General features: G+C 38.0%; 2 non-coding genes across 2 annotated transcripts; one reads left to right on the forward strand and one right to left on the reverse strand.

The window, feature by feature from the left end:
- Positions 1-18,021: 18,021 nt before the first annotated feature.
- LOC120281056 lies at positions 18,022-18,128 on the forward strand. The gene has a single exon (XR_005542485.1). It is a non-coding gene; the product is annotated as a small nucleolar RNA R71 (small nucleolar RNA).
- A 2,779-nt stretch (positions 18,129-20,907) lies between these two features.
- LOC120281951 lies at positions 20,908-21,014 on the reverse strand. Its single transcript, XR_005542847.1, has one exon. It is a non-coding gene; the product is annotated as a small nucleolar RNA R71 (small nucleolar RNA).
- Between the last annotated feature and the right edge of the window lie 39,309 nt (positions 21,015-60,323).

Here is a 60,323-nt window from a genome sequence, read left to right on the forward strand (position 1 = left end):
TATTGAAAGTGCTTTGCCTTAGGTTCACCAAAGCATGCAAGGGAAGCATTCTACATGTAAGGGGAATTTCAACACTAAATACGAAAAATCAATGCTTTAGCTAAAAATTCAAATAAAAAAGGACAACAAAACCGAAATCGTTCAAGTTTGTGTAAACTCACTCAAGTCAACCCAATGTATACTCCTCAAAGTTCTAAGCATAAGGGACTTATTTATATACAAAACAAAGAAAAGTGACTGTAGTAGTTTCACACATCCTCTAAGGTAGTCCTTTCTGAAGCGGCCGCTAAGGTGGCTTCACACTTTCGAGATGGTAGCTCTTTCAACCGGGGTAGTAGCTTTCACTTATCCCATGAGGTAGCTCTTTCTCTCATTAGGGCATAACTAGTATCCGACTTATGAGAGTAGCTTCATACTTCAAAGGTGGTAGCTCTTTCCACCCCAAATGCACAACTAAACAATATATTTTTTTTATCTTTTTCTTTTTTATTCAACATTTTTCACAAAATTAACACAAGAAACAATACTAACTAGTCCCTTAAACATCAAACTCAAGTTTCCACAAGGTTTCATGAGCAAGTAGTGCAACAAGCGTCAATCAGGCAAATATTACTAGAAATTGAAGTAAAAACTAGAGCATGAGAACATTCAATGTTAAAAATTCTCCAAAACTTAAGAATACAACCATTGCAACTAAGGTGAATCGCCATTGGTTGCGTGAGCATTTTCAGTCAAAACATGTGTAAAGAACATGTGCAATGTGAACTCCCCCCTCTCCCACACACACACTTAAGATGTACATTGACGTTAATGTAGCATGCAAGCACAATAAAGAGTATAACATTCAATAACAAATGTGAAGGTGGGCAATTTAAACAATACTCCCTTGAACTCCTAATGGTATGTTTTGATGGAGCTATAATCCTTGAGAGTTTAGTTCGAATAGGTTGTGGAGCACACACAGCCATGTAAAAAACACATTGACCGTGTTTATGACTAGTCCTCAAATTCCATACTAACAAGACTATCTGCACATATACACAAGGGTGATTAAGTGAAGCTGAAGAAAAACAAAATAAACTTGAGTATATAAAGATAAAGCAATGAAATACTACTCGAGACAACGAAAAATAAAAGACAAACTAAGAAGGAAGATCCTTTCTGAATAGTACAAGTCCAAAATAAAATACGAAAAATGAAATACTAAATGGAATAACAAAGAAAAGTGAAGGCTTATCAAGAGTTAGAATCATCTGCTGTCTGCTCTGCTGATATTCCTTCTGTCGGTGATGATGCTGGAACTAGTAGATCAACTGGTGCTGGGGATGCCTAAGGGGTCCTGGGTCTCGTAATATATGGTGAGGCAGCGTCTCGCTCTAATAGCCGCTGTATGATGTCGAGACGTGCCATCACCTCAGTATGGTTCATGGTTCACGACCTGTATCGCGTGAACCTCTGCCAGGTTAGACTGGTGTACCCCACCGCACTCTCGATCCTCTCAATGTGATCATGGGCTCGAGTTGGTAATAAATCCGCACTAGAGGTGGCTCCTGTGCTGCGGGGGGTATCTTTGTATGCACCTGCTCTGCCTGTGGCTCTAATGCTGCCAGTGACCCTTCTGCTGCCACTCCCTCGGCCTCGATTGGCTCTAATGGGGGCATGTTTAGCACATACACCCTGTATGGGTATCTCCTGATCATACCCATCATGTGCATGGTCTCTAAACCGAGAGGTGCTACTACAATAGTCTTCTTAGCCCCTCTGATTGCGTCAAGTAAATCCATCCCCATGATGAGTCTGGTAAAGTAGGTGATAAGTGCTTGTGTACTAAGTATACGAGGTGCTGGTACAATAGTTTTCTCAGCCCCTCTGTAGCAGTTACTATTTATAAGCCGCAGAAAACCAAATTCTAGGAAATCCACATGGGCTTGTGGAAATTCCACACACCCGTATGGATTCCAGATTCCAGCCCATATAAAGCCGAGACTTGTCCCGATTTCATAATCTTTCTTTCCATCTTTTTTCCATCTTTTGAGAGGCTTGCGGCTAGGGTTTAGAGGGATTTTGGCAAGGCTTTTGGAGTGGTTCTACGGCTTTGACACCGTGTTTCTCTTGGAAGATAGTTATTGGGGGAGCTTTCGTTGGCACCGATTTGGCGAAGTGTACCCTAGGCTTGACAAGGGGACCTTTGAAGAGGACGAGGTACTCCACAAGACCTTCGGCACGAACTCAAGGGGGTTTTCATTCATGGATTGCATCTCTTTACTTTTGACTTCATTGTTGATTGTATTTTGCTCCATGGAGAGCTAAACCCTTATTGGGTACTTGGATTTGTGAACCCTAGGATGTGTTTGTTTCATTAACCTTTTATTATGTTTTCCTTAATTGATGTCTTTAATTTAGTTCCAATCTTGAATGCTTGTTGAATGATTTCTCCCTTAGAGTGACAATAAGATTGAGAGTCTATATTGGTAATCCTAATGAGTGAGTGACACATCATGAGGGTTAGACAAAGCAAGATTTGAGAGGGTAGAGAGGGTGAGTTGAGAGGTAGTGGAGCGTCCCCTTTCCCCTCCGATGTGATTTATCCTACCTTCACATTCCAAGAGTTCTTTGCGGTTATAGTAGAGTGAAGGACTAGAGGATGAACTCCTCTGGGGCTTAGTTGCGCGAGTAACATAGTGAAGCGTTGAAGTGACTTTAGCACCTGGGCTTAATTGTGACTAGGGTTCTTTTGCCTGGACCAAAGTGTTAGATCTACATACTGGACTAAAGTGTTAGATTTACACAGTGTGAGGTGTTGAGACTAGTTTATTTCTCCTGCCGGTTCATAGTGTAGAGTTAGTCACGGTTGACTTTAGGTTTGGGACTATGTATTTAAGGATTTTCAATGACTCATTAAGCATCACATAGGATACATAATAGTTGGTTTTGCGTAATTATCCTATGAGGAACAATATCTGAGTACCCGACTTTCTATCGATTGCCTTCCCTCTCATTTTATTGCGCCTCTTTTCTTATTTTCTTTAGTTTGTTTACATTGATTTTTATCCACATCACTATTATTTCATCTTCACTTAGTTAAAGTAGCAATCATCATGTTTTTGATCCTTATTCCCTGTGGATACGATACCCACTCACCTGGGATTTATTACTTCGACAAACCCGTGCACTTGCGGATCACACGCAAGGGGTATGTCAAGTTTTTGGTGCCGTTGCCCAAGAATAGGCGTTTTTAGAACCATTTTGCACTTTGCTATTTTAGCTATTCATCATTCATTCTATTTCACACTTTCTTATTCTTCCATTGTTCTAATTTGTTTCTCTTTCTGTATTTGAAGCTCCAGGTTATGACCCGAAGGGAACCCTTTGACATTGGTTAAAGGAGATACCTAACTTGAACTAACACTCAGAATAAGGGATAAAGAACCTGTGCAAGAACCGTCAAATATAGCTGAACTAGAGAGTGATGAATCTGAAAACATGGCTGAGCAAGAGGGTCAACGAAGAACACTTTTAGATTTTGTTAGACATACTATTCATGGGACACAATCAAGTATTGTGAGACCACCGGTAGCAGATCAGAATTTTGAGTTGAAGCTGGCCTTTATTCAAATGGGTCAATAATATGCACAGTTTAATGGGTTAGCCGATGAAGACCTGAGTAATCATATTGAGAACTGATAAGTGCTTGTGCGATAAGAATGCAAAATGTTCTTTCCTTATGATGAGCAGTACTTTTATCAGGTTTTAACGCTAATATGTGTGTATTTATGTTACTTTCATGCAGAGAGGCTTGTGAGGCCAAATATTAGAGAAAGAAGCTAATGTGAAACGTAAATGCACAAATTGGAGGAAATCTTGAGAAGGTTGAAACGCTAATGTGTGCCAACCTCCTCGTATTCAAGTTAGCACAACGATTTGGAGCGGCACAAGGGCAGTCACATTCAAGCATTCCGGCTTGTGCATGTATAGCAAGATCTCCACCAACATATCTGTTATTGAAGAAGAAAAACGACCTATGACATAAACGTGTGCCCGTTTACGTTAACTCGATGAAAGCATGGATTCGGGAGTGTTTGTAGTCGGCACTTCAGCAGGGCATTATAGGAAAACACTGTAGCAGGTACTGTTCATAGCCGGCCGAAGAAGGACGAAAACAGCGATTTCACATGGGCGTGCGTTAATTCCATGCGCCCGTGTGAAAAATCTACAGGGGCCCACATGGGCGTGTAGATTCCCGATTCCAGCCGTTTAAAAGATGATTTCAGCCACGATTTCAGCATTCTTTCTACATCTTTTCCGCAACTTGAGAGAGGGCTTCGGCTAGGGTTTTGAGAAATATTGGCTAGGGATTTGAAGAGGTTCTATGGCTCTGACATCATGCTCCATTTGGAAGAAGGTTAATGGAAGAGCTTTCGTCGGCACTAACCGGCGAGGTGTATCCTTGGCCGGACAAAGGGACCCTTAGATGAGTAGAGGACTCTCCACAAGACCATCGCCACGACTATTGAGTGGGTTTTCTATGAATTTTTTTCTTTTACACTTGATTTCATTGATTGTAATTAGCTCCATGGAGAACTAAACCCCCTAGTGGGTACTTGGGTATTTGTGAACCCGAGGATGTATTCATTTCATTAAACCTCTTTATTATGCTTTCAATTAATTGATGTTTTATTTAAGTTCCAATCTTGAATGCTTGATTGTATGAATACTCCCTTAGAGTGACACTAGGGTTGAGAGTTCTTGTTGGTAACCCTTGTGAGTGAGTGACACACCATGAGAGTTAGACAAATATAGATTAGAGAGGGTTGAGAGGGTGAGTCGAGAGATAGCGGAGCGTCCCCTTTCCCCTCCGGTGTGATTTATTCTACCTCTATATCCTCAAGTTCTTTGCGGTCATAGTAGAGTGAATGGGCTAAAGGATGACCTTCCGCTTGGGCTTAGTTGCTGGTGCAACGGAGTGTAGCGTTGAAGTGATTTTAGCACCTCAGGCTTAATTGTGGCTAGGGACCTTCCACCTGGACCAAAGGGTTAGGTCTACATCTAGGAAGAGGATTTATCACTTGGAATCCTTAGAACTCATTGCAATTCTATACGAGTATGAGATTGAGAGGTTATTCAATTTTTCCTCTAGGACATGTATAGAGTTAAGCATGGTTGACATTAGATTTTGGACCATGTATTTGAGGATTTCCACGGCTCAGTATTGCATCTGTTAGAAGTATAATAGAGGGTTCTTGCACTTGAAACTATTGTCCTAGATTCAGCAATATCCGGGTACCCCATTTATATCGATTCCCTTACCTTCTCCTTTACTTGTGTTGTCTTTCTTGTTCTTTTATTTTTATTATTTCACATCTTGTCACACATATCATTATACATCTTTCACTTAGTTAAGAAACAATTTAAGTGTTTTTATTCTCTACTCCCTGTAGATATGATACCCCACTCGTCTTGAATTTTATTATTTTTGACAAACCCGTGCACTTGCGGGACATACGCAAGGGGCGTTGTCAAATTTTAGCGCCATTGCCAGGGAGTAGGCATTTAGAGATACTTTGCGCTTTGTTTTCTTAGCTATTCATTCATTAATTCTAATTCACATCTTCTTTCCTATCATCGTTCTGATTTATTCTTTTTCTTTGATTACGAAAAAAAATATGATTGACATGCCCGAGTTATTCGACACTATCACGGGAATGGTTGAAAATGTGAAACAGAAAGTTCAACTATTTGCAATATAGGACACCCCGTGTAATTCCCCGGATGAACAATACACTATTCAGCAGCCCATGGAAGAGTCAATTGAAGAGTACGTTACCAGAATTCAATGGAGGAACTGTGAATTAGATAGTGTGATAGATCAGTTTGAGAGATCTGCATTGGCATCGATGAGTGATTACTTAGAAGAAAGTTTGGAGGGAGTCCTCGCTCAGTTTGATTCGTCATATCATGAACAAAGGCAAGAACTTTTCTCTATGGGAGTGTCTATGTCAGGAAGGGATACTTGTGGAATGGAAGCATTGATAGCCGTTGAAGATCATACAGAAACACATTCACTAGTGGAAGAAGGGGAGAACGAATTAGAACATGAGGCAAAAAATTTTGAGGAGATTGACAGGTTGAAGGAGAGCAATTGATGAACCACCAGAACTTGAGCTTAAAACCCTACCATCACATTTGGAGTATGCCTTCTTGATGGAAAAATCTAAACTCCCGGTGATTGTGGCTTCAAACTTGTCTGTGGATCAAAAGGGCAAGCTTGTTAGCATGTTGAAAAGGCATAAATCAGCTATTCCATGTAAAATTTCAGACATTAATGGCATAAATCCATCATTCTGCACTCATAAAATTCTAATGGAAGATGACTACAAATCTGTGATCCAACCTCAGTGAAGATTAAATCCGAAAATGAAGGAAGTTGTCAAGGCAGAGGTGGTGAAGCTCCTAGATACAGGAATTATCTACCCCATATCTGACAGTGTATGGCTGAGCCCAACACAAGTGGTTACGAAAAAAGGTGGGATGACAGTAGTGAGAAATGAAAAGAATAAATTGATTCCAACCAGGACAGTCACGGGATGGAGAGTTTGCATTGATTATAGAAGACTAAACGATGCCACTCGAAAAGATCATTTCCCATTGCCGTTTAACGATCAAATGTTGGAATGACTGGCAGGGCATTAATTTTATTGTTTCCTTGATGGCATGTCGGGATATTTTCAAATCCCCATAGCTCCAGAAGATCAGGAGAAGATCACATTTACTTGCCCTTACGGTACCTTTGCTTACAGAAGAATGTCTTTCGGGTTGTGTAATGCACCTACGACATTCCAGCGCTGCATGACAACCATTTTTGATGATCTTCTGGAAGGTATTATGGAGATGTTCATGGATGACTTTTCAGTATTCTGAGACTCCTTTGATATTTGCTTAAAGAATTTGGAGAGAGTGTTAGTGAGATGTTAAGAAATGAACCTCGTTCTGAATTGGGAGAAGTGTCACTTTATGGTCCAAGAAGTCATCGTCCTTGGACATAAGATTTCCCAAGCAGGTATGGAGTTGGATAAGACAAAGATTGAGGTTAATGAAAAGCTTCCTCTACCTACAAATGTAAAAGGGATCCGTAGTTTCTTGGGGCATGTAGGTTTTTATAGAAGGTTTATCAAGGACTTTTCCTAAGATCACACAACCATTGACCAAGCTCCTAGAAAAAGATGCTCCCTTTGATTTTGCGGATGACTGTCTGAGTGCATTCTATTTGTTGAAGGAGATATTAGTGCAAGCACCAATTTTGACAATACCGGATTGGAATGAACCCTTTGAGCTAATGTGTGATGCAAGTGACTACGCCGTGGGAATAGTTTGGGGCAGCAAAAAGATAAGCAGTTTCGACCGATCTATTATACTAGTAAGACTCTTACAAGTGCTCAAGAGAATTATACAACCACCAAAATGGAGTTGTTAGTAGTGGTGTTTGCTTTCGACAAGTTCAGACCATACCTCATTTTATCTAGGGCCATAGTGTTTACAGATCATTCAGCACTTCGTTATCTCATGAACAAGGCAGACGCAAAGCCGAGATTGATTTGCAGGATCTTATTGTTACAAGAATTTAATATGGAAATAAAAGATAAGAGGGGAACCGAAAATGTGGTTGCAGATCACCTTTTAAGATTAGAAGGTTGTGAGAGGCAAGAACCCGCAAGCAAGGAAATCAATGACTTCTTCCCTGAATAACATCTGTATGCAGTACAGGAATCAGAGTCAGAGGATACTCCATGGTTTGCAGATTTTGCAAACTATTTGTCGGGAAAGGTGCTGAAGCAGGGCCTCAATTTTTAACAGCAGAAAAAGTTTTGCAATGACTTGAAGAACTATTTTTGGGATGATCCCTACTTGTTCCGTATTTGTGCAGACTATGTGGTTTCGAAGATGTGTTTTATTGGGTGACTTTATTCTAGGATGTTTATCAGTTCATTTTATGATGTGACAAATGTCAGAGGGCTACAAACCTATTATGAAAGAGATGAGATGCCTCAGAATCTTATGCAGTTTTGTGAGGTGTTTGATGTATGGGGAATTGACTTTATGTGACCATTTCCGAAGTCCAATGGTAATCAATACATTCTGGTGGCAGTTTACTATGTTTCTAAATGAGTGGAAGCCCAAGCTCTTTCCAACTAATGATGCAAGAACTGTGGTGAACTTTTTGAAGAGGTTGTTTACTCGATTTGGGGCTTCCAACAATTATCATTAGTGATCGGGGAACCCATTTTTTGCAACACACATCTTGCCAAAGTGTTGAAGCATTATGGAGTGCATCATCGTCATGCTACCCCCTACCACCTACAAACGAGGTGACAAGTAGAAGTCGCAAACAAAGAGCTTAAGAAGATCTTAACCAAATCCATAGAACATTGAAAGCAGGATTAGTCGGAACGGTTAGATGACACACTTTGGGCTCATCGAACAACGTACAAAACTCCAATAGGGATCACTCCCTATAACTTGGTGTATGGAAAATCCTGTCATTTGCCGGTGGAATTAGAGCATAAAGCATATTCGGCAATCAAGGCAATGAATCTTGACTTGAGCAAATCGGGGGAGCAAAGAATGTTACATCTCAACGAGCTAGATGAATGGAGGTTGAAAGCATATGAGAATACAAGGATATATAAGAAAAGAATTCGGAAGTGGCATGATAAGCACATTAAGAATCCAAAAAAGTTCACAGTGGGCGATCAGGTGTTACTATTTAATTCTTGTCTACGGTTATTTTTGGGGAAGCTCAAGTCTAGATGGTTTGGCCCTTTATACAGTAACCAAAGTTTTCACCTCATGGAGCTATTGAGATCACCCATCCGGAGAAGGGTACATTCAAGGTGAATGGACATAGGTTGAAACTATATTATGGAGGGGAGGTTAGTAATGACGACAAGGAAGTATTTTTCCTTCATAAACCCCCGTGAGGTAAGATAAGGTATGTCAAGCTTAGTGACGTAAAACAACCGCTTCTTGGGAGGCAACCCAAGTGTTTACTGTTTTCTTAGTTAGTTGTTTAGTGTTTGCACGTATAAAGTGTTGAGTGTTTGTGTCTTGATTGTTAGATTCTTTTGCTAGTGATTTTATTGTGGGTTTTAATTTCATCGTGTGTTTTTATGAGGATTTAGCAAAGTTTTGGTCGTTTGAGCTATTTCTCATGGTTTTCGCTGGTATAGTTTGCATAATAGGACAGGCTCTGAGTGTGTAAACATTTTCAGAAATTTTCTGCAGAGCTTGCAGAGTTTTTAGGGCATCCAGAGAAAACACATGGGCGTGTGGAATTTCCACACTCCAGTGGATCTATATTGTGAGCTCATCCAAAGAAGGCACAAAGGCCTGGACTCGCCCTTGTGAGTGACCTTGTGACTTTCACACGCCCATGGGTAATTTCTGCACGGGCGTGCATTTTCCTACAGAGACTTGGCAACTTATCCTGAAAGCACACAGGGGCATGGACTCGCCAATGTGGGTGAACGTGTGAAAAATGCACGGGTGTGGGTAATTTCCGCACACCCGTGCAAAACTCTACAAAAGAGCTCTCTCCATCCCAAGAAAGCACAGGGGCGTGCGCTTGCCCCTGTTAGTTGGACCTGTGAATGTCTACGCCTGTGCAGAATTTCCGCACGGGTGTGCGGAACACTTAGCGATTTTTCTCGATTGGACAGAGAAGGCACAAGACGTGCGGCTGCCCCTGTGGGTCGGGCGCATGGGCGTGTGTATTTTCTGCACACCCTTGTGGATGCGTTCAGAGAGGTTGAGTGTTTTCCTGAGAGTGCACAGGGGCGTGCGTCTGCTCTTGTGATTCGCTTATGTAGAGGCGCACGGGCGTGGGTGAGTTCCACACGCCCGTGTGGATCTCCAGGAATCAGAAGGCTGCGTTCTCTCTTGATAAATCGTTTAAACCCTATTAATCAGTAGACCTTTAAACACTCAGAAAACATTCTCCGACATTCTCCCGACCTCCCACTATTGATTTTTGAGTCGAATAATTGAGTATTTTGCTGATTTCAATGGTCTTAACTTTATCTCATCGGTAAACCCTTGTTTTCTCTCGTCATCGATTTTCTTTGATTCTATTCAATTTTCTTTGTTTAAACTGGCTAATGTGCCTTAGTTTCTTGCTAGAATGATTATGATTTGTTTTTGACAAGCTCTGGAAGTGAGATAGAGGTGCAGTTGTGGAATTTGCCACCAGGGCCGTGCGGTTTTCACGCCCCGTGAATACACACGGGCGAGTGGAATTTTCGCACGCCAGTGTGGATTCCTGCAGTATTGAGTTATGAATAAATCTGATTGATTTCCTTCCAATACATGTAGTATGGCCCCGTAGATCGAAGAAGGCAACTGGTAAACATCCTAGAGAGCCTACTCCTGAATCGGAAAGCATGGAATTCACACTTCCCGAGCATCGAGCTCGAATTTAGCCACTAGCAAAGCTTAAGTTTTGTCAAACATGAATCCCGGATGTAAACTCAATTAGGGAGGCACAACAAGCACATGACATGGCTGATGAGGTTGAGAAGCTACTATTGGTGGGTAGTTGGCGCAAGTTGTTGATTATTCATGACCCTGCTATCCGCCTACTGACATTAGAGGTGCTCGCCTCATTCGAGTTTGACCATTCTTATGCTAACTTGGATAGCGTTGGTGCCATTCAGTTCAGAGGTTTTGGGCAGCATCATAGTATGAGCGTTACACAATTCTCGGTTAGGCTTGGTTTATATGATGAGGAGTACACTAAGACGAAGGAGTATGAGGATCTGCCAATTGACATGATGGGAGGCTTATCCCCCAGGAGACGTATAAAATACTATGTGGTAAGGGGTGGTATGAACCAGGAGTGTCAAAGGCCTCATGCCTTTCTTGACCGAGTTACAGATATCTCAACGCCATCCTAAGTAGTTCGGTGAACGGTCGAGGCGATAGCACGGGAGTCCTAAGCAAGCAGGAACTTCTATATTTATACTCCATGGTACGGAACGAGCCGGTTCATTTGGGACACATTTTAGCAGAGTATCTGAAGCATCAAGGACAGTATCCCAGGCTGGGTGTCATTTTCTCGGGCCCATACATTACTAGACTCATCTTGGGGATGGATCTACGAGACATAATAAGAGGGACCGAGAAGACGATAATACCAGCACCCCTCGAGTTAGAGATGATGAGATTGATGGGTATGGTCCGTAGGGTTCGGATAGGAGTTTATGCTTTGGTTCTACCAGCTCCAGAGATAGTTGAGGATGAGGGTGATGATGCCAAGGCTCCTCAGCCTTTCTCCCGAGCCTCAGCAAGCACTAATGGAGACCAAGGCACCTCCGGTGGCAGAGGACCCACTCCCTAGTTCACATGTTTTCACCATCTCTTGCCCATGATTGCTTTGAGAGGCTTAAGAGTGCTGTGGGGGTGATACGGACAGAGGTCGGTGAGGTCTGAGCAGAGATTGCTGAGATTCAGGCTACACAGTCAGCACAGTATACCGAGATGGTGGCCCGTTTCGACGTGTTACATCAGTTATTGATTGGCAGATCTCCGGCCCCTCCAGCATCACCATCACCACCTCCACCGACACCCTTTGATCTAGCACCAACATTAGTAGCAGAGCAAAAAGTAGATGACACCGACACTTGACTTTGTTTTCATCTTATTACTTCTAGATTTTTATTCCGGACTTGTATACTCAGAAAGGACTCTCCTCCTGAGTTTATTTTCATTTTTTGTTCTCGAGTTGTATTCACTACCTTATCTTTTATATACTCGAGTTGTTTTTGTTATATTGAGCTTTACTAAACCCCATCGTGTATATGTGTAGATGGTCTTGTCATTATGGGAATTGCGACTTTGTCATGGGCACGGCCAATAGTGCTTCGGCACTTGGCCTTGTGTGCTTCACAACACGTTGGAACAACAACCCCAAGGATTTAGCTCCATTAAATGCAACACTAGGAGTCAGGGGAGTATTGTTTTGATTTCTTCTCCCACATATGTTCTTGATTAATGTACATTATGAGTGAGCCTTGCATGTGTACATTGGGGACAATGTACAACTTAAGTATGGGAGGGGGGGAGGGAGTTTCATAGTGCACACATCTCTTTTATATTAATTTTGATTGATATATATGCTCACATAGAGAATGGCGGTTCACCTTAGCTGCAATGATTGTAGGAAGTTTTGCCCGATTGACACTTGTTGCACTACTCACTCTTTAAACTCTTTTGGAAACTCATGTTCGATGTTAAAGGGACTAATTATTGTTGTTTCTTTTGTTATTTGTGAAAAAAAATGGTGAAATAAAAAGAAAGAACAAAATAGTTTTATTGCTTATTTGTGCTTGTTGGGTGGAAAGAGCTACCATCTATGAAGTATGAAGCTACTCTCATAAGTTGGATGCTAGTTATGCCCTAATGAGAGAAAAAAGCTATCTCATAGGATGAGTGAAAGCTACCACTCTGGTAGAAAGAGCTACCACCTCGTAAGTGTGAAAGCCACCTTAGCGGCCGCTTTGGAAAGGGCTACCTTAGAGGATGTGTGAAGTTACTACCATCTTTGAAATTTTATTACTGTTTGTAGATAAATAAGTCCCTTGTACTTAGAACTTTGAGGAGTATACTTTGTGTTGTTTTGAATGAGTTCACACACTTGCACGATTTCGGGTTTGTTGTCCTTTTTGATTCAAGTTTTTAGCTAGAGCATTGATTTTTCATATTTAGTGTTGAAATCTCCCTTACTTGTAGAATGCTCTCTTTGTATGCTTTGGTGAACCTAAGGCCAAGAACTTCTAATATTTCCATCATCTATGCACATAATGTTTTAATTTTTGCTTGAGGACAAGCAAAAGCTTAAGTGTGGGGGAGTTTGATAAGTGCTTGTGCGATAAGAATGTGAAGTGTTCTTTCCATATGATGAGCATTACTTTTATCAGGTTTTAAAGCTAATATGTGTGTATTTATGTTATCTTCATGTAGATAGGGTTGTGAGGCCAAAATATTAGAGAAAAAAGCCAATGTGGATCGTAAATGCACCAATTGGAGGAAATTTTGAGAAGGTTCAAATGCGAAGACATAAGTCGGATTTGAAATGCTGGAATGTGTGCCAACCTCCTTGTATTCAAGTTAGCACAATGATTTAGAGGGGCACAAGGGTAGTCACATTCAAGCATTCCGGCTTGTCCATGTATAGCAAGATCTCCACCAACATGTCCGTTATTGAAGAAGCAAAGCGACCTATGACGTAAACGCTTCAACAAAACATTGTAGCATGTACTGTTCACAGAAGGCCGAAGAAAGATGAAAACAGAGATTTCATAAGGGCGTGCATTAATTCAACATGCCCATGTGAAAAATCCACAGGGATGTCCATATGGGCGTGTGGATTGCCGATTCTAGCCCTTTAAAAGCCGATTTTAGCCCCGATTTCAGCATTCTTTTCTCCATCTTTTCCCTTAACTTGAGAGAGGGCTTCAGCTAAGGTTTTGAGAGGTATTGCATAGGAATTTGGAGAGGTTCTATGGCTTTGACATTGCACTCTATTTGAAAGAAGGTTAGTGGGAAAGCTTTCGTCGGCACCGATCCGGCGAGGTGTATCCTAGGACGAACAAAGGGACCCTTGGACGAGTAGAGAACTCTCCACAAGACCATCGCCATGACTATCGAAGGGTTTTTTTATGGATTCTTTGCTTTTACATTGATTGTAATTAGCTCCATAGAGAGCTAAACCACCTAGTGGGTACTTGGGTATTTCTGAGCCCTAGGATGTATTCATTTCATTGAACCCCTTTATTATGCTTCCAATTAATTGATGTTTTATTTGAGTTCCAATCTTGAATGCTTGATTGTATGAATACTCACTTAGAGTGACACTAGAGTTGAGAGTTCTTGTTGGTAACCCTTGTGAGTGAGTGACACACCATGAGAGTTAGACAAAGATAGATTGGAGAGGGTTGAGTGGGTGAGTCGAGAGGTAGCGGAGCGTCCCCTTTCCCCTTCGGTATGATTTATTCTACCTCCATTTCCTCAAATTCTTTGTGGTCATAGTAGAGTGAATTGGCTAAAGGATGACCTTCCGCTTGGGCTTAGTTGCGGGTGCAATGGAGTGAAGCGTTGAAGTGATTTTAACACCTATGGCTTAGTTGTAGCTAAGGGCCTTCCACATGCACCAAAGGGTTAGGTCTACATCTAGGAAGAGGATTTATCATTTGGAATCCCTAGAACTCATTGCAATTCTATACGAGTGCAAGGTTGAGAGGTTATTTAATTTCTCATCCTGGACAAGTATAGAGTTAGGCATGGTTGATCTTATATTTGGGACCGTGTATTCAAGGATCTCCAAGACTCATTATTGCATTAATTAGGAAGTATAATAGAGGGTTCTTGCACTTGAAATGATTGTCGTAGGTGGAGCAATATCTGGGTACCCCATTTATATCGATTCCCTTACCTTCTCCTTTACTTGTGCTTTCTTTCTAGTTCTTTTACTTTTGTTATTTCACATCTTGTCACACATATCACTTTTCATCTTTCACTTAGTTAAGAAACAATTTAAGTGTTTTTATTCCCTACTCCCTGTGGATACAATACTCCATTCATCTGGGATTTTATTAGTTCGACAAACCCATGTACTTGCGGGACATACGCAAGAGGCATTGTCAAGAACTTCCTTGAAGTGTGTGATATGCTGACGTTCAATGGGCTTTCTGATGATGCAATTCTCTTGAGGGCTTTCCCATTCACTTTGAAAGGAAGGGCCAAACAGTGGCTCCATTCATTGCCAAGAGCTTCCATCACAATATGGAATGAAATGGTCGAAGCTTTTCTCTTCGAAATTCAACACGCTTGTGTGGATCCAAGGGGCTTGAAAGCCGCATGACCTCTATGCTAAAAATCCACAAATACACCCAAAAATCATTTCTAAACTCATTCTAAACATTTAATAACCATTTTAGCATAGAATCAAATCACATTCACCAGTTTAATTAAATAAAATCAAGTAATGGCAAAGAGAAAAGAGAATAAGGGTTTACCAACAAGATGAAGATGAAAACCTTGAAATTGGCAAGAAAACTCGTGTCAAATGTCTCTAAAATGACAGTGCAAGGTCAAGAGAGTGAATGTGTGTGATCCTTCAGCATTTGGAAGTATGAAAATGAGAAAGGCTCGATAGATTTATAAAGGAAATCACGGCCTTTTGAATTCTGTACATCCACACGGGCATGTGGGAATTACACACACCCATGTGACTCCACAAGAGAACTTCACAGGGGTAGACAGAAGCCCCTGTGTGCTCTCGGGATAGCACACTACATCTCTGAATGCGTCTACACAGGCGTGTGGAAATTATTCACGCCGGTGTGCCCGACCTACAGGGGCATGCACACCTGTGGCCTCTCTATCCACATGAGAAATTCATATAAGTATTTCACACACCCGTGTGGAAATTCCACATGGGCATGGATCATCCCAGGGCTATTTACAGGGCAATAAGATGATCCTGTGTCTTTTCGGGATGGCAAAGAACTCTCTGTAGGAAATCACACGAGCGTGTCAAAATTACCCATGCCCGTGGGTAGTTCACAGGGTCAAACACAGGGGGACACACATGCCCCTGTGTCTTCTGGATAGCGCTCTGAACTTGTATAGAGAAACACACGCCCTTGTTGAAATTCCACATGGGCATGTGATCTTCACAAGGTCATTCACAGGGGCAGACACACACCCCTGTGGAATTTCCATATGACCGTGTGTCTTCTCTAGATAACTTAGAAAAAATTACATGCTTTGCAGAAAATTTTTTGCAGATTTACAAGTATTCAAAGCCAATCTACATTATGCAAAATTAACCATAGAATCATGAAAAACACGCTCAAACAACCAAGATACTTCACCACACACAATCAAGCACATGAAAACACCAAGGATTCATGAGGAAATCACAACAATAGCGTGTAAAAGATTAAGGCACCAACACTTAGGCTTTTATTTATGGAAACACTAACTAAAAACTAGAAAAACAGTAAAGACTTGGGTTGCTCCAAAGAAGCCCTTGTTTAACGTCACTTAGCTTGACATACCTGACCTTACCTCATGGGGGCTCACGGATGAAGGTTTTCCTCTTACCCATGACCTGAAAGCATGATGAACATAGTCTTTTGAAGGTAGAGGGGAGTTATTGAGTTTGTTACTGCACAAGGGTTCGTTACCCTTACTCCATTTTTGTTCATCCCCATTAGGCTTGGGGTGGTTCTTGTGATGTCTCCTTGTGTGCTTCATTTTTCGGAGCATCTTCTTCATGATCCCTGGGTAGGTTGCACCTTGTCCTCTAGACCAAGTATCATCATGTCTTCATTCTCCATTCCTTGGTCTAGTAATCCCTCATACGGGTCCGGACACATCATTTCCTGTACATATTCATCTATTAGTTCATATGTAGTGTCAAAGAAATAAAGAGTGTCATCAAAGTCTAGAGAATGTCACATGGCTTCTGCGAGGTGGTATGTGAGCTTGTAATCCCCTAACTCGTATAGTTAACTTCTGCTCGTCCATGTCAATAAGAGCTTTGGAAGTGTACAAGAAGGGCCTTCCAAGTATTAATGGGACATCGACATCCTCATCAACATCCAACACTACGAAGTCTATAGGAAATATGTACTTGTCTACCTTCACAAGTACATCTTCAATGATGCCCCTCGGATGTCTAACTGTTCTGTCCGCCAATTGCTATGTCATCCGAGTGGGCCTAGGCTCCCCCAAGCCTAGCTTCTTGTAGAAAGTATAAGGCATGATGTTGATCCTAGCCCTTGAATTAGGCAATGCCATTTCTTCACCCATGTTATTAATGTTGCACGGAAAGATGAAGCTTTCGGGGTCCTTCTTCTTGTTCGGCATATTCTTTTGCAACACCGCAAAACATGAAGCATCTAGAATCACCGATGCACTCTCCTCCAACTTCCTCTTGTTGGTCAAGAGATCCTTCAGAAACTTTGCATACTGAGCCATTTGGGACAATGCTTCACAAAAGGAATGTTGATGTGTAACTGCTTGAATAACCCCAACAACTTCTTGTATTGCTCATCATTTTGGTTTTTCTTCAATCTTGAAGGATAAGGAATTCTTGGACTATAAGGTGGCGGTGCCACCTCCTTTCCTTTTGTTCTCTCCTCAACCTCCACGACCTCGGGTGCTTCCACATTGGTTTTCTTACTAGGGGTTCTACCTTCAACCTCACAACCAATTCTTGAAGTGATAGCCTTCACATGTTCACTCGGATTGGTTTTGGTGTTGCTTGGTAAATTCCCTTGAGGTCTCTCCAATAGAGACTTCGCAATTTGCCCCACTTGATTCTCCAAGTTATGCAATGATGCGGTGTGGTTGCAAAGTGTGGCTTCAACCGATTAAAACCTTGAATCCGATGATTGGATGAACTTGGTTAAAGCCTTCCCTAGATCGGTCATCCAATTTTCCAACCTTGAAACTCGGTAGTGCCATTGTCTTCATTGCCCTTGATTACTCAATGAAAGATTCGGGTGGCTCCTCCAACTCGGATTGTAGGTGTTGCTATATGGATTACCTTGGTTTCTCATTGCATTACCCACAAAATCCACTTGTTCTACCGAGGATGTACCACCAATAGAAATTGGGCAATCATATGGAGCCTTGTCCTCCCCCACACCCTGTGCAGTAGTTATGGCCATTACTCTATTAGAAGTTAGAGTGTCTAACTTCTTCCTCATTGACTCCACTTAGGCCGCCAATGAAGTAACTGCATCTATCTCATGAAGTCTAGCTACCTTCTTTCTGTCCCTTGTGCTTCACTGATAACTATTCATAGCCATTTCCTCAATGAGATGTTAGGGGTCTTCCGGTGTCTTGATCCCTAAGGTACCTCCTACTGCAGCATCAAGTAATTACTTCGTACTTGGGTTCAAACTGCTGTTTGCACAATTAATAGTTTAAATAGTTTGAATGATCATCTACTCTGGGAACCCATGTTGAGGACATCTCCGCAGGAGCTCCTTAAACCTATCCCATGTCTCAACTAGAGACTCCAATTCTGTTTGCACAAAAAAGGATATTTCATTCCTAAGCTTCGCAGATTTTTCGGGAGGGAAATATCAGGCAAGAAAGGCTTCTACCATCTCCTCCCATGTAGTGATCGATGAACTAGGTAATGAATGTAGCCATTGCTTTGCTCTCCCTTTCAAGGAAAATAGGAAGGCTCTCAACTTGATAGCATCATTCGTAACTTCATTGATCTTAAGCATGTCGCACACTTAAAAGAAATTCTTGATGTGATTATTTAGATCCTCATCGTCCAAACTATTTGATAAGTGCTTGTGTGATATGAATGCGAAACGTTCTTTCCTTATGTTGAGCATTACCTTTCTCGGGTTTTTACACTAATATGTGTGTTTTTATGTTACTTTTATGCAGGTAGGGTTGTGAGGCCGAGTATGAAGGAAAAAAAGCCAATGTGGATCATAATGCACCGATTTTGGAGGAAATCTTTCTAAGGTTCAAAGGCGAAGACATAGGTCGGGTGTGAGATGCTAAAGTGTGTGCCAACCTCCTCGTATTTGAGTTAGCACAACCATTTGGAGGGGCACAATTGCAGTCACACTCAAGCATTCGGACTTATGCACATAGAACAAAATCTCCACCAACTTGTCCATCATTAAAGAAGCATTCGGACTTATCCATGACGTGAACGTGTGCCCGTTTGCATTACCTCGATGAAAGTATGCACTCGGGAAGTATTTTAGGCAGGTACTGTAGTAGAACACTGTAGTGAAAGTATTGTAGCAGCACTGTTCACAACCGGCCGAGAAAACAGGAATTCAGAGAATCCACACTAGCGTGTAGAAATTATACACGCCCATGTGCAAATTCCACACGGGCGTGTGTAAAACCCACAGACCCGTGTGGTCGCCCGATTCCAGCCCTATTTAAAGCCGATTCAGCCCCAATTTCAGCATTCTTTTCTCCATCTTTTCCCCAACTTGAGAGAGGGTTTCGGCTAGGGGTTTGAGAGATATTGGCTACGGTTTTGGAGAGGTTCTACGGCTCTGACATCATCATTCCTTAGGAAGAAGGTTGGTAGGGGAGCTCCCGTCGAGGCGTATCCTATACCGGACGAGGGAATCCTTGGACGACGAGTAGAGGACTTTCCACAAGACCATTGACACGACTATCGATGGGGGTTTCTCTATGGATTCATTGCTTTTACATTCTATTTCTTTGATTGTACTTAGCTCCATGGAGAGCTAAACCCCTAGTGGATACTTGGGTATTTGTGAACCCTAGGATGTATTTGTTTCATTGAATATCTTTATTATGCTTTCAATTAATTGATGTGTGTTGTGAGTTCCAACCTTGAATGCTTGATTGTATGAACATTTCCCCTATAGTGACACTAGGGTTGAGAGTTCTTGTTGGTAACCTTGTGAGTGAGTGACACACCACGAGCGTTAGACAAAGCTAGGTTGAAGAGGGTTGAGAGGATGAGTCGAGAGGTACAGGTGCGTCCCCTTTCCCCTCCAAATTGATAGATTCCGCCTCCGTTCCTCGAGTTCTTTGCGGCCATAATAGAGTGAATGGTCTAAGGGATGACCCTCCTCTAGGGCTTAGTTGCGCATGCAACAGAGTGAAGCGTTGAGGTGATCTTAGTATCTAGGGCTTAATTGTGGTTAGGGACCTTCCACCTGGACCAAAGGGGTAGGTCTATCATTAGGAAGAGATTTATCACTTGGAATCCCTAGAGCTCATTGCAACTCTATTCGAGTGCGAGGTTGAGAGGTTATCTAATCTCTCCTCCGGGACATGTATAGAGTTAGGCATAGTTGACCTTAGGTTTGGGACTATGTATTTAAGGATTTCCACGACTCACCATTGCATCGATTAGGAAGCATAATAGAGGGTTGTTGCACTTAAAATGATTGTCCTAGGCAGAGCATTATCCGAGTAACCCATCTTTATTGATTGCCTTACCTCCTCCTTTACTCGTGCTTTCTTACTCGTTGTTTTTACTTTTGAGAATTGAATCATTGTCACACTTATCACTACTGATCTTTCACATAGCTAAGAAGCGGATTAAGTGTTTTTATTCCCTACTCCCTGTGGATTGGATACCTGCTCATCCGGGATTATTACTTCGACAAACCCGTGCACTTGCGGGATATACGCAAGGGGACCTTGTCAAGTTTTTGGCACCGTTGCCGGGCAATAGGTGTTTAGAGATACTTTGAACTTTGTTTTCTTAGCTATTTCACCATACATTCTATTTCATATCTTCTTATTCTGTCATCGTTCTGATTTCTTTTTCTTTCTTTTTGTGTGCAGCTCCAGATTATGACCCAAGGGAATCCCTCGATATTGATTGAAGGAGGTCCTGAGCTTAAACGTACACTTAGAAGAAAAGGGAAAGAGCATGTGCAAGAACAGTCTAATTTAGCTGATTTGGATGTGGAAAGATCTGAAAACATGGCAGAACAGAACGAGCAACAGTGGACATTATCTGATTATTCCAGACCTTCAGTGTTGGGGACACAATCGAGCATTGTGCATCCCCCGATTACAGCTCAGAACTTTGAGCTGAAGCCGGCATTCATCCACATGTTGCAGCAATCTGCACAGTTCAACGGTTTGGCTGATGAGGATCCAAACAGTCATATAGAGAGTTTTCTCGAGGTGTGTGATATGTTGAAGATAAACAGAGTAACAGATGATGCCATCAAGTTGAGAGTCTTCCCATTTTCCCTAAAGGGGAGAGCGAAGCAGTAGCTACACTAATTACCTAGAGCATCGATTACCATATGGGAGGAGATGGTAGAAGCTTTTCTTGCCCGTTATTTCCCTCCCGAAAAATCTGCAAAGCTTAGGAATGAGATCTCATCCTTTGTTCAGTTGGAATTGGAGTCTCTATTCGAGACATGGGAAAGGTTCAAGGAACTCCTGAGAAAATGCCCGCAACACGGATTTCTGGAGTGGATGATTGTTCAGGCCTTTTACAACTATTTGAATCCGAGTACAAGGCAACTCTTGGATGCCGCAGTAGGAGGTACCTTAGGTAGCATGACCCCAGAAAAGGCCTGTCAATTAATTGAGGAAATGGGGCTAAATAGCTACCAATGGAATGCTAGGGAGAAGAAAAAGGTGGCCGGTCTCCATGAAATAGATGCGGTAACTTCATTGGAAAATTTGAGTAAGAAGTTAGATCTTCTAACTTCAAACAGAGTGGCAGCCGTGACTAATTCCACCGGGTGTGGTGGAGGACATGCTCCCTCTGATTGCCCGATCTCTATCGGTGATGTTTCTTCGGTGAAGAACGTTGACTTTGTAGGTAATGGCATGAGACCTCAAGGAAACCCATATAGCAATACTTACAATCCGGGTTGGAATAATCATCCCAATTTCTCATGGAGTAATCAGGGTCCACAAAAGGCTATGGGCTACCGGGTTTCCAACAACAACAACAAGCCCCTCAGGTGGAAAACAGAGTCTCAGGTTTGGAAACCCGAATGAATGACTTAGAGAAGCACTTGACTAGATTTGTGCAATCTGCAAACACAAGGTTTGAATCAGTCGAGGCTACACTTTGCAACCACACCGCCTCTTTGCATAACCTTGAAAATCATGTGGGGCAAATTACGAAGTCTTTCTCTGAAAGGCCACATGGAAGCTTGCCGAGCAATATAGAGACAAACCCTAGAGAGCACGTGAAGGAGATCACTTTGAGAAGTGGTCGTGAGGTTGAAGGTAGGCTTCCGAGTGAGAAGCCAAAAAAACATGCACCCGAGGTTATAGAGGTAGAAGAGGGAACAAGCAAGTAGAAAGAGGTGGCATACCCACCTTTCAAGCCTAGAATCCCTTATCCCTCTAGATTGAAAAATGACCAAGGGAATGAACAGTACAAGAAGTTCTTGAGTTTGTTCAAGTAACTCCACATCAATATCCCTTTTGTTGAGGCATTGGCCCAAATGCCTAAGTATGCAAAGTTCTTGAAAGACTTGTTGACTAACAAGAGGAAGGTGGAGGAAAGTGCTTCACTGATTTTAGATGCTTCATGCTCGGTGGTATTGCAAAAGAACATGCCGAACAAGAAGAAAGACCTGGGAAGCTTCATCATTCCATGTAATATTGGCAATCTAGGTGAGGAAATGGCATTGGCGGACTCAGGGGCCTGTATCAACGTTATGCCATACACCTTCTTTCAAAAGCTAGGCTTTGGCGAGCCTAGGCCTACTTGGATGACTTTGCAACTAGCGGACCGAACAGCATGACATCCGAGAGGCATCATTGAAGATGTTCTTGTCAAGGTTGACAAATACATTTTTTCGGTTGACTTTGTAGTGCTAGACGTCGATGAGGATGGGGATGTACCTTTGATGCTTGGGAGACCGTTCTTGCGGACTTCCAAGTCATTGATTGACATGGACAGCGGAGAGCTAACATACCGCCTTACTGAAGCCATGCGGCATTCTTTTGATTTCCATGATACTTTATACTTTCTAGACACTACTGATGAGATTGTTGATGAATACATGCAGGAAATATTCAATCCGGTCCTATACGAGGGTTTGTTCGACCAAGAGGAGGATTATGAAGAATTAATGATGCTTGGTCCGACAGAAGAAGTACCATCTACCCCGGGGATCTTGAAGAAGTTGCTCCGGAAAAAGCAGAGGGCTAGGAGACACCACCGGAAACACTCCAAGGCTGTTGGAGACATCCGTAAACCGAAGGAGTTGGATGAACCATCGCTACGTGATCCGAAACCAGATAATTCACCCTCTATCCTCAAGACACTTTGCACATCATGCTTTCAAGTCATGGGTAAGAGGGCAACCTTCATCTATGAACCCTCGTGAGGTAAGACAAGGTACGTCAAGCTTAGTGACATTAAACAAGCGCTTCTTGGGAGGCAACCCAAGTGTTTACTATTTACTTGACTTCTAGTTTAGTTTGTTTTCATGAATAATTTGTTAAGTGTTGCCATCTTGATTTTTAGATGCTTGTGCTGAGATTTTCTTGTGGGCTTTGAATATTCATCATGTGTTTTCATGTGGAATTGGCCAAGTTTTGTTATTTAAGCTTTATTCCATGTTTTTCGCTGGTAAAACTTACATACTAGGGCAGGCTCTGAGAGTGTAAACATGTTTAGAAACTTTCTGCAGAGCCTGCAGGTTTTTCTAAGGCATCCAGTGAAGACGCACGGGCGTGTGGAATTTCCGCACAGTCGTGGATTTGTATCGTGAGCTCATCTAGAGAACACACGAGGGCGTGCGGCTGCCCCTGTGAACGACCATGCGAATATCGCACGCCTATGGGTAATTTCCGCACGGGCGTGTGAATTCCTGCAGAGTTTGGCCGATTATCTAGAGAGCACACAGGGGCGTGAACTCGCCCCTGTGGGTGACCTTGTGACAAGTGCACGGGCGTGGGTAATTTCCGCACGCCTGTGTGAAACTCTGCAGAGGAGCCCTCTTCATCCCAAGAAGACAAAGGGGCGTGTGGGTGCCCTTGTGAGTTGGGCATGTGAATGTCCACGCCCGTGTGGCATTTCCGCACGGGCGTGTGGAACACTTAGCGATTTTTCTCAGATGTCCAAAGAAGCCACAGGGGCATGCGGTTGCCCCTGTGGATCGGGCGCACGGGCGTGGGTATTTTCCGCACGCCCGTGTGAGAGCGTTCAGAGTCAGTGAGAGTTTTTCCCGAGAGCACCCAGGGGCGTGCACCTGCCCCTGTGAAGCTCTCCTATGGGGGCGCACGGGCGTGGGTAATTTCCGCACGCCCGTGTGGATGTACAGAACGCTAAGAGGCGCGAGTTCTTTTTAAAGAATAGTCGTTTCTCTTCTCCCTCACACCCTCCATTCGTCTGGGAGCACTTTCACATCAACCCCCGACCTCCTAGCATCGAGTTGGTAGAATTGTTGCAAGGTTTTCCGGCCGATTCGTAGTTCTTTCATTTTAACTCGTCGATAAGCCCTATTTATGATTTCTTTCATCAATTCATGATTTTCATAGATAAATCTAGTTAATAATGCTTCGTTTCTTCAATTAGAAAGATGATTTATGTTTAGAACGAAGTTAGAAGTATTTTTAAGTTGTATTTTTGGATTATTGTGGCACGGCCGTGCGGTTTTCACGCCCCATGGATCCACACGGGCGTGCGGAAATTCCACACGACCGTGTGGATTTCTGCAGAGTTACTTTATCAACTTGTTTGATCGATTTTGTTTTAAATTTTGGAGATTATGGCACCTCGGTCGAAGAAGCAAGCTGATAAGAGGCCGCGTGAGTCATCCCCTTATCTTGAGGTCATGAGTTTCGCGATTCCAGAGCATCAGGTTCGCTATGAGCACTTGTCGAGACTCCGGTTCGGACAGACTCGATTCCTGGACACGAGTATACTAAGAGATCTACACCAAGGAGATGAGTTTGCTGATGAGGTCGAGGATCTCGTTTCAGCAGGTGGTTGGCGGCAGTTATTGATGATTAGAGAGCCATCCATCCGAGAGTTTGCATTGGAGGTGCTATCATCATTCGAGTTTGATAGATCATACGCGAGCTTCGACAGTTTGGACACCATTCAGTTTAGAGCACTTGGACACCACCATACCTTGAGCATCACACAGTTTTCAGTTCTGCTTGGCTTGTATGAGGAGGCATTCATAGACACTGAGGAGTAATCTCAGTTACCGATTGATTATCCCATAGCTTTGACCCCGCAGAGAGCTTACAGGATGCTATGTTTGAAGGGACAATACGAGCCGGGGGTATCCAAGGCCATGTGTCTTTCCCGACCTGCATACCGATACTTACATGCCATCATGAGCAGATCGGTGAATGGCCGTGGTGATAGCACTGGCGTTCTAAGCCGGCAGGAGCTTCTATACTTGTACTCGATGGTGCAGCACGTACCAATTCACTTAGGACACATCATGGCAGGGTACATCAAACATCAGGGACATTATGCTAGACTGTGAGCAATCTTCTCGGGCCCCTACATTACGAGATTAGTGCTGGGCATGGGTCTCTTGGATTTGATTCGTGGGGTTGAGAAGATGAGTATACCTACCCCCCTAAGTTTAGAGACACTGAGATTGATGGGCATGGTCCGTAGAGTTCGGACAGGGGTTTATGCTTTGGTGCTACCAGCTCCAGAGATAGCCGAGGGTAAGGGTGATCATGCCTCGGCATCTCCTGCATCCCCATCTCCTATACCAGCACTGGTGGATCCACCTTATGTTTCCCCACCACCAGCAGTAACAGAGGAGCCGGTAGAGCGTGACACCAATATTTGACTTTATTTTTCGGCATTTTCTTTATTTTGCATTTTATTTTAGACTTGTTCACTCAGAGAGGTTTCTTCTTCTAAGTTTATTTTCATTTTGCATCTCGAGTTGTATTCATTGTCTATCTTTTATATATACTCGAGTTATTTTTTGTTTTATTGAGCTTCACTGAATCCCCTTGTGTATGCGTGCATATGGTCTTGTCGTCTTGGGAATTGAGACATTGTCATGGGCACGACCAAGGTGCTTAGGCACTTGGCCGTGTGAACTTCACAACCCGTCAAAACATTACTACCAATGATTTAGCTCCATCAAACGCGACACTAGGAGTTAGGGGAGTATTGTTTTAATTGCTTCTCCCACATATATTCTTCATGGATATACATTATGAGTGAGCATGCATGTGTACATTGGGGACAATGTACAACTTAAGTGCGGGGCGGAGTTTCATAGTGCACACATCCTTTTTATTGTTCTTGATTGATATACATGCTCACATAGCTAATGGAGGTTCACCTTAGTTGCAATGATTGTATTCTTGAGTTTAGGAGAATTTTTAACATTGAATATCTTCATGCTTTAGTTTTATTTGAATTTTTAGGAATTTTTGCCCGAATTACACTCAGTGCATTACTCACTCTTTAAACCCTATTGGAAACTCATGTTCAATGTTAGAGGGACTAGTTATAGTTGTTTCTTGTGTTAAATTCTAAAAAAAAAATGGAAAATGAAAACAAAGAACAAAATAGTTTTATTGTTTATTTGTGCTTGTTGGGTGGAAAGAGCTACCACCTATGAAGTATGAAGCTACTCTCATAAGTCGGATCCTAGCTATGCCCTAATGAGAGAAAGAGCTCTCTCATAGGATGAGTGAAAGCTACCACTCCGGTAGAAAGAGCTACCACCTTGAAAGTGTGAAAGCCACCTTAGCGCCCGTTTTGGAAAGGGCTACCTTAGAGGATGTGTGAAGCTAATAACATCTTTGTAATTGTTGTCACTTTTGTAAATAAATAAGTCACTTGTACGTAGAACTTTGAGGAGTATACCTTGGGTTGTTTTGAGTGAGTTCACACACGTACATGATTTCGGGTTTGTTGTCCTTTTTGATTCAAGTTTTTAGCTAGAGCTTTGATTTTTTGTATTTAATGTTGAAATTTCCATTACTTGTAGAATGCTCTCTCTGTACACTTTGGTGAACCTTAGGCCAAGCACTTCCAATATTTTCTTCATCTATGCACGGAATGTTTAATTTTTCCTTGAGGACAATCAAAAGCTTAAGTGTGGGGGAGTTTGATAAGTGCTTGTGCGATATGAATGCCTAGCGTTCTTTCCTTATGTTGAGCATTACCTTTCTCGGGTTTTTACACTAATATGTGTGTTTTTATGTTACTTTTATGCAGGTAGGGTTGTGAGGCCGAGTATGAAGGAAAGAAGCCAATGTGGATCATAATGCACCGATTTTGGAGGAAATCTTTCTAAGGTTCAAACACGAAGACATAGGTCGGGTGTGAGATGCTAAAGTGCGTGCCAACCTCCTCGTATTTGAGTTAGCACAACCATTTGGAGGGGCACAAGGGCAGCTACACTCAAGCATTCCGACTTATGCACATAGAACAAGATCTCCGCCAACTTGTCCATTATTAAAGAAGCTACACTCAGCGATCCACGACGTGAACATGTGCCCGCTTGCATCATCTCGATGAAAATATGGACTCGGGAAGTATTTCAGGCCAGGTACTGTAGCAAAACAATGTAGCGAAAGTACTGTAGCAGAACTGTTCTCACCCGGCCGAGAAAACAGGAATTCAGAGAATCCACATGGGCGTGTGGAAATTATACACGCCCGTGTGCAAATTCCACACGGGCGTGTGTAAAATCCACAGGCCCGTGTGGTCGCCCGATTCCAGCCCTATTTAAAGCCGATTCAGCCCCGATTTCAGCATTCTTTCTCCATCTTCTCCCCAATTTGAGAGAGGGTTTTGGCTAGGGTTTTGAGAGGTATTGGCTAAGGTTTTGAAGAGGTTCTACGGCTCCGACATCGTCATTCCTTAGGAAGAAGGTTGGTAGGGGAGCTTCCGCTGAGGCGTATCCTATACCTGATGAGGGAATCCTTGGACGACGAGTAGAGGACTTTCCACAAGACCATCGACACGACTATCGATGGGGGTTTCTCTATGGATTCATTGCATTTACATTCTATTTCTTTGATTGTACTTAGCTCCATGGAGAGCTAAACCCCTAGTGGGTACCTGGGTATTTGTAAACCCTAGAATGTATTTGTTTCATTGAATATCTTTATTATGCTTTCAATTAATTGATGTGTGTTGTGAGTTCCAACCTTGAATGCTTAATTGTATGAACATTTCCCCTAGAGTGACACTAGGGTTGAGAGTTCTTGTTGGTAACCTTGTGAGTGAGTGACACACCACGAGCGTTAGACAAAGCTAGGTTGGAGAGGGTTGAGAGGGTGAGTCGAGAGGTACAAGAGCGTCCCCTTTCCCCTCCGACGTGATAGATTCCACCTCCGTTCCTCGAGTTCTTTGCGGCCATAATAGAGTGAATGGTCTAAGGGATGACCCTCCGTTGGGGATTAGTTGCACGTGCAACAAAGTGAAGCGTTGAGGTGATCTTAGTATCTAGGGTTTAATTGTGGTTAGGGAACTTCCACCTGGACCAAAAGGGGTAGGTCTATAATTAGGAAGAGATTTATCACTTGGAATCCCTAGAGCTCATTGCAACTCTATTCGAGTGCGAGGTTGAGAGGTTATCTAATCTCTCCTCCGGGACATGTATAGAGTTAGGCATAGTTGACCTTAGGTTTGGGACTATGTATTTAAGGATTTCCATGACTCACCATTGCATCGATTAGGAAGCATAATAGAGGGTTCTTGCACTTGAAATGATTGTCCTAGGCGGAGCATTATCCGAGTACCCCATCTTTATCGATTGCCTTACCTTCTCCTTTACTCGTACTTTCTTACTCGTTGTTTTTACTTTTGAGAATTGAATCATTTTCACACTTATCACTTCGGATCTTTCACATAGCTAAAGAAGCGGATTAAGTGTTTTTATTCCCTACTCCCTGTGGATTCGATACCCGCTCATCCGGGATTATTACTTCGACAAACCCGTGCACTTGCGGGATATACCCAAGGGGACCTTGTCACTATTAAACAGTGCCGACTACTGTAACATTTGGATGAATGCTGGCTTTAACTTAAAATTCTAAATAGTAATATGTGGCCGCACAATATTAGATTGTATGCCAAGTACTGCAGGTCTCGCATAATCTAACAGTGTCCTCTGTAACTCATTCTATTCTGCCAAGTCTGACCTTCATCTTCCACCTAAGCTTGATTTGTTTGTTCTTATACAGGTTCTTTACCCCTTCTACGAAGTGTTCGTTCAAGTTTAGTATCATCTTCAACCAATGTTGAAGGGATCCCTCGGGTAATAACTTGGAACTACAAAAAAAGAAAGAAAAACAAATAAAAATAATGGAAGGATAAGAAAATGTGAAATACAACGAATAATGAATAGCTAAAATAGCAAAGTGCAAGTGTCTCTAAAACACTTATTCCCCGACAACGGAGCCAAAAACTTGACAACGCCTTTTTGCGTGTGTACCAGAAGTGCACAGGTTTGTTGAAGTAATAATACCCTTGAGAGAGGGTAGTCAAATCCACACAAAATAGTGATTAGAAACACAAAGATTGTTATTTAACTAGAATGAAAATGAATTGATAATGATGTGAAAACAAATCAATGCAAGATGAAATAAGAAAAGAATAAGGAGGCGCAAATAAAAGATAGGAGAGGCAATATATATTAAATGGGGCACCCGGACGTTACTCACCCTAGGACTATTGTTTCAAGTACAAGGTCAATCATTATGTTCCCTAACTGATGTCTAATGAGTCGTGGAGATCCTTAAGCACACGGTTCCAAAACTTAAGGTCAACCATGACTAACCTTACATTATGCCCCGGTGGAGAAATCTCTCAGTCTCGACACCTCACAATGTGCTAAGTTGCTTTAGGCTTTAGGGATTCCAAGTGATAAACCCTATTCCCTATTATAGACCTAACCCTTTGGTCTAGGCGAAGGACCCGTAGTCACAATTAAGTCCCAAATACTAAGGATTACTTCAACGCTTCACTTTGTTGCTCACGCAACTAAGCCCCAACAGAGTTCATCACTTAGCATTTCACTCTATTGTGACCGCACAAAACTCTTTGAATGTGGAGGTAGGATAAATCACACAGGAGGGGAAAGTGGATGCTCCTCTATCTCTCGACTCACCCTCTCAATCCTCTCCAATCTAGCATTGTTTAACCCTCATGGTGTGTCACTTATCCACAAGGATTACCAAAACGGATTCTCAACCCTAGTGTCACTCTATGGGAAAATCAACTCAACAAGCATTCAAGATTGGAACTCAATTAAAACACCAATTAATGAAAATATAATAAAAGGTCAAAGAAACAATAACATCCTAAGGTTTACAAGTCCAAGGACCTAGTAGGGTTTTAGCTCTCCATGGAGCACAATACAATCAATAATGAAGTCAAAAGTGAGGAGATGCAATCCATGAGTAAAACTCCTTGGTATTCATGTCGATGGTCTTGTGGAGTGGCCGTCTCTTCTCCAAAGGCCCCCTAGTCACGCCTAGGGCACACCTTGCCAGATCGGTGCCGACAAAAGCTCCCCCAATAACTCTCTTCCGAAGGAAACACGATGTGGAAAGCCATGAACCTCTCTAAAAGCTTTGCCAAAGCCTCTCTAAAGGTGGAGAAAAGATAGGCAAAAGATGGGGAAAAGATTATAAAATCAGGCTGAAATCATGACTTAAATAGACCTGGAATCGGGCATCCATACAGAGTTGTGGAATTTCCACAACCCTGTGTGAATTTGCAGAAATTCGGTTTTCAGTTGCTTGTGAACAGTAATTGCTATAGTAAATTACTCCATTGATTTCCTACAGTAACCTGCATAGTACCTGCCAAAAATTACTCTTGAATCCACATTCTTCATTAAGGCAACATAAATGGACACACATCTATGCCATAGATTGCATTGCATCTTCAACTAAAGCACATTTGACGGGAATCTTGCTAGCCTTGCACAAGTTGGAGCACATGACTGTCATTGGCTTTGTGCCCCTCCAAATCATATTCCATCGAGTATAATGGAGGTTGGCACACAGTCATATATCTTTGAGCACAACTTGTGTCTTCTCGTATGTTCACTTCAAGATTCCATCAACATAATGCATTCCCAATTAACTTTAGCTTCTTTCTTCTCTATTTGCCTCCGCAACCCTATATGGGCAAAAGAACAGTAAAGCACACATGTTAGAGATAAAATCTGATAAAAGTAATGCTCATCATAAAAAAAGAATACTTTGTATTCTTAATACACAAGCACTTATCAGAGAGCCTAGGCCCACTCGAGTGACACTTCAAATTGACCGATTGATCAGTTAGACATCCGAGGTACATCATTGAGGATATACTTGTGAAAGTTGATAAGTACATCTTTCCTGCAGACTTTGTGGTGTTGGATGTTGATGAGGATGTAAAAGTTCCATTGGTACTTGGGAGGCCATTCTTGCACACTTCCAAAGCTCTCATTGACCTTGACGATGAGGAATTGACACTAAGAGTTGGAGATGACAAGTTAACATATCGGCTTGCCGAAGCCATGCGACATTCTCTTGATTTCAATGATACTTTATATTTTCTTGACACTACTGATGAGTTGATTGATGATTATGTGCAGGAAATATTGTGTCTGAACCAATTGGAACGGTGGCTAAATTAAGAGGTGGAGAATCAAGAAGTTTTATCACTTGGTCTAGAAGACAAGTTACAACCCACCGCGGGAATCATGAAAAGGATGATCTAAAAGCTCAAGAGGTCAAGGAGACATCACAATAAGTGCCCCAATGTTAGTGTGGATGAGCGTTCATGAAGTAAGGGTGATGAACCCTTTTGTGGTATCAAATTCGATAATTCCCCTTCTACCTTGCAAAAATTGTGTTCATTGTGCATTCAAGTTATAGGTAAGAGGAAAACATTCATTTATGAACCCCCATGAGATAAGGGCAGGTACGTCAAGCTTAGTGATGTTAAACAAGCATTTCTTGGGAGGCAACCCAAGTCTTTACTGTTTTCTAGGACTTAGCATAGTACTTGCACGAATAAAAGATTCAGTGTTGATGTCTTGATCTTTACATGCTATTACTATGTTTTTCTCATGAATTTTGGTGTTTTAGTGTGCTTCATTGTGATTGGCAAAGTTTTAGGTCATTTGAGAATGTTTCTATGATTCTCTGGTCAATTTTTCATTGTTTTTTATAGTTTTTGACATGTGCATATGTGTCGCAGAATTTTTTATGCAGAGTCTGTAATTTTTTTGAGTTATCCAAAGAAGACACACGGCCTTATAGAATTTCAACATGTGCGTGTGTTTCTGCGCAAGAAGACACAGGGGCATGTGAATGCCCCTTGAGCTACCTTGTAACGGTAACACGCCAGTGGGTAATTTCCACACGGGCTTGTGGATCTGTGCAGAGTACCAAATCTCCATCCTGAGAAGCCACATGGGTGTGTGGATACCCCTATGGATGACCCTATGAATGGCACACGGGCGTAGATATTTTTCACACGCCCGGGTGAAACTCTACAGAAACAACATCTCTATCCTAGGAAGACACAGGGATGTGTGATTGCTCCTGCGAGTCCCCCTGTGAACATCCACACACCCTTGCGGAATTTACGCAGGGGCGTGTGGAACACATAGAATTTTTCTTGGGAGAACGGAGAAGTCACATGGGGCTTGTGGGTGCCCCTTTAGGTCGGATACACGACCGTGGGTAATTTTCATACACCTGTATTTATGTGTTCAGAGGTAAAAAGTGCTATCCCTAGAGCACACAGGGGCGTGTGGATGCCCCTTGTGAAGATCCCTTGTGGAGTCACACAGCCGTGTGGAATTTTCACACGCCTGTGTAGATGTACAGAACACAGAGAGCTACGACTTTTCTTTTAAAACTTATTTGCGCCACTTCGATTCTAAATGTTTTTAGACTCAAGGAACGCCTCTATTCAATTTCTCGACCTTCGTTTCACTTATTTAAAGTGGTTTTGTTTTTATTTCCTATCGTACTCAAAGTTTCTACGTCTCATTTTGTCGGTAAGCATCTTAACCCCTTTCTCATTGCCAATCTTGTTTCCTTTTGCTTAATGTGGCCAATTTTGGTTGAATATCATGTTTAAATAGTTGTCAAATGCTTGGAGAATGAATGTAGATACATTTGAAATGATTTGAATATGCTTTTGCGGACTTGGCTATGCAGTTTTCATGCCCCGAAGATCGACACGGGGATGCGAAATTTCCACATGACCGGGTGGATTTCTGCAGAATGAGTTTCTAAGTTTAATTTGATCAATTTCTTTCCAATTCTTGCAGGAATGTCTCCCAGATTGAAGAAAGCAACTGGCAAGCATCCTCGCGAGCCTTCTCCTGAGTAGTTGAGTTTGCCATTCCCGAACATCATGCACATTTTGAGCACTTGTCCAAACTCAAATTCAAATAGTCGCATTTTCTGGACTTGAGTAGGTTGAGAGAGATAAAGTTTGGGGATGATATGGCAGATATGGTGGATGAGCTTCTATCAAAAGGTAGCTGGCATAGACTATTAACTATTCGAGAGCCAGGCATCTGCATGCTTACATTGGAGATGCTCTCTTCATTTGAGTTTGACAGATCATACAGTCTGTGCCAGCTACCTTTGGACAGTAGCTTTGCGAGCATCGATGCCATCCATTTTAGAGCATTTCACCAGTATTATAGAATGAGTGTGATGTAGTTCTCCATACAACTCGGTTTGTATGATGAGGATTATATTGACACCGAGGAATACGACTAGTTGTCGATGGATTACATGGTAGTTTGACTCCGCAGCATGCATATAAGGCACTGTGTGGACATGTATAGTATGAGCCAGGAGTATCCAAGGGCACTTGCCATTCTCACATAGCATACCGACACATCCACCCTGCTCGCAGTTGATCGGTGAATGGGCGTGGTGATAGTACGGGAGTTCTGAGCCTCCAGAAGTTACTTTATCTGTATTTGATGGTACAGAGTGAGCCACTCCACCTGGGGTACATTTTGGCCAAGTATTTGCATCACCAGGACCAGTATGCTAGAGTGGGAGGATTCTTCTCAGGTCCCTGCATCACCAGACTCATCATGGCAATGGGTTTACTTGACGCGATTAGAGGGACCGAGAAGATCATTGTGCCATCTCCCCTTCGTATAGAGATGATGAGATTGATGGGGATGGTGCGTAGGTATAAGCCGGGCGTTTATGTGATGATTATGCCCCCACTAGAGATAGTAGAGGGTGAGGGATGATGCCGCATAGAGTTCTCAACCTACACTTCAGCCACAATCCGAGCAGATGGAGACTGAGGTATCTCCCGCATTACACGAGTTACCCCAATGTGTATTTTCTCTCCATATCGAGCCCATGATTGATATGAGAGGCTTAAGAGTGCCGTGGGGTGTTACAGGCTGATTTGGCTGAGGTTCGCGTTACACAGGCTGCGAACCACGCTGAGGTGATGGTGCGTCTCGACACTTTACAACAGCTACTCGAGCGACACGTGACCTCATCATTTGTTATGAGACCTAGAGCTCCACTGACACCTTTTGCATCTGCAGCAGCACTAGTTTCATCACCTGCAGCAGCAATAGCACTAGCAATCGAGGACACCAACGCCTGAGGTGTCTTTATCTTTATCTTTATGTTTTGTTGTTTCTATATTTTGTTATTTCATTTCTGCATTTTATTTTGGACATGTATTACTCAGAAAGGATCTTCCTTCTGAGTTTATGATATTGGTTTTCAGTTGTTATCGAGTTGTATTTCATTTTCATATCTTTGTAGACTCAATTTTACTTTGTTTTGATTGAATTATACTAAACCCCCTTATGTATATGTGCAGATGGTCTTGTGAGTCTTGGAATTGAGGAATAGTCATGGGCATGGTCATGTGGCTTTTTACATGGCCGTGTGTGCTCCACAACCCATTGGAACTTAACTCTCAAATGAATATAGCTCTATGACTAGGAGTTCAGGGGGAGTATTGTTTCAATTGCCCATCTCCACACACATGTTTTGATTGTTATACTTATTTATTGTAGGGTGGGGGGTTCACATTACACATGTTCTGTACTTATGCATTCATTGTTCATGCTCATATAGCCAATGTCGGTTCACCTTGGTTGCAATGGTTATATTCTTGAGTTTAGGAGAATTTTTAACATTGAATATATCATGCTCTAGTTTAACTTGAATTTTTAAGAATTTTTGCCTGATTATCACTTGTTGCACTACTCATTCATTAAACCTTATGGAAACTCAAGTTTGTTGTTTAAGGGACTATGTTAGTATGTTTCTTGTTTTAATTTCTTTGAAAAAAAATGAATGAATGAAAAAGAGAAAAAAATAGTTGTTTGTTTTGTTTAAGCAATGGGGAGTGGAAAGAGCTACCACCTATGAAATATAAAGCTACTCTCATAATTTGAATACTAGTTATGCCCTAATGAGAGAAAGAAGTATCTCATAGGATGAGTGAAAGCTACTATGCTGGTAGAAAATCTACCACCTCGAAGTGTGGAAGCCACTTTCGCGGCCGCTTAGGAAAGGGCAACCTTAGAGGATGTGTGAAGCTACTACATTTTCTTTTTGTATATAAATAAGTTCTTCTTAATAAGAGCTTTTAGAAGTACATGTTGTTTTGACTTTGAGTGAGTTTACACACACTTACACAATATTGGGTTGTTGTCCATTTTAATTCAAGTATTTAGCTAGAGCAATGATTCTTCTTAATCGGCATTTGAAATTATTCCTTACTTGTAGAATGCCTCTTTTGCATGCTTTTGGTGAACCTAAGGCCAAACACTTTCAATTTTCCTTCTTATATGCTTAAATGTTTTTTTTTGCTTGAGGAAAACCAAAAGCTTAAGTGTAGGGAAGTTTGATAAGTGTTTGTGTATAAGTAATATGAATTATACTTTCCTAACATTGAGCATTACTTTTATCAGATTTTATAGCTCATTCATGTGTATTTGTGTTCTTTTGTGCAATAAGGGTTGTGGAGACAAATTTGGAAGAAAGAAAGCAAAAGTAGATCGCGAATGTGATTATTGATGAAGTTCTTGGATCGAACAAAGGTGAAGACACAAGTTGTGCTCAAAGACATGTGGGTGTGTGCCAACCTCTATTGTGCTCAAGTGAATATACAAAGAGGAGGGGCACAAAGGCAGTCACACTCATATGTTCTGACTTGTGCAACATTGTCAAGAGCTTCATCAATGCGGTTTCATTAAAGATGTGACGTGATCTACTGCATGGATGTGTGCCCATTCACGCGGCCTCGATGAAAAGAGTGAATTTAGGATCATTCTAGAAAAGTACTACAACAGTTCACTGTAGCAAAACGATGTAGAAAAACCATTGTAGCAATTACTGTTCACAGTGCAGGAAAACAAAACCTAAAAATTCACACAGCCATGTGGAAATTACACATGCCCATGTGGATGCCCGATTTTAGCCCTATAAATACCGCTTTGAGAGTTCTATTTGGGGAGCTTATTCTTATCTTTTACCCATCTTTTAGGGTAAGCGCGGATATGGTTTGGAGAGGTTTTTGCTGGATTTTAGGAGTGGTTCAACGGCATTTGATATCAAGTTCCTTTGGAGGAGAGCTATTGGGGAAGCTTTCATTGGCATTGATTCGGCGAGGTGTGCCCTAGGTTTGACATGGGAACCTTTGGGAGAAGATGAGGCAACTCCTCAAAATCATCGATACGGATAACAAGGGGGTTTTATTTATGGATTACTTGCATTTGCTTTATATTTCATTGTTGATTTTGTATTGCTCAAATGGAGAGCTAAACCCATAGTGGTTGCTTGGACTTGTAAACCTTAGGATGATTTTGTTTCATTGGCTCTTATTATGCTTTCTTTAGTTGATGTTTTAATTGAGTTTCAATCTCATGTGCTTGTTGATTTGATTTTCCCTTAGAGTGACAATAGAGTTGAGAATCTATCTAGGTAATCTATTGAAGGGGTGACAACTTCATTAGGGTTAGACTTAGCGAGATTGAAGAGGGTTGAGAGGGTGAATCGAAAGGTAGCGGAACGTACCCTTTCCCTTCCAATGTGATTTATCCTACCTCCACATTCCAAGAGATCTTTGTGGTCATGATAGAGTGAAGTGGCAAGACACAAACTCCCTTTGGGCTTAGTTGCGCAAGCAAGAGAGTGAAGTGTTGAAGTAATCCATGGTGTTGCGGCATAATCGTGGCTATGGGTCTTTTCGCCTGGAAAAAAGGGTTAGATCTATACTAGGGAATAGGGTTTATCACTTGGAATCCCTAGAGCTTCAAGCAGTCCCACATAGTGTGAGGTGTTGAGAGTATTTCTTTCCGCTGGGACATAGTGTAAGGGCTAGTCATGGTTGACCTTAGGTTTGGGACCGTGTGTCTTTGGATTGCCATGACTGATTAAAACGTCAATTAGAAGGCATAATATTAGTCTTGCACTTGAAATAATAGTCCTAGGGTGAACATTGTCTGAGTACCCCAATTTAACATCGATTACCTCTCTTTCCTATTTTTGATTATTCCCTCTTCTCTTTACTTTTATGTGCATTGATACTTTGAATGCTTAAATTTCACTATAGTTAAGTAGCAATACTTGTGTTTCTGAGCAACTATTCCCTGTGGATTCGACTACCCACTCACTAGGGTATTTTTTTATTACTTCGATGACCAGTGCACTTGCGGTACACACACGCAAAGGGTGTGTTACTGGGTTTTCCAAAAGCTAATCCAAACATTATTCTAAAAAATTTACTTTCACCAATCTTTATATGCTTTATGCGTATAGTAATGTTAGCTACATTAAATTACTCCAGAACATCTGATATATATATATATATATGTTGATAACGTATTATACACTCAAATAAACAAATTTACATTAGAGTGATAGGTTTAACTAACAAATATTATAAATCTTGTAACCATCTTGATTGCATGAGAACTGTTTTCTGGGAATGCAAAAGATTTGTTAAAATGAAAGCACATTCTTTTTATTAATAAGCATGGTAAGAATTGAAAGTAAAAAATAATTATACAAAGGCATGTTGGAATATTATTGAAGGTGACATCAAGGTTGTTGTTCTCTCAAGTGTGAAGGATAACTGCAGATCAGTCTTCATGTGTGTCACTTATGCGTATGGTGAGGCCCAGCGTATGATGTGTTTTATAGGAATTATGTAATGCATTTATGTATGGTGGCTATAGCTTTATTATCATCACATTTTGTACTACTATATTATGTAGTGCAATGACTATAGTGATTGATGTTGTGTTCTCAGAAGTCTAAACTTTAAAACTTTGTATGTTATGTCATCACAATTTGTAGTAGTATTTTATGGAGTGCACGTATTGTTGTGTTCTCAGAAGTCAGAACTTTAAAACTTTGTATGTTATGTAGTGCACGTATTTTAAAAGAAATTATCTCTTTTTAAATGGGAAAGCTAAGAAGAGCGGTTTGGTGGGGATATGGTCTGTGTGTTACTATTATCGTTTGAGGTGACTTTCAAGCCCTATAGAGGTAGTTTTAACCATCTCTATAGCTATTAACAGTTTTTTATAACAAGTCGGTTATAACCTCTTCTATAGTTTATAATTTCTTATCTCTTACCAACAACTTTAGAGGTGGTTATAACTACCTAATAATTTCTTATCCCTTCTCACTAGTCTTAGAGGTGGTTATAACTCCTCTATACTTAATAATTTTTTATCCCTCCTAATTGTTTTAGAGGAGGTGATTATAATTGCCTCTAAAACTATTATTTTTCTAACATGTTCATATTTTAGAGGTGGTTATAACCTCCTCCAAATTTATTTAGTTGGATTGAATTTAATTTATTTTTCTACTATTAATAAATAAATTTGTTTAATCTATAAATAAAAAATATGAATCTTTCAATACATTCAAAAGTATTCTAAATTCAATTTCATTAACTTTTTTTGAGAAGTAATGATCTCAAGTGCAATGTATTTTGATTAATAACAAAATGTAAAGAATTTCACACTATTTGTCTACTTTTATTCACTACAAAAAAATTGCCATATACTGATGCTTCTCAATACTAACAATTAAATTCCATAGCTATATAGACTTGTTTTACCGACGATAGTTTAAAACTGTCACTATATTAAAAAGATATTAACTGATGGATTGTAATCTGTTGGTATAGATAGACTTTTATCTATAGTAACAGTCAAATTTGTAGCTATAGATTATCTATACTAACGAAAGATTCAATTTGTCAGAATAAATATGACAATTACTTACATATTAAGTTCCATTGGTATAACTACTACTCTATACTTATACTTATCTATAACAATGATTAAATGTAGTAGTTATAAATTATTTATAGCAATGAACCTTTAATAGTGTTAGAATAGATCAGATATTCAGTGACGGAAATCATTTTGTTGGTAGAGCTATATGTTTTGAATTTTATTTAATTTTATATTTATGTTTTAATAGAGCATGACTTAATAATAATAATATTATCATAATTAAATTTGAGATTTATATTGAGAATAATAAGTAAATTAAAAAATTAAGCATTATAAAACAAATATAAAAAATAATGTCATGATAATTTACTCTATAAATTATAAGCACATTCGTAAAAATAACAATCAAATGAATATCGATTAGATATATAAATTAATCAATTAATTTAAAATTTATGAAAATTAATTAACTTAATATTTTATATAAATTAATTTGTTATATTTTTTTTATTTGATTAAGATAAATAATTATTGAAATAAATATTTAAAAGATTAGCATTCATTACAACTACTAAAAAAAATTTTTATGTTTTGATAAATAAATATTTGATTTTATTTATTTTTAAAGTTACTATTAACGTTGGATTATGATATTATATATATATATATATATATTGAAAAAACGCATGTTATGAAAAGATAATTTTTATTATATAAATTAATGAAATTATAATTATGTCATATAAACATATAAAATTAATTTTTATGTTAAATTAAATTGGTTTATCGGTAGTTGTTTAATATATAAACTTAAATAATAAATATTTTATAAATAATTTTTTTACTTGATCTTGTATAAAAAGAAATAATGTTCATTATATTAATTAATGAAATTGTAAGTATTTCATAGAAAAATAAAAAAATTAATCTTTATGTTAAATTGAATTAGTTTATTGTTAATTTTATAATATTTAAATTTAAATAATTAATACTTAATGAATAAGAGAGCCTTATAAAACTTCAAACTTTATAAAATATAAATAATAAATATTTTTTCATAAATTTTAATAATATATCAAAAACAAAAGTTATTAAAAGGTCAAGAAACCCATCTTCATCCCTTCTCATTGTTGCCCATCTTCATCCGTTCTCATTGTTGCTGGAGGATTGATGTTTTTGCCCCGTTGATGCTCCTCGAAACCCTAAACCTTCTCATAGGTACTCCATCCATTTCCTTTTTCCTTTTATGAGGAATTGGTTTCAAATCCTCTCCTTTCCTTGATTTAATTGTTTATCTTTTGTGCCCTAGACCTTGGTGGGAGAGAAGCGCACTCGAATTTGATGGGCGGATCTCCTCCAGATACCTCCATGAAACTTGTCAGTTAATCCTTGATTCCTACTCTAAGGTATGCTTGTTCTCTTCTTTTCCCCAAATTTGATTGTCTTGGCTGTTAAATCTAATTCATTTGGGTTTTAGATGCTTATCTTTTATCCTGATGGTTGGTATCTTGCTTAATTGTGACCAATTAAGTCAGTTTAGCTATATAAAGCTGTTAAGATATGGTGGCCTTTCTACTTTAAGAGAGTTGGCAAACCCCACAACCACTCTCCTTTGCAAGGGATTAGATGACTTTTGCCTTATTGCTGCTGCACTATATTTGTTGCCTAGATCATGAAAGTTAGCAACTTTAGAAGGTTTTGTGTTGTATATTCAAACTGCTTATCTTTTGTCCTCTATGTTAGTCTTTAGTTTAATGAGTAACAGTGAACGCCTTATTAAGAGGGTTTGGTTAATCAAAATGCTTTTATATTCAGGCAAACATTATGACTAGATGCACATGTACTCGAGTGTAAATAGATTCAATTTATTAAAACCTTAATTATTCAAACTCCCAAGTTATCAACTCCTGCAAGCATAAGATTTAATTCTTATATGAATAGTCTAACAGTTACCATTATTTATTGATTTGAAACCATAGAATTCTGAACTTGTGCTGGTGTGTAAATGGTTGGATGAGGATTGCATCAAAAATGTTTTGATTGTCAGAAAACTTAGTCTTTTATGTTTAAATTTTTATCAATGCTTTATCCTTACTGTCTTGTATTTGACTTCAATTTTTGTTGCTTCTTCAGTTCTGTTCTTGAATTATTAGATTTCGTATGCTCTGTTTGTCTTTTGAATTATCCTCTGGATATTGGAAAAATATGGGAGGGACATATTGGATATGTACGATGTGACATGGACAGAAACTTAATATGTGTGCATAAAATTGGAGATTTCAGGGTGTACTGTTCACGCACTACAAATTTGATGACTAACACATGTTTTTGGTTTGCAGTTTGATCAAGGGCAACAAGTTGTTGTTGTCCCTTCTGAGTCAAGTGATGGAAGGTGTTGTGATTGATTGTATCATTATTTGTTGTTGACAGAATCCGAGCTAAATGCGTGTTTGCTTTCATGTATTCATTGGTTTTAAAGAAGAGTAGGTCCAATTAGTCACAAGTGGATGGATGGATGGATAGATGAACAATTGTTTGTGGGTACATGTTCCCTTCTCTATGTATATATATATCTTATCTATGAATATATATGTCAATGCATGTGATTGGGCAAAGAGATTAATTTCACCTATTTTCAGTATGTATTAGGAAGGCCATTGGCTTCCAAAGAGATGAAAATGAAACATCGTAAAGTTAGCCACAAAAGATTACTATTTCGGATCAGCTACGGAACTTGGTAGGCGTGTGAGTGTTAATAGTAGGAACATGTAGGTACGGTGCCAATGAGGATTAATATTGATTGATGGGCTTTCTTATCACATTAGCATGTCTCATAAAGAATCCTTCACTTTTTTGTTTGATGTGCATAATTTTTTTCAGGAGGCAGTTGCTCCAAGTCATATTAGCTTTCGGAGTCATCACTAATATACTTATTCCACTTAATGCTTTGATATTTGTCTTTCTTTCCATCATCAACATTTGTATATGTTTTTGCATGGCGGTTCTTTAAAAAAAGTTTTTTTTATTTGTTCCTTCTCTATTATAACTGACTAATGTCTACAGGATTTGTATGCATAGTATATGTGGAAAACATAGATGCATTTTGATTGATCTAATAGAAGATTACTATGTCCATGCATTTCTTGCAACTCACATAATTTTCATTATTGTTAATTTCCGAGTTCATTCTTGATATGAAGAACAGATTAAAGAGCATCTGAATGTGGATTTGGTCACTGTCAAAGATGCAGATGGAGATGGTCGGCATGTGAGGTCAGCTTCTATTTTCACTATGAACAACTGTATGAAAAGCTTATTTTAATTGTGGTTTTATACTCTCATTTCTATGCAGCATATATTGCATTATATGTGAGATGTGCTGGTATATTCTATTATGCCTTTATTTTTATGCATGTGATATATTATTCTTCTTTTGATCAGTTTTAGTCTTAGGCAAACATGAAAACTTTTTCTTAATATTGATGTTCTTTTCTTGTTCTGGGGACATGCACGCTGTAGCTGATTGGTCTAGTGAATTGATTAATCAAATATAGTAAAGAGAAGAAATAAATGCAGTATTATAATAAAGTAGGCAAATATTAAGTAAAGTAAGGCAATTAGTGTATATCATACTTCCCAGTTGTATAAAATCTTGCACATGAGTATTATATTTGAAATATTTCAAAACAAATACCAGAATTTATGTCCGATTCAAAATATAGTTTTTTTTGTTTTTTTTTTGTTTTTTGTTTTTATTTTTTTGTGAATGAACCATTTGGTCCCCTTTATGTTTCTTAAGAATTGGAACATGATGTGTATTATATATTTAAGTAAAGTGTTCAACGGATTTAATGTGGCAGTTGTTGAAGACTTGGAAGTTTGAGATAAATTTGAATAAGTTGCTGTAACAATCAAATTTTTCTTTTAAATTTTACTTGATTAAAATGATTTTTTTAAAAAAATTATATTAAACTAATATAAAGAAATATCATCTTGGTTAACAAAATTGATGTTTAATACTAATTAATGATTGTATTAATTAAATTAATCAAAGTTTCTTTTTCAAGAGTTTCCCTTCCATAATTTTTAGGTTACTCAACAAGATCACTCATCTCCAAATTTTCAAATATTAAAGTCACTAATTCTTGACTTTTTTTAATAATAAATTTATGTTAAAAAAACAGAATTAAAAAAATGTAATTTAAGAACTAAAATAAACATTAAGTGGCTATTACTTTTTTAAAGCATTCTGGCTAGCATGCATGCCTCATGTCCAAATACAATGTTACAAATATTTACTTTTTTTTCACGTTTGTATTTCTAACAATTTATAATTTGATTTACATTATTTCCCCTTTAGAATGTATCTATAAACATATCGCTAAATAAATTAACAATGGAAAATATCAAATACTATATATATATAATTAGTACAGTTATAGCTAGATGACACACCCCGTGCGTGTGACCCGCAAGTGCATGGGTTTGTCGAAGTAATTAATCCCAGGTGAGTGGGTATCGTATCCACAGGGAATAAGGATCAGAAACACCAATATTGCTACTTAACTAAGTGAAGATGAAATAATAGTGATGTGGATAAGAATCAATGTAAACAAAATAAAGAAAATAAGAAAGAGAGGCACAATAAAATGAGAGGGAAGGCAATCGATAGAAAGTGGGGTACTCGGATATTTTTCCTCCTAGGACAATTGCTTCAAGTGCAAAACCAACTATTATGTCTCCTAATTAATGCCCAATGAGTCATGGGCATCCTTAAATACACGGTCCTAAACCTAAGGTCAACCATGACTAACTCTGCACTATGCCCTAGCGGAGAAATGAACCAGTCTCAACACCTCACACTGAGTAAAGTTACAAGAAGCTCTAGGGATTCCAAGTGATAAACCCTATTCCAATATGTAGATCTTACCCTTTGGTCTAGGCGAGAGATCCCTAGTCACAATTAAGCCCCAGGTGCTAAAGTCACTTCAACGCTTCACTCTGTTGCTCGTGCAACTAAGACCCAATGGAGTTCATCCCTTAGCCTTTCACTCTATTATGACCACAAAGAACTCATGGAATGTGGAGGTAGGATAAATCACATCGGAGTAGAAAGGAGATGCTCCGCTACCTCTCGACTCACCCTCACGACGCTCTCCAATCTTACTTTGTCTAACCCTCATGGTGTGTCACTCACTCACAAGGATTACTAATGTAGACTCTCAACCCTAGGGTCGTTTTAAGGGAGAAATCATTCAACAAGGATTCAAGATTGGAACTCAATTAAAGACATCAATTAAGTAAAACATAATAAAAGGTTCATGAAACAAATACATCCTAGGGTTCAGAAATCCAAGTACCCACTAGGGGTTTAGATCTCTATGGAGCAAGTTACAATCAATAATGAAATCGAAAGTAAGAACAAGCAATCCATAAGTAAAACCCCCTCGGTATTCGTGTCGATGGTCTTGTGGAGTAGCCTCGTCCTCTTCAAAGGTCCCCTTGTCAAGCCTAGGGCACACTTTGCCGGATCGGTGCTGACGAAAGCTCCCCCAATAACTATCTTCCAAGATAAATGTTGTGTCAAAGCCGTAGAACCACTCCAAAGGCCTTGCCAAAGCCCCCTCTAAATCCTAGCCACAATCCTCTCAAGAGATGAAGAAAAGAGGAAAGAAGGGTGCTGAAATCGGGGTTGTTTGCGGCTTTATATAGGATGGAATCGGGAATCCACACAGGCGTGTGGAATTTCCACATGCCCATTGTGGATTTGCTAGATTTTGATTTTCTGTGGCCTGTAAATAGTAGTTGCTACAGTAAATTGCTACGCCGATTTGCTGCAATACCTGCTACAGTACTCAGCCAAAAACATTCCCGATCCACACTTTTCATCGAGGCAACATAAACAGGCACACATTTATGCCGTAGATCACGTCGCTTCTTCAATAAAAGGCCTCATTATTGAAGATCTTGCTATCATTACACAAGTCGGGATACGCAAATCTGATTGCCTTTGTGCCCCTTCAAATCATTGTAATTGCTTAAACGCAAGGAGGTTGGCACACATTCACGTATGTCTTCGCACAACTTGTGTCTTCGCATTTGTTCATTCCAAGTAACACAAATAGACATGTATTAGCGCTAAAATCTTACAAAAGTAATGCTCATTGTAAGAAAAGAATACTTCGTATTATTAGTACACAAGCATTTATCATTAGACATTTAAATCGGTAGTTGGACCTTAAAATTAGTCAAACTCCTGCCAGTCTAATTTGAGTGATAAAGATTGAACCTCAATTATGTTGTATCATTAAATGCAATTCAATTATTTTCTAAAATTATGCTATTTACTATTATGAATAATAATATATATTTTTTTATTTAACAAATGTTTGTATTCCATGTTGTACATTAAGTATCTACTTGCTAATCAATATGCACAAGCCTCTACAACTTGGGCAAATACAATCCAATTGAAATACTACTTTATATAAGAAGGGAATTCGTATGAATTTTTTTTATATAAATAAATTTTGTAGGGTTATAATTATTAATTATTCTTTGAATTTGTGAAAAATAAAAATTATGACACAGTAAATTATAACCTTTAGTCATGCTCCCTTAATATTATTATTAGGCTTTGTACACATCATTTCTGTATACTCATACAAACCTATGACATACATATATAAATACATACATACAACCATATTATGTAAGTCCTTCCATCATAGATTTTGTACCGGGGCTTACATTTTTTTCTTGCAATTTTACATATTAAAATTAAGTTTAATATGACACTGCTCTTTCTATGTAAAAAACAAATTATTTTTATTCTCATAAGATTAGGCTAGCTATCCATATATATATTTATAAGTGTGATACTTTAGAAGACAGTGGTGTTTCACAGGAGGTTGTCATGGCCATTTATTTAATTGATAAACCCTTGTTAATTTAAACATCATTAGAGTACTAAATACCTCATCTTCAAGAACCCATTCTTGTACGACATTTTAGAATCCTTTTAGTCAGTTTGTTCTTCTTGGAAATGCTCTTGAACCTATTTTGAAACAAATATGAAGCTTTGGAATTAATTGTCAAAAAAAGGGCCTATTTGTTGGTGTAAAGTTTGTTTCTTTTATACTTTATCATGTTAATGTTGTCATTCGTGCTTGTTGATGTTGGTAGCCTTTGTCTTGTACATCTTCCATTCTTGATCAGTGTTAGTTTTAGAGCAGGTCTTATAGACATTTTCTTTCACATTTAGAAAGATGAAACATGTGGGCCCCCTATACTAAATTCCTTCATCTGAGCATGTTTGTATCTCTATCCTTAGGGATATTTAGAAAGATGAAACATGAGGGTATGACATAACACTTCTTTCAGCCAATGTATAGCTATTTAGTGTATTTGTGCATTTTTTAAACAGTTTTAAAATGTTTATCACAGGAGCAACTAGTGAAGTTGATCAAGTGTGTGGAACAATCATCCAGTATGTATATTCTAGAAAAAACTTGTGTTTTTAGTTGGAAATCTTGGAACATTCTATAAATTTTCTGGACTTGTTGTCATAGGCCGGCAATTTGAAACTCCTAGTGTGGACGTGGGCACCAGCGAGGCATCACAGGTAGATATATTTATATAACAAACCATCTAGATCTAATTGCTGGGATGATGTTCTTATCAGGTTTAATATGCACCCATAGTATGAAGGTCCTTATATATAAGCTTCAGTTTGGATTAGGACAGACATTGAACCTTGTATATGATATTCAACAGCCTTTTCAAGCTCCAACTACTAGTCGGGAGAGGGAACTGCAGACCCTTCTTTGCCAACTACAATATAGGTCTCTTTTATGATATCTTTATGCAACTGCTACATGTTGCTAATTTCCATTTACTTGATAATTTGGAATTTTTACTAAATTCTTTTTCTTAACCTGTTGTAGTGTGGGCTCTCTTCCAGAGGACGTTCAGAAGTTGAAATTGAAGACTCAGGTATATATAAGCTATAAAATATACACACACTCAAATTAGCACACATTGCATCATGGTGTTAGAAGTTTATGTTGATATAAATATTTTGTTGATGGGTGTTAAACAATTAGAGGGAGAGACATAGACAAGGTGAGAGAGTAAATATTAAAATATATATATTTCAAGTGTAGTAGTATAGTTGTTATTATTGGTAGTTATTGGCACTAGTTTTTAATGGTGTCTAGTATGATGTAATGGGTTTTGGTAGTAGTAAAAGGATGGAGTGTGTGCCCTTTTCACTGTATTTTTTTGGGGTGTGTTTGGGAAGTTGTGATCGAATGGCTGATTCAGCAAATTTGCCTCTGGGTGGTAATATTCCTCAGGTAACATTTATACCTCAATTTAGAGTCTAGTTTTGAGTGTAAAATTGGTAACCTGCAAATTAGGCATATTAGAGCATTTATTTAAATTACTCAAATCAAGATTACTTTTTTTTTATTTTACATATTCAATTTATACTTTAAGTTATATTACTATCTACACTTTACTAGAGCAATTGCTTTTCTAAAAACTATATATCAAGCATGTAAACTTGATCAAAATTGCATCAAGAGTTTAGCAAAATAAGGTTGCATTAATTTTTAACTTGTTTTCTTTCATCATCATATAAATATAAATCTTCGCTTATGAGCTTTTGAAATTTATTATGAACTTCATCTATAAAAGTACATAATCCAAGTTTGAAAGGCTATAAGCCAAGTGTAGTATTGCAATGACTAAGTACAGAATTATACTTAAATTTTACAGGTTGACACCATTGTGAAAAAGGTCTTTTGCGCTCTCTCATTATTTTACTTTAATGAGAGTACTTATTTTATATACAATTAATAAAATTATAATTTAAGTAAAACTAATAAATTAAATCCTAAATCATGCTTCCTTAGTAGAAAACAACTCATGTACACCTAATTTATTTTATAATATTTTTAAAATAAACTTCTTTGAAAGTTTTGTGGTCGCTATGGTTTAGCAATTTTATTTAAAAAAAAAGTTGTGGTTGAATGGTCAATGGCAAACATAGACAATGAAAAATAAAAAATCATAAATAACTAGTGGATATTAATATTCATGCTTCTCTAGTAAGGATAATATGTTATGGTTGGAAAGGAACAAAGAAAGGATAAATAGAGTTTGTGTATAGTCATTTTTCTTGTTCTTTTGTATGGAGAGAAGGTACATTTTTTAATTAGTATATATAGTTCTGCTCAAAAGCCTCTAGTTATAACAAAATATATTACTTTAATTATTTAATAAATTTATCTTTTAAAAATATTTGTTTGCATTACAACCTTTCGTTTTGTTTAATTAAGTTACTAGTTTTGCGGTTTAATTGTATTATATTTAAAAACAAAATGATTCTAATCATGATTAGTTTTACTCAAAAACCATCATTTAGTTGGAGTTAGTTTGTATATTATACTAGGTATTATATATCTATTAAGATAAAATTTGTAAGCAAGTTGGCAATTTTTAATTTCGTCTTTTCTCTATTTTTTTATTTTTAAAATATACAACAATATATTTTTATTTTAATGAAATGTAACAATCACATTTGAGAAATGTGCATATACATGAAGTGCTTAGCTCAGTAAACACATATACTTTCACTTTATATAAGTTTTGGAGTTTAATAGAAAAAGCATGCCCTTGGTTGTATACGAATTGTGTTTGTGGAATATTTGAAGGAATTTTGTATTGTGAAGCAAGAAGGCATGTTTGGTGGGTCAAGCACTAGAAATTAACTATTTCCGAGTGAGAAACTATTTGTAGGTAAAATGGATAAATTGTTTTGCTATTTTTTATAAAATGACATCTAATTAAGTTTAGGAGTTGCAAACAAGATCAAAATGCATGCTCATTAGTCAATTTCATGGCTTTGTCATCTGTAATAAATCATGTAGAATTGGTTAGTGTAATAGGAAGTTGAATTAACATATTCTTAAAAAGAAATCATGTAGACCGTCATCTAAGCTTTTTTAACATTAATAGTAAACTATTTAACAATAAATCTTTCCTATTATAACATTACTTTTATAATAGTTTCTCTAATATGTATTGGCATGTGGAAATAAAATATATGCAAACACCAATATTATAAATCATTCTTTATTTTAATTTTTTAAATTCTCACAAGTAATTTAAATCTATTGTTATTATTTCTGTGTTAATTCTTCAACCTATGGATAAAATATGGATAAACCTTACATCAAGGGCAAGTGAAGAGTATATAAATGGGGTCACCAATTTCATAGATTTTGCCTTTGCCAAATTATCCGAAGATGGTAAAATTTGGTGGCCTTGTGTTAAATGTGTGAACTCATATAGGGTGTCTAGAAGAGAAGCATTTGATCACATTATTTGTAATGGCTTTCTTAAAGGATATGTTCGATGGATTTTTCATGGGGAAAGCATGGAAGTAGCTAATTATACTGTTAGAAGTAATGAAGAAGAAATAGTGTTTGCCAATGACTTTCAGGAGTTATTGCATGATATGATGGCTGAAGAAGATATGAATGCTGATGTCCATAATATGTAATCAGAAGAAAGTCACTAGGGCCAACATTATACTCACAGAATTCATAGTGACAATTTTTATAGCTTGCTTAAAAATGCTGAGGTGGAATTATATCCGGGTTGCAAGAATTTCACAAAATTCTCTTTTGCTATCTATTTGTTACACATTTAATGTTTTAATGTGTTGACCAACAAATCCTTCAATGCATTACTAGAGTTGTTGAAACTTGTTCTACCAGAAGGTAATACATTGCCAAGGTCATATCAAGAAATGAGAAAGATGATTTCTGTACTAAGTTTGGGTTATGAAAAAATTCATGCTTGTCCCAATGATTGCATACAATTTTGGAAGGAGAATGCAAATGAAGACAAATGCACAAAATGTGGAGCTTCAAGATAGAAAGAGAGCTTGAATGATAAAAAAAGTGATTTTGAAGATGCTTTTACAAAAAAGAAAAAGAAAGCTACCAAAATATTATGATGGTTTCCTCTTATTCCAAGATTGCAAAGGTTATTTATGTCTTCAAAAATTGCTTCTCTAATGACTTGGCATGAACATGAACGTACCAAAGATGGATGCCAAAGACATCCCACAGATTCTCAAGCTTGGAAAGAATTAGATTCTCGATATCCTCAATTCTCCTCTGATCCTCATAATGTTTGGTTGGGATTAGCTTCTGATGGTTTCAATCCATTCAAAACTATGACTATTGTTCACAGTGCTTCACCTGTTATATTGATACCTTACAATTTACCTTTATGGATGTGTATGAAGCAGTCCAACTTTATTCTTTCCTTGCTTATTCCTGGTCCAAAAGGACCTAGAAACAATATAGATCTATATTTGCAACCATTGATTGAAGAATTGCAAGTGCTTTGGGAAGTTGGTATGGAGACTTTTGATGTGGCCACAAATCAAACTTTTCAGTTACATGCAGCAGTTATTTGGACAAACAATGACTTTCCTGCATATGCCAATTTGTCTGGATGGAGTACTAAACGAGAGTATGCATGTCTCTGTTGTGGATATGATACCAATTCTTAGTGGTTAAAAGATCGTAGAAAGCATTATTACATGGGCCATCGTAGATGGCTGAAACCTAACCGTAGGTTTCGTAATGATAAACTTTCTTTTGATGGGACACAAGAATTTAGAAATGCTCCATCACCATCATCCAGTATTGAAGTGTTGAGACAAGTGGAAGATATGAATGGTAGCAAAGATGGACCTTGGAAAAAGAAGAGCATTTTTTTTCACATTGCCTTATTGGAAACATTTTCTATTCCGTCATAATCTTGATGTCATGCACATAGAAAAAAAATGTAAGTGATAACATCTTTGGCGCATAGATTGGAAAAGATGGGAAATCAAAGGACACTCATAAGTCCAGACTTGATGTTGTTGAATTGGGTATCAGGAGCGTTCTTTATCCCAAAACTCGTCCTGACACTAATATTCAATATTTACCACAAGCTTCCTATCGGATGAGTTTGGAAGAAAAAGAATACTTTTTTAAAGATTCTCAAGGAAATGAGAACTCCAGATGAATATTCTTCTAATATCTCACGTTGTGTGCAACTTAAACAACGGAAGCTAATAGGACTGAAAATTTATGATTGCCATTTATTAATGCAAGAATTTCTTCACATAGCAATACGATGTTCTTTACCTAAAAAGGTGTGCTCAGTTCTAATTGACTTGTCCAATTTTTTCAAAGACCTTTGCTCTAAGGCTCTTTAAGAAAGTGACTTTGATTTCCTTGAGTATTGAGCTGCTTCAACTTTATGTGAAATGGAGAATATTTTTCCTTCGTCTTTTTTTACCATAATGGTACATTTGGTTATTCATTTAGCAAATGAAGCAAGACTTGCTGATCCAGTCATATATCGGTGGATGTATCCTGTTGAGAGGTATATGTTGTATTCTAAATATTTATTTTAAATACCTAAATTTCAATTTTATATTTAATACATATATTTATATTTGAATTTATATTTGAATAGGTTTCTTCTTACACTTATGACGTATCTGTGTAATAGAGCTAGTCCAGAGGGTTCAATTGCAGAAGGCTATTTAGCTAATGAATGTTTAACTTTTGCTTCACGATATTTATGGGGGACTGAAACTAGCTTCAATCAATCAACTAGAAATGAAGAAGATCAAAATGTTGCCATTGATGAGGAAGTATCAATTTTTGCAAATGTTGGAAGACCATTGGGAAGGAAAAAAAATAAAGGCTTTAGTAGTAACAAGTGTAAGAGGGTCTCATGTATTACACTTGACAACCAAACTTTGGTGCAAGCACATCGTTATGTATTGTTCAATTTTGATGGAGTTGCTTTTTAAAGTAAGATTAATTCATCATATAAATTTTTATGTGTGCTAAATTATATTAATTGAAATTCTTTTATTTAGTATATTTAATTTTGTATTTAGAAATCATAAGCAATTTATTAAGAGGCGTAATCGCTCCCCACGTCTTTCGCCTTATGAGATACAAAAGTTACAAAGTGAAACATTTCATGATTGGTTTCATGATCATGCAAGTGTGACCTCACGTTTGGATTACTTATAATATTTTTAAGTTATAGCATTATTTTAATTAATTATGTATGATATTACATAAGTTGCATAATTGGAGCATCAAGGAAATGCAAACATCACCGATGAACTTAGACTACTTGCTCGCGGACCAATGGATACAACAAGGAGATACATTGGATACATTGTTAATGGTTTTAGATTTCACACCAAAGCTAGTGAAAGATGGTTGAAAACTCAAAATAGTGGGGTTGCTGTAACATCTAAGATAATGAGTTATGAAAGTTCAAGGGATGCACGACTTATTGAAGGAGAAATTAACTATTATGGGGTTTTAACTGACATCATTCAACTAAACTACAGTGGTAGATTCAGGGTTGTTTTATTTAAATGTGATTGGATTGATCCAAATAGAGGTTTGAAGAAAGATAAATTTGGTTTTACTATTGTGAATTTTTCACATCTTGCTCATAGTTAACTAATTTGGTTGATGATCCTTTTGCTTTTGCATCACAAGCTAAGAAGGTCTTTTATGTTCAAGATGAAAAGAATAAGGATTGGCTTTTTGTCAAGCATGCAAAACTTAGGGACATATATGATATCGGTGGTGGATCATCCTTTGATAAGGGTCAAGGGAGTGCAGAAGTACAAGATGATGACTCACATGACACTACAAAATGGGTTCGGAATGAAGTTGATGGAGTGGAGGTCACACAAGAGGTGGAAACGGCTCATGAAGAAGAACAAGCTCTTTATGAACATAATAAGGACCTTTTTTAGATGTTTTTATGATTTAATTTCATGTTATAGATGTTAATTATAGAACCAAGTTTGTTCATTTTATTTTGTTGATGTGGCTTTGTGTGTATGAAATTTAATTTGTGTGTTTGAATTTTATTAAATTTTGATTATCTTTGTTAATACATGTACTTCAAGAGCATACAAAGGTAAATTACTTATCTTCCTTTAACTAAGATTTATTTGATGCATTTTTTTATGAGGAAATAAATTATCTTGTTAATTTTTTTTATTTCAGATAAATGGGAAAGCGTAAACGGCTGAATATCACTAAGGCAAATCGTACTTCGACTTCTCCACAACAATCTTAATCAGGCTCATTATCTGAACAACAATATGTGTTTTTAGGAACTGAGCTTTCACCAAATGAACCTCAACAACAATTTGAACAACCATCAACTTCATGTATAAATTCTAACGCATTAGTTAATGTATTTTCACTTATTTATATTTAACTGTGGCTTAAATGTTTTTGTGTTACTCTTTTATGTAGGTAATGCTAAGACAAAAAAAGATCGAGGTCCTACACGTATGGCTGATATTTGGGATTTGAATAATGAAGAACGAGTTGTTGTCAAGTTAAACGATCACCATATACCAATTGGAGAAGTGGCTACTAAATTAACTTGATTTATTGGTAGTATGATGCGAATGCCTAACATTGCACCTATTACTTACACAACTTGGCATGAGTTCCTAGATTCTACAAAGGAAGAAATATGGAAAGTAATTGAGGTATTAAATCTTTTTATGTTCAAGATAAATTTTCTAATTTACTTCAATATATTAGCATTCAACTAATACTTTTTTTCTTATTTTTTTCTTAAAATTTTAGACCAAATTCACATTTGAGTTGGAGCATTCACATGAGAATGATGAGTCTTTAAATGAAAATACAACTCAAATGGTTAAGAGTTGGATAGTGTCTAGTATGAGTACTAAGTGGAGGCAATGGAAGAATTTTTTGATGTCCAAATATTATGATGAACACAAGACAGTAGAGGAAATGGCATCAAAAATTGATGATCCTCGAGTAGACAAACAACAATTTTTGGTAATTGCTACTTATTGGTTGACTGACAAGGCGAAGGTATGTCTATATATTTCACATTATATACCATTTATATTGGTTTGATAATCAAAATATAATGATACATTATGTTATATTCTATATACCCAAAAATTGTATAGGAACAAGGTGAGATAAATAGAACAAATTGTTCAAAATCTGATGAACCACATTGTGCAGGAACAAGATTATTCCCTACTATTATTCAAATTGTGGTATAAATTTACAAGTTTTTTTATTGAATTTTAACTAATGTTATAGATTTTGGGAAATTGAGTTTGTTATATCTGCTTAAATAAAGTAATTTTGTAAACTGAAGAATATAATGGAATTCCACTATTATGTGCTAAAATGTATATATGCACTCGTACCCGTAAAGATGGAAGTGTTGTGAATGAAAAAGTAGCTTCTGTTATGGTATTCATTTAACTTCATGCTATTTTTTATTAATGGTTGTGTTTTCTAATAACTTGACACTTACACTAAATTCAATGGTCTGTAGAATTATTGATGGCAAGGGAATAGAGGTTCTAGTATTTTTTGATTTTATGCTTTTGATTTATATTGTAGGAACTTATGAAGAAAGGATTAAGTGAAAGTAATTCACAAGATCCTAAAAGGTGTTCATGGGAAAATGATGTATATTCACAACTTAAAGGACAAGAGAAAAGAGGGTGTATTCATTGTATGGGAACAATTTCTACTTCATTAAGCAAGTCTGGTCCTTCATGTTCTCAAATCATATATTATAATGAACTACAAGATTTGAAGGCTGAGGTTCAAGGATTGAAGGAAGCTTTAACTACTGTGATCTCATTATTTCAAAAACAATTTCTTAATGAGAACATGGAGGTCTAAATGTTGTGAGTCGCATAGTCAATGGAGAGGTATGTGAGACTATGTATATTTAGTTATATATATTCCCTTATTGTCACATACAAGTTTTGTTCATTTTTTGTTTTGATGGTTGCATATTTAATTATTTTATTTTGGTTTGTTGTAGGATTTTGATGGTATTGCTAGTAATTTTTTAATGGTCTTTGATATTTATCATTGTTTTTAATTTTTATAAGTTATTACTAGCTTGCAAGTCCTTTTAGCTATTGTTGTGTAAACAATTTTAACTTCTATTTTATTATCAAGAAAATCCAAATGCATCAAGTAAGCTCTTATTGTCTCCAAATGATAAATAAGCATGCCATGTTGTATATTATTTTTAGTTATAGTTTTTTTTATATTATTCAGCTTATTATTTTAAGTTTTTATATTAGTGTTTTATTGTTGCATACATCTTATTAATTGTAATTTATTTTAAATGGTTCTTGTATGTGATGTCGTGATAAGTGTCTAAATGTAGGTGTTTTCATATATATATCGTATTCACTTTGCATGTATTTTGTGAGGTTTGATGCACGTTTTGCGCTTAATCATCTACTATTTACTTTGTAGGGCATAAGAGAGCCATGGAGAACAAAAAGATATCATTTAGGTGAAAAGAGAAGAAAACTGCAATTTCAAACCACTCCTATACCACACAGTATGGGGGGCCGTATGCACTATAGCAGCGGGATGAAATTGAAGCTGTCTGTCGAGATTTTCACACCACCCTTATACCACCCAGTATGGGGGCCATATGGGGGCCGTATGGACCCCATATACACCCCGTATGGAGCACGAATCTAGATTATTTCAGTGGTAGATGAACCCCATACGACCCCTATACAACCCGTATGCCATGAGGGGTATAAAAGCTGACTTTTAGGGCAGAACAAGGGACTTTTTGGACAAATTTTAGAGAGGCTACTTGGGAGGCTTTGAGTGACCTTGGGAAGAAGAAGAAGGGCAAGGAAACAAGGAGATCATCAAAGGCCAAGGTCAAGGGATCTCAAGGTGAGAAGGCAACATCATTCAAAGGTGAGATCAACCACGATTTGAAGGAAGGAGACCCACGGCTGGATGAAGCGTCATTCGGCACATTCTCTACCTTCTCCTTCACCATTTCATCTAGGGAGTGTCATTTATGCTTTTGTTTTGTATTTTACTTGATTGTGTTGCTTGTTGTGGGATGATGACACACTAGACCCCCAACGCCACCCGGTGTTGGTGAACCTTGGGGGGTTTTATCATGTGTTTTGGATGATTACTTGTTAATTCCATGCTTAGGTTATTTTGAGATTTAATCAATTGTTTTCATGCTAAGCGCTACACAAAGGACAAATCTGTGGCTCTTTTATGAGTGATGCATGTAGATGTGCCTTGCTCACATGTGTTAGATCATGAATGGATTAGAAGGGGATACTTGTATCATCACGGTGAGAAATTGGGTGTTGGTAGCCCTCCATGTTAGATTTGAGCCGAGGAAGAGTAGGTTTACTCCTATTTGAGATTTCTTTGTATTTAATGCAATCATAGGAACATGGATTTGGAAGAAATTCCTATCGATGTTTGTATGGGATTAGGATTCAATCGTCGAGAAATTGGGGTTGTTCTAATCTAGAAATCTCTTGGTCCAATTTACCCTTGCATCTTTTAATCATCATCCATGTTTCATGATAACCCCTTAAGGGTATCCACATCCATAGGCCTCTGCATTACATTGATTTTCTTGCTTGCTCATTGCTTGTTCTCTCTAATTTTTTGGTAATCTTCTTTTAATTTTAATTGCATCTAGTAGAGTAGATTCCATCACTTAAGATCTTAGGCTAGATAATAGTTCGAGAAGGAGTAATAGGAGATCCTTAGCCCCATGTCATACGATCCTCGTGTCTTCACATAAGGTATTACTTCCCGATCCCGTACACTTGTGGGGAAGCAATCATGCTATTTAGAAGATGACAGTGGTTCTACTTGGGAAAATTCTTATTACTTTATTGGGTTGTTAGACATTAAATGAATGTAGTTTATTTTTGCGTTAGATTTGGAATTGAGGGAAGAACTCATGGTTTTCAAGATTGAATGGTGGTTTATTTTTGGACATATACCTTATAAATATATGTTTGTGGTGATGTAATAGTTTATCTTTTTTATTTTTAGTGGAATGATTTTGTGTTTTTCAATGGCATTGATTGTTTTAATTTATTGTAAATTAATTTAGTTGTGTATGAGTTATTAAACTATTCATAATATATTTCTAGGGGTAACAATAATAGTTTTATTGACAGATTAATTATTAATATAAAAATTATTACCTATGGTATAGTCGTTGCTAAAGCTAAACATGTCTTTTTGAATATACATCTATAGCAACAGATGTTGTAATTATTGATAAATCAAATGGATTTATTCCAACAAATATTGTAACCGTTGGTATAGGTATATGCTTATGAGATTTTTATTGACGGTAAAAAATGTTGGAATATATATTTTATCATTGGTATGAGGTAAATAAGTATGAGATGCTTTGCAAACGGTGAGATTAATAGTTACAGTTATATTCCTTTGGTAAATCCCATGAACCTTTTCCAATAGAAGCTATAACCGTGGTTATAGATGTATGTGCACAAGACTTTTACTAATTGTAAAAAAAAATTGTTGGAATAAGTGTTTTTATTGTTGGTATAGGGTAAGTAATTTGATGGTGCTATCTCAATAGTATAACTAATAGTTACAATCATATTCCATTGGTAAAACTAATAAATCTATTCCAACAAATGCTATATCCATTGGTATAGGTCTATACCTACAAGGCTTTCACCGACGGTAAAATAAGTGTTGGAATAGGTATTTTTACCGTCGGTATAGGATTTTGGGAACTTTACCAACGGATTTTTGACTTTTACCAACGTATTTTACACTGCCACTATATGACAATTTATTTGTAGTGAATTTCTAGAATATTTTTCGCTTAATTACACAAAAGTAAAAAGGCTTCGTGTATCCTCTTAATCTTCAACCCTCTCGATCTTTCAACCATGAATTCTCCTACATAATAGTAAACAAACATTACCAAATAAAAAGCTATAATTGTAATTAAAATTAAATAAAAAACTATTGGAATGCTAGATTATAAAATCCACACCATGCATAGTTTGAAATATTTTTTACCCTAAAAGCGGGGAATAAAGAATATGTTCATATATGGTGCATTTATATACTTAAAGAAATTTAATGGACAAGAACAAAATGGGAAGCCCATTTGTGAATGATGGCTATGAGCACATGCTTGTTCCTAACAACATTATCACTTGGGTTTTTCTTAAGTAGCTTCCATGGATCGATTGTGAATAGAATCCCTAGTGGTGGTGCTAATCTCCAAGGTTGGCTAGCTAATAACATAAACTATGGGAGGCTGGATTGTTTTTATGGTCTTCTCTCTGCATTAAGCACTCTTAATTGTGCTGCTTATCTTTTATGTGCTGCATGGAGCAACCCTAGGATACTAACATTAATGCCAGGCAACGGTAGCAGCAGCAGCAGCAGTAGATTAAGGCTATGGCTAAGGCTTCCATGGATAACATTGACAAGTGCTAACAAGCAAAATAATTAATTAAGATACCTATCTTTTCTAGTTACACTGCATGTCTTGCCAACTGTATGTACATTGATCATCATTGATCATTTATCTTCTTACTTCCTTCTCTTATATATATATATATATATATGTGTGTGTGTGTGTGTGTGTGTGTGTGTGTGCATGTGTGTGTATCAATGTAAGAATTAATGACCACTTGTAAATGCAAGTGTTTGCAAGTATTAATTCTGGCTTTCATAGTTAGCTTTGTTACTTTCATGTTTCAATCAAAATAATGCAAAAGATGATCATAAAAATAAAAAAGAACAATTCTTTCAAACAATAATGGAAAATGTGATTGGTGCACAGAGATGGATTGATTTACAAGGTTCAGAAATAGAGAAATTAATGTGATTAAAATGTTGGCATGCATGTCAACTTTAATGGTAACTTTACTCAAGAAATTGAATGCACAAGTGATAATTTTAGTCAATACCATGGACAAAGACATTTAATGCTAATGAAGACTATGAACAAAGAAATAGAATGCACAAGTGATAGCTTTACTAAAGGCCATCTAGGTCAGCATCTCGAGTTAACTTTAATGGTCATCAATCAAATGGGAAGTCAATTAGAGGTCAAATTTTCAAATCACCTCCCATCAAACAGGCTTATCCACATTATATATTCAAAAAGAAACTTAGAGATTTATCAAAACTTTGGTAATGCACGCAATTCAAGAATTTGAATAGACTTCCTTGTAAAAGGAAGTGAAGAATAAAGCAAGATTTTGAATAAATGCCTACAAGAAATGGTGAAGGTATTAGGGCATATCCAATATTCATGGCATGTAGCAAATAACAAAGATAGTAATTTAGTACTTTAAGTAGCATTCACTTAGCTTGAAAGCATAACTAGAAAATGTGCCTATTCATCACTTGAGCCATTAGCATAAGCATATGGTATATTTGTACTTGGCGGGAGAATATTCTGAATTAATAATTTTAAAATGTAGAAAAATCAACATAATGTAGTAAAGTAAATTACTAGTAAGACTAATGGTAATGAAGAGTACCTGTAATTGTACCACAACAATAGTATACATTCTAAGATATTGCATATCATAAAAGTTACCAAACTGAAGAGATACAACCTCTATAAATAGAAGAATCGATTTTACCAATAAGCCTAAAAGCTGATATGGAGATAGTATAAAGGAGTTAATTCATAAGATTCAGTACAACAGACAACTTGGGTTATACCATTATTTGGAAACTATTAAGACTCATAATAAATGGTCCCTCAATGGCATGACATTTTATTTAAGCCTAATATGTATGGGCAAAGATGTTTGAAGTTTAGAGAATAGACTAAAAATAGTAATCTATATACAAACTAATAAAAGAGATGGTGCTTTTGTACAAAGATACATAATAAGACAAGACTATACCTTTGTCAAACACTGGAGTGTAAGCTTCCTATATGATGCCACTAGAAAAAACCTTCAAGGGCATCTCCAGCTATCATGAAATATAAACGTGAAATACACAAGATCTAAATTTCATATCATTCATATCATAAGAAGTTCACATTTCAAACATCAAAACACTATTACTCCTTACAAATAATCCCCAATAATTCATTCTGTAGAACAGTGTCAAATACAAACCAATTGAGATTCAAAGATATAGAGAAGAGGAATCCATGAGAGAAAAGTATGAAATGTAGCCAATGTACCACGTATAAGCTCTGTCCTCTGAGATACTGATAGTACGTATAAGTATAACCCATGAATGAGTTGAAATTCACTATTTATAAACCAAATTTTCAGTACAAGAAAAACAAGAATTTGGCACGGTAATTTAATCATGGAAATGAGCCAAAAAACCGTGACAAACTGATTTTGGCATGAATTTTGGCATGGAATAGTAACCATGCCTATAACATGCGTGACAAATGGAATTTGTCACGAAAAATAGTATAACCGTGACAAAATTGTCACGGTTTTTGGTACGGTTTTTGGTACATTGTTTTGTCACAATTTTTGGCACGGTTGATTTTGTCACGGTTTTTGGCACGGTTGAGTTTATTACGGCTTTTGGCATGGTCGAGTTTGTCACAGTTTTTGGCACGGTCGAGTTTGTCACAATTTTTGGCAATGTCGAGTTTGTCACGGTTTTTTGC

This window comes from Dioscorea cayenensis, chromosome 2 (assembly GCF_009730915.1).
Source record: "Dioscorea cayenensis subsp. rotundata cultivar TDr96_F1 chromosome 2, TDr96_F1_v2_PseudoChromosome.rev07_lg8_w22 25.fasta, whole genome shotgun sequence".
NCBI lineage: Eukaryota > Viridiplantae > Streptophyta > Magnoliopsida > Dioscoreales > Dioscoreaceae > Dioscorea > Dioscorea cayenensis.